Here is a 72,089-nt window from a genome sequence, read left to right as displayed (position 1 = left end):
GAAGTGAATTCAGTTTGGGATCAAATCTGTTTGACTGCTTGAATCCTATTTCAACATTGTTCTTTGCTGCCCTAAATTTCTGTCTATCATATACTACCCTTGAGCATTTGGCTAGCATTTACCAATGTGATGTGCCCTCCCACTGTTCAACTGGCATACCTCTCATACCTCTCATAGTTCCTGTATATTGAAGGGAATAGCTATAAATTGAGCTGAGATTACAATATCCTGGTGTTTTTAAACTCATTTCTGGGTAGTGTTTTTTTTTATTTCATTTGTAGTTCATTGTTTTCTCCATAGAATTTGAATGAACATTGTACAATAAAGATGGCTGCCACATTATTTTGATAATTTCACGGAAATGAGCACAGCGCCTGACTCCAAAAGTTGGTATGTTCAAAGAAATATGTCTCTTTCCATTATGTGGCAGCCATCTTAGAAGTTTGCTTTGATTGAGAATGTCCTTCCTATCCATTGAAATGTCATGGATTTCTCTGTTCCACTTCTTGAGTCTGTTACTTGAGCTTTCTATTGATTATGTATTGATCTCCAATCTATTGAATACTAAGACAAAATGACATAACTTATCTCGAGTATCAGAAACAGAAAACTGATTTGGATTACTATCTGAGATAGCCAAAAGATTGTTTCATAATCCACGTTAGCTACAGTTATAAAATCTAGGACATATTTATATTGAATAGGCCTATGTGAAATACTGAAAATAATACTTCATAAGAGGCAAACAAGACCGCTAAAGGCCAACAAATTCATATATCAACAAGTGAAATATAGTGCAGTGTTTGTGTGTGTGTGTGTGTTTTTTCATTTCATAATGCCCTCACGGTCGCTCTTGATTATCACAGACTTAAATTATGAGCCACCCTGTGAGCTTGAACGTGTGAATGATGGAAGAAGTATGTGTAGGTGTGTGTGTGTGTGTGTGTGTGTGTGTGTGTGTGTGTGTGTGTGTGAGTATATGGATAGCAGGAGTATGAGATGGAGTGACAATGAGGGAGAGAGAGCATGTTTTAGCGCAGAGGTAATGCGCCCCGGGGGGGTGGGGGGGTGGGGGGGTGGGGGGGGGGGGGGGGGGGGGGGGTTTGGGAACCGAGACACAAGGGCAGATGTTTATGTATGAAGCTGGGAAGCGTGTTTCTGTCTGTGAATATGATTTTTTTTTTTTACCCACAGCCATACAGACACTCTGCTTATGACTGAGCCATCCCCGGCTGCTCTGCCCTACACACACCTCGCGACACAATTATCAGTTCCCTATAACTGATACAGGTGTGATACACAGTGGCACACACTCAAAAAATCCACATAGAAAGCGCACAAACACACGAACACACATTCATAGATAGGTGATGTGCTGGAAGCAGAGCAGTGACTTAACATAAATTACCTAGGTGTAATCTCCTGGATGTCTTTACATTGATGCCTCAGGAGTGTGTGTGTGTGTGTGTGTGTGTGTGTCTGATTGTACTACACGATTTTTGAAGAACAGCCACTTTAAAGATAGGCACCCGTTTAATTACCGGGCCATGTCGCTTCCTTAATTACAAAAAACCAAAACGCATATTGCACGGGGAAAGTGAGGGATGGATGAAAGGATGGAAAAGGTGGTGTGGTATGAGATTGCGCTTCGGGCGGCATAAAAAAACAGATGTGGATCTCATGCATGTGCGTAATTCCACACTTGCATGTAAGCACGCGTGTGTGTGTGTGTGTGTATGTATGTATGTGTGTGTGTGTAGTAAGCTGAATTTGAGGAATAAGAAACTGCTTACTTGCACTCCTCTCAGCTTTCACTCCCTCTCATTACCCTAACCCCAGTGGAGACGATGGAGTGGGCACACTCTTTTAACACCCACACACACACACACACACACACACACACACACACCCATTCTGCAAGTGCTGTCTTTTCTTCTACATCTACTATTGCCATTTTACTGTATTTTTTGTCTTCTGACCTGATGCTGCACCGTCAACCCCCTTTTTTTCCCTTCTCCTTCTTTCCCTTTACCCCCTCTTCTCTTCTCTTCTTCTTTTCTCTTCTCACCCTGTCTCTGTTCTCAGCATGTGGTCATTGTCGATGTGCTGTTTCATTTCTCAGTATGTATTATCCAAGTCTGCTGTCCAGGATACAATCAAAAGTTTTCTGAGAGCAACACACTTGAGCCGTTTAAAGGCTAGAATATCGAGGCTAAAGCAGCCAAGTCATTAATGTCAAGTAGGCAGGGAGAGAGTGAGATGAGAGGGAGGGAAAAAGATTTGTTTTCTTTATCCTTAATGAGCGCACACACACTCAGCTGAGCAATTGCCAAAGCAGAAATTGAGAATAATTTTAGCCCTAATTACTCTAATTACTGTGTGTGATTATGTGTGTGTGTATCTGTGTGTGTGTGTGTGTGTGCGTGTCTTTGTACTCACGCACAGTACTCTAGATAAAATATATGCCAGCATATGTGCCAGTGTTCCTTGTACCCAGGAGGGTTCGTTGCACAAAGGAAGCAGGCAGTACTCACCTAAATCTCTCCATATACCCATCATCCTCTGCTACACACACACTCACACACACACACACACACACACACACACACACATACACACACACACCTGTCCCCGTCCCACATTTCACCATGTCCTGCCACCAAACTAGGTTCAACTGAAGTGGAGCTGTTCCAAACAAACGTGCACACACACACAGACACACAGACACACAGACACACACACACACACACACACACACACACACACACACACACACACACACGCCCCAATGTTCTATCCTGGGAGTTGTGTAGTCAGCAGTAAAGAGAATGATGAAGTTTCAGTAGCCGATGAACACAGAAATTTGGCCACTTAAGTTTCTCTGCCTCCAGATAATCAATATTGTGTGTGTGTGTGTGTGTGTGTGTGTGTGGTATAGAAACCTGGGTATTTAGACATAATGAAATGAAAAAGCATTAATATGCCTTGGTTTCATTAATCATTCACTAGGCTTTACCTATTGTAAACCAGAGGAACAATTCAGGTTCTCCTATGAATCTCTCCCTGGAGAAAATAAGCAAAATAAATATTTTTGAGTCTTCTGCAAGACAGATGAGGGCGACTCAAATTTGCACAAGTTTAACAAAAGGGATTTGTGAACAATCACTTTGGCTAAAAACTACTGTGTAGCTGACAAAAGCAACGCTAACAATGCGGATGCCATCACCTCTCATCCCCAGTAAATCATCCCAAATATAAATATTCGCTCATGGATTGGTCTGAGTTTACGTTTTCAAACTTGAGCCGAGAAAACGAAGAGAAACGAGAAAACAAGACGACAATTTTGAGTTGTCTGTGAGTCCAAGGTCTTTGAGAAATGTCACAGCGAAATGAGATCTTGTCATTGTATACCGAAGGCCTCATTTATACTGTCACTCTGCCCAGAAAGAAACAGCTTGAGCAGAAATCAGAATGAACCAGACCTTGGAAACTTAACTGAGATTGTTCCTTGAAAAGTTTGATTACTATGATCACGGTGACTAATGATGACTGTGGCAACAACACGATAATGCGCTCTATTTGTACATCTACTTATACTATGATACATGTAGCCTACTGTGCCAATTGCCATGCTTCCCTTTTAATCATAGGTAAGTGAGAATGTCTGCGCTGTTTTTGTCAAGTCCAAAAAAACAAAAATATGTCTCAGGTGCGTCAGTTCTCCATCATATCATCATATCAGTACAGTCAATTAAAACACAATTCAGAGTCATACATATGCCACCAGACAGGGAACAGTAGGCAGGTTTTCACTTCCCAAGGCAAACTTTCCTTAAACACACAGTAGTATATAGAGCACTGTTACTAGCTAAATTAGCACAGAAATCAATGTTTTTTGCTACCAACTGTCGAGAGAGTCATCAGTGTAAGTTTTACTCATACATATTAATGTTATTTTTTTTCATACAGTATATGTCTTATGTTTATGTTTATGTTTGCCATTTGCGTTGACTGTAATGTTTTAATGTATGTTTTTAAATGTGGACCCCAGGAAGACTAGCTGTGCTTTAGAGCAGTGATTCTCAACCTTTTTTCATATCAAGGACCCCTAATTTAGTCCACATTAGAGCCACGGACCCCCATTTGATGAGATTTTGTCTCTCGGACCCAAATCTGAGAATATTTTTATTGTCAGATATGATTTTGTCCAGAATTCCATGACTGTCTGTATTGTAGATAGAGAGATAACAGAGAAACTATGATCAAAATTGTCATTCTTCAATTGTGTTAACTTCTTATAAATTGAATAATGCTGAAGTTTAACAATTCATCAGTTTGCCGGGGACCCCCTGGAACCTCCTCAGGGACCCCTGGTGGTCCCCGGACCCCACGTTGAGAACCACTGCTTTAGGGTAAAGCTAATGGGGATCCTAACAAATAAACAAATAAGCAATTCAAAAACTCAGAGCGTGGAAAATCAAAAAGAATTCGCACACTATGAAGGTAAAGTGGCCAACTGATGCAAACAATGCCAAAATGTATTTACATGGTGATAAGGTGGGAAAAAAAGGGTGCAAAAAAATAAAGTGCACAAATAGAAAACGTTTCGGTCAAAAGACTATCATCAGTTCTAAAGACAAAGAGCAACACCAGACAATATATCAGCTTGGGTAATCATTGAAACAAGCCACCATAGGCCAACCAGACAATGGTTAAGTGTGAGTGAGGAGACCAGAACACTTCCACATATGGTATGAACTTATAGAGGTGGGTAACATGGGCTGGGCCAAGACTCATTGCTCCAAAGGAGGGAAACATATAAAGAAAAAACAAAGTAATCAGTACATTAAAAAAACAAGATAAAATTTCCTCATTAAGACCCGAGGACTGTGATGTTTTGAGATAAAAGATCATGGTGACAATAGCAGTGAAAGTCATAGCCGAGACAGGGTGACCAGCTTCCTTAAACTGACTTGCAATAGGGGCCGTTTTAACAGGCCTACTTGTTTTGCTCACAAAGTTTGTTTTTTGGCACCATGTAAATATATTTTGGCATTTTTTTTTGCATCAGTTGGCCTCTTTTTGGTCTTTCATCTTTACAGTGTGCAAATTCTTTTTGATTTTCCCTTTTAATCATAACAGAAATTCTCCACGGGGTATACAGCTTATCAAGGAAGTTTTAGGGGAGATGACATCAGCGAGCACACGGATACACAACATGTAAATCTCACTGTTGCACCATGCCTCCATGAGATTTTTCAGTTTCCAGTCTTCAGTGCAGACTATACTGTATGTACATGTGTAGACACACAAAAAAGTCTGTAAACTGTTCTCATTTTGCAGAAAAAGTGTGGCTTGTTTGAAATTCTTCTTCATTCTCAGTTGAGTTTTCTTTGAGATCCTCCTCTACAGTAATCTCACTTTCTCATATCTTGAGAGAGAGGAGAATTAAAGCAGACCTAATTCAGAGAATCTAAAATTCTCCTTTTTATGAAAGAATAGTACGTTTTATAGGTGATTATTTATCCTGAGAAGAGTTTGGGAAGAGAAAACTCAAGTCTTTCAAATGTCAATCAGTTCTCGATTCATAAGGAAATAAATGTGACATGAAATTGTGAGATCTAATTTAGGATTTCGCTTTCCTTTGGAACTGTAAACAACCACCATGTATCGGAGACAAACACACAAACATGCACATCGAACACACACATATTTACATTCATATAAATTTGAAAACACATGCTGTCCACATTCATAACTGCTCTGCCCACGCTTATACGATTGTTGATGTGCAATCCTGCGTCTGTGCATCTGTCAGGCAGCTGAGAATGAGATGAGTAAACAGCGAACAGTGCTGTCTCTCTGTGGAGCAATACTAATCAGCCTCCAGCTCACTCATTAGCCTGCATGCTAAATACCTCGCTCATTAGCCTGCATGCTAAACACATCAGTCATTAGTCAGTCTAGTAAATTACCCATTTATTTGGCTGCATGCTAAATACCTATGTCAATGTTAAATGTGTAATTTACCAGGCTGAACCCTGAGCACCTTTGCGATTAGGTCGTTGTACGGGGAAGTTGTTGGACAGAATGCTTAAAGCCTGAAATATTAGCATGCATGCTAAATAGCTTCGGTCAATACTAAATGCTTGATTTATTAGCTCAGACCCAAGGATTTGGCAATCCAGTCCAACTAATTACTTAAACAGTGGCCAGTCATTGTTGGAGAAAGCCTGCACCACAACAGTTTATTAATTCTGCCCTTTCAGCAGCCCAGCCTGTGTATGTCGGCCCACTTGTGCTTATGTGAATGGGCGAATGACTGTCTGCTTCCAATGTCCTTTCTAGATGCCAGCATATTCTAGATAGCCACAATATGTTGTACACAGAACACATTAGAGACGTGCCTGGAAGCCGGCTCTTCAGCATCCAAAGCCTCTGGATAATTAGAGGCAATTCACATTATTTGATTTTGCCACCACACAGCCGTCTTTGTTGGCACACAACAGGTGTCTGTTATCAAACAGCAGGTGTGAGCAATCAAATGGCAGGTGCCTGCAATGGTGGCCGTAGCCAGTGAACAGAGTTTATGGCAATGCACCATATTGCTATGAAAAGCACGGCATACCATAAGAAGTCTATGAATACTGTTGACTTATATTTCGTCTGTGCAAAGCCATGGACAGCTCCATTACCCCGACTGGTCCAGTACGGATCTGCAAGATTATATCAGTCAATATTCACGATCCTCATCTACCTTTGTCTCTAGTGAACCAATGGCCATGTTTACCTTCACATTAAAAATGTGATTATAATGTGATTTAGGCAACAATGTGAGTAAGGCAGAGCCCATGTAAACACCATACTCTGATTATTATTAATGTGATTATGCTTATGTTATGTGGAGGTGGAAGGCAAGTGCAGACTGTACAAAGATAGACCAAGATGATGGCCGGCAGGAATCAACACTTTTGGAGTTTCAAAGAGACTGAGGTTATGTGGATATCATTCAGTTTTTAGAGGTAAGCACTGTAATGGTGACACTTTTAGACAAGTATCAGAATAATTTAAGAAGGCTGGATTTATCAGAACAACTCAACAAGTTTGCATTTGTTGGAAAGCATTGAAAGCATACGACACATACGACCAGTGGTTCTAACCTTTACACATTCCATCACCTCAACCTCCTTAATGAAAAGAAATTCATTTATTTAAACAGTAAAATCTCCAATTCCGACAATGCTCTCTGGATAATCGAAAATTTATGTTAACGAGATTATTATGGGGAGTTGTTAAATTATGGAATAATGAAAACGACTGGATCGGACTATCCCCTTACTCAAAGTATTGCCAATAGTCACATTATCGTGTGTGTGTAAACACAGCCAGTGATAGCCTTGGGCCCAAAACTCTCAAGGTAACAAACAAAAATGTACAGAATTCCAGCTTACAAAACGACCTAGTAAGACAAGAACCTACATTGACTTCTACAGGAACATAATATAGTCTTTGCAGTTGGGTCACAAATCTCTTAGTGACCTAGTCTGGCGCCATCGTGGAGGTCCAGTGGAGAATTGGCCGTGCCCAAATAATGTCTATAAATATAACAACCAGGCTAGAAAAAGAATGATATTTGAAAAATATTGCTGCGGTGTGGGTGACTGTCTTGTCTTTTGCTATAGCCTCTTGTGTGTTCTTTTGTCCTCCATGACACAATATCTAATAATATCTAATGTATGAAGTACGATCCCAAAGAAAAAGAGCACTAAGGGTGGAGGACGGATAGATCCCAGAACCAGAACCAACCTAGGATACATTGGTGGTGATCAATCTGTAACGTTCAGTACCAGTAGCGATAGTAAGGGCAAGACAGCGAGTTTTTCCAGTCAGGAAAAAGTGAGAGTCATGCCCTGGACTCAAAACACATCTTGTGGCTGTGCTGCATCATGGACTTCATTATGTAAATTGTTATCTTTGCCTCTTATACAATGGATTTATCCCCTCTTCAATTCTGTTGTATACCAACAAGCACAGGTCCTGCACACACCAATTCAATTCAGTGCGATGCATAGAAGCATTGCAACCAGTTATCGGTTAAATTACCTAATTCCGCTAACATTATTTAAATACCACAAGGTAATAACGTTAGCTACCGTTAAAGTTTGCAGGGCAGCAGAAGACGAGTTATCAAGTTACTGTTTACAATGTCTGTTATTAACACAGGCGAGTGTGGAGCAAATTGTGGAATGTTAGCTTTCAGTTCACACTGGGAGACTCTGTGGATTGAGTTCAATGCTGCTGGTCTGCTGTCTGTGCATCTCCACATGACAGACATGACGTGATGTGCACATCAGGTACGTTAGAGATCGATTTAGATTAATTTCAATACACTGACCGATTTTTGATTTTGTGCCAATGTATGGGAAACACTGCATCTCACAGTTAAAGAGGCCATCTCACAAAGCAACAGAGCCAAGAGCTTTTGAACAGTGTTACAGTGTTATAGGGTGGATTTTTCCTTTAATGTTAACATGAGACTACTAGCCATTATGCTAGCTTCTTTTAGATATGTTTGCTTGTGTGCAAATCAGGCGTGTTTACAGACACAGATGCAGGGGCGGTCTTACCATTAGGCAAAGGTAGCCGACTGCCTTGGGCCCCGGCAGCCAGAGGGCCCCCAAAAAAGAGAAGAAGAGAACTAATATAAACTTATTTTTAATCAATATAAAATAAATGTACTTTTTGTTAAAATAAATTATTTCAATCTTCAGTCATGGTCACCTACCCTAATAAGTCAGACTATAGTGGGTTATTCCATTTCTAGTGCAATTTTGTTACTATTTCGGTACTTAAGCAAATTTTTCTTTTTTCTTTTGCCACTGCATCAGTAGCTGAGAGAGAAGTAACACCCAAAACAAAAAAAAGCAAGCTACACAAATGGGGCAGAAAAACAAAAAGTGCCCTTGCATGCATAGTTTTCTCAGCCCCAACTTGATGGTAATATGTAGAAAGGATGGATTAAATAGGGAGAGGGTTGGGATTCAGGGGGCCCCATGCTTGCCTTTGCCTAGGGCCCCCAAATGACTAAGTCCGCCCCTGCACAGATAGCTAGTTAACAAGATGACATTACCTAAACACGAAATCAGTCAAATTTCTCAGTGCTGAAATGATCAGTTCCCGGTCAAAAGCAGCACAGAAATTAACACTGTCTTCTGAATGCTATTGAGACAGCCAAGTTGCACACTTAGAAATGTAATCAGCTGTTTACAGGTAATGTTGACAACCTCCACTATGGCCGCCAGATGGTGCGTTACATCACCTGAAAGTCTTCTATACTCTCTCTTTCTGTGGTCCTACTCTATGGTGGACATTGCACTTTTCAGCATCCTAGGCGGCAGCAGTAGCAGCAGGCAATTGAGCCATTTGGCTGGCAGGGTTCTCTGTCTGCTTCGGTCCCACCAGGAGCACAGAGCAGAGGTTAAGAAATCAGCTAGCCGTGCAGAGAGCTACCCATGACTAATGCTACCGCCTGCAGCCTGCCCTCTTGTATAGAACTCCCTCAAGGGACAGCTCATATGAATCCCTGTGTAGATTACTCCAAAGCCTCCATACTGTATCCTCCCCGAAGACATATCCCTCCTTTTTATTCAGACAAACAGAATTCCTTCTCTTCTTTCTAATTAATTATGTCGTTTTTGTTGTCACAGCCACACAAAGGGTTTATATTTGTGAGAAAAATGTGTAAAAACATGTGTGTAGTCAGATGATCTGTCATCCTTTGATGTGGCAAAAGTTTTTAATTTTGTTTTTATTGTCCAAGCTGTTCAAAATTCTATATCTCAAGGGATTTATTACAATATTAATTTATTAAAAATAAATGAAAACAGTGTTTTTTATCAAGGCTCTTCATAAGTGAATCAAAGTGATTAAGGGGAAATGAAATATCTTCTCCCTCCCTCTAACTCTCTAATTTCTTCTTCTATCTTTTATCTTTGTGCTCTCCAAGAGTTAACTGTGATGGTGACAAAGGCCAGATGACAAACTCACAGTCTAGATTTCACCCTGCCCTACTATGTCTTGATAAGGAGGGGAGAGAGGCAGCAATGAAAATAGGAGGTAAGTATCTCTTAATCCAAAGTTTTAGTATGGAGCTTTTTCTATTTTAACAGCTATTTGTCTTTAAGTGCCTCATATCTGAGCATGTCATCCGATTGGTCACGTTAGAAAAGTCCCTCTTTGGAAATTTGTACACTACTCAATTTGTGTTGTAAAGTGTCATAATTTACTTTTTTTGGTGTCCATCAACTTGCCTTGTCTACTTCTACTTCAGTGACTTCTTATGCTTCCCAGAATGCCTTTCAACAACCCCCAGAGAAAGGGACTATGAACTATGGGCATATAAATATGGCCATATTTTGTGGTTGCACTGCATTATGGTCTATTTTCTGCTGCTGTCAGTGGAGAAATTGAGAGATCTATGGGTATAGAGTTGAAACATTCGGTTCCGCAAGCGCTTTTGACGCAGATTCTCCAACCACCAGACTCAAAGGGATTTTGATTTTAGCAATATTATTACACAGCAATGACATTATTACTGCCATATTACACAACAGAGAACCCCGGGAGTCTCCGAGAGAGAAAACGATGATCCTCAGTTATGGACCATGTTCTTGCATTAATGTTGTAGCCTTAGGTCTATCTTGTATGACTAGCTCTAGATATACTTTGTCTCTCCCATCTGACAATACAACAGAGCTTACAGAAGTTACTGTGGGATTTAGATGACGAGATTCTCTCTTGGATGAGTAGTTTCTTTACCCCCTAACGCCCATATGTACACAGCCTTGTACCTTAGCCTTTTTTTCCATCTATGCTAATTTTTCTGTCATTTGAGCTAATGGGTCATTCCATAGCGGTTCAGGTCATTCAACTTTGGAACACTCCAAATAGTGTGTCACGTGACAATGTGTATGGGCCTTTTATGGGTTTTTTTGCTTCCGGATCCTGGAAATAGTCAAGCCCCTGTCTTCACGTCTCAACTCTATTAGAGAACCAAGTAACACAACAGCAGGTCTGCCATGAGTGAGCATCTACCTGCGCTTCTACCTGCAGAACATAAACACAGAAGTGCATTTAAATATATAACTATGAAGGTTGTCAAATATGAATGCTTTTCAAAGTGAAACCTCTTCCTCTTCTCTGTGTGTCTGCCCTATATATCTGTCTTGCATTTCCCTTAAATGTTTTTCTTCTCCTTTGGGCAAGGGCATAACTACCTCTCTGTTTTCACATTGCGTCTCTCCATTGTCTGTCTCACACACACACACACACACACACACACTAGTTAATAGATAAATGACAGGGTAATGACCACCATTCCCAAGTGTGGACTAATGGACTGGCAAACAACAAACATTACAATATATACCAAGCAAACAGACATTAGTGGCAAAGTGATGAATTTTATGAGACCATCAAGCATCAAATCTCCATATAGCTCCTTATATGGTGTTCAATAGCACAACAATAGCCTGTAATGAAAGACCCAGACAGTGACTCATTGCCCTTCGTATTGTTTTCGCCATCAAATACCCTTGTATATTTTTTTTATTTTAATTTAATTTAATTCTATACCATAAAAACTCTCTCATTAGTGAGCCAGCAGGTGAAACAGTAGAAAAAGTTTGCCAGACAAGAGTTGAAGCCTCCGACAAGACAACAAATAATCCTCAAATGGAGTATTTCACTGAAAGACACTGGTTTAATCTCTGCCCAAGAAACTATCCTCTGTCCTTTTCTGTCCTTAATGAATGGCAAGTACCTCTGAAAACACAGAAATTGAGGTTTCATCCTCTGTACCCTCTCTCTCCTGCCCATGTCTTTCTGATCTGATCTTTCTGATCTTTTCCTGTTGCCCTCCATTTTCTCTTTCTCCGTTCCTCATCCTGAAATTGCCTCTTCGTCCATCATACTTTCGTCCCATTCGACTGACCATCACTCTTTTATCTCTGCTGATCCTTCTTTGTTGCCCTCAATTCCTTTATCCATCTGCTATACATACAATCAGCAGTCCTCTTTCAGTGGGGTGCACTTCTAAATAACCAGTAGTCTGCTGGACTGGAACAGTGACTCACACAGGCCACTCATAAGTGACTGAAGAGAATACTGTAGTGATTATATTGTGATATTTGATCACACAAAACAAAATGCAGTTAGTTCTATGTCAAGATTGCTCCTGACTGCACGCCATTGAAGTTTGTTGTGACAGTTGGTTATGAAGTAAATTTGTTTGTGACACACTCCAAATCCTAGACTCTGATTTCAATTTTAATTCTCATTTTAACAAGGTCATTAAAACATCCTTTTCTCATCTTAGGAATATCGCCAAAGTCAGACCTTTTTTAACTCAGAAAGATGCCGAAATACTCACTCACGCTTTTATTACTAGCCGTTTAGACTACTGTAATTCCCTTTTTACTGGATTACCTAAAAGGTCTATAAGAAAACTACAGCTAGTTCAGACTGCTGCGACCAGAGTCTTAACCAAAACAAAGAAAATGGATAACATGACCCCACTGCTTAAGACATTGCACTGGCTACCTGTATCTTTTAGAATTGATTTTAAAGTTCTTTTACTTGTTTATAAAGCTTTAAATGACCTTTCTCCTCCCTACATCAGAGATGTTCTTTCGTTTTATGTTCCAGCCAGATCACTGAGGTCCTCCACCGCTTTTCTTTTAAATGTTCCTTATGTGTCCCATAAAAGCACCGGTGAGAGTGCCTTCTGTTTTTATGCCCCTAAACTGTGGAACTCACTGCCTCTGGATATTAGAATGGCAAGCTCTCTCGGTATTTTTAAAAGGAAATGAAAGACCTATCTTTTCAATCTGGCTTTTAATTTGGAGTAATGTTATAGCCTTAGTTTTTAAGTTCTAATCATTGGTTTTTACTTTATTTTTTATCCCTGGTATTTATTTTATTGTATTTTCATTTTATTTTATTGACTCTTATTTATTGATTTTTTTTTAACATTTTATTGTTTTATTGTTGTAATTTTGCTATGTGAAGCACTTTGGGCTGCATGCTTGCATGAAAGGTGCTATATAAATAAAGTTGAGTTGAGTAGTCTATAGCAGAGGTTCTCAATTGTTTTTCAGCCAAGGACCCCTTACAAGATAGAGAATATACCGGGGACCCCCTCATTCTGATTTGTGATTTTGGGCTATATAAATGAAAATTGACTTGACTTGACATGTATGTCCCTTGGAATAATCTGACGTAGCCTATTTTTTACACTTCTATAGTCTTAGTTATGTCAAAGAACAACACAAGAGAAATGTATTAGAAAGATATTAGATATGTATTAAAAATATTTGCACCATCTCAACACAGAATACCCATAAAACAATCAATTAGCTGCAAGTAACACTGTACCTAAACAAAATATCAAAGGGAAATCAAGAGAAAAGTGCTAATTTGAAGTGCATTTCAGAACACACCCACACACATCAAGATAAAGTGTTTCACTCTTAATTCATACGTAATGATCTTCGTAGCATGCTAGCAGCCGGAGGCGCTCTCTGACTGACATACCAGTTCTTGTTGTTTCCACGGTAACGGGTGACATGCTTGACTTTTAAATGTATAGATTCGTTGTAATATATTAACTATTTTAGGTTAAAAAAAATATATATTATTCGTTGAACTATGAAGCCTTTTGTAAAAAACAAAAAACAAAAAAAAAAACAACAATAACATGAAGCCTTTTGTAAAAAAAAAAAAAACTAAAAAAAAAAAAACTTTTTTTTTATATCATAATTTAAATGAATGAATCTGAAAACTCTTCAAGGACCCCCTGGCAGAGTGCCATGGACCCCTGGGGGTCCCCGGACCCCACTTTGAGAACCACTGGTCTATAGAACCCCTAATTCCCATCATCATATGGGAGTATACTCACATATGATAAAATCTCAATACTGGGAGATATTAACATCTATGTTTGTAGTAGTAATTAGTAAGTATCTGAAAATTTAATTAAAACTAGTTTACCCTAAATTATTCAATACTTTCTATCACTTTGCTGTTTCCTAATAGACAAATATACTGCTACTGACCTGTAAATATCTGAATAACCTACAATATTATGACAGACACTGAATAATCAATCCTTTGTATCTTATTACAGTATGTTTTGATTGATTGATTTATTGCAGATTGCTATGTATGTTGGTGAGGTTGGTGATACATTTCAGGTTAATGAGCTGTAACAATGTTAAATTAGCAGCCTTAAAATTGGTACATTTCCCTCCCTTGCCACAGAGTTTTTAAATATTATTGAGACTTTTAACCCTGTCTTAGGCCCACACATTAAAGGCTGATGTGGTTAAATAATGCTGTGTAAAGATGCTCGTTTTACTGATCATAAGTGTATCATATTTGACTCAATGCATAGCAAATGTAACTTTGTAACTTTTCCATTTTTAAACCACACGTCTGCAGCCAAATTCTCTGAGGTCTTCATCTCCTCTGCCGCAGAGATGTTGCCACCTTTGAACGTAGAGGAACCTGTGAATAATTTCAATTTCACCTGTTCTTCCATTCTGGATTCTATTGTACCTTTTAAGCTGAAAAGCTAACAAATCCTCTCTGCCCTGGTTAACTGCGAATATTCATCGTGTGTAAGGGGGAAAGTAGAAAAGCTGAGCAGAAATGGAAAGCCTCTCAGCCTCTGCGTTCGCCTTCACCTAAAAGATTGTATGAGAAAATATAATTCATAGAAGTTAGAAATGCAAGAGCACAGTTTTATATCAGACCGTATCAAAAAGAATCGGTAAAAGGAAGCGTTTGAAATGGTTTGTCGTAGCGATCCTTAATTCATCCTTCTGCTGGCATTACCCACGCCTGCTTTAAGAACGTTCTCCTCAAGAAACGTAGGTTTGCCTTAGATTGGACTGATCTCTAAATTACCATTCCTGTCCAAGGTTTCGGAGAAGTTACTTTTCGGAGCAGTAATGGTCTCCTCTCTCAATACCCCTAAGACGACACTTCTTAAAGTAATGAATGACTTGCTTTTAGCAGCTGGTGTGTGGTTGTGGAGCTTTTGACAGTGTTGATCACCCTCATTCATTATCAATTCCAATCAAAGTCTGGACAAACATGCTGAGACAGTTGAGCACTTTCAGAACTCAGGCAGCTTTCCAGAATTAGAGATTTTTTTTTCTCTTTTAATCACCGGATTTCACCCGGCCTTGACAATTGTAACTCCCTGTATGCCGGTCCAACCCAGCAGAGTACCCAACTAATGCTATCCCAGAATGCTTCAGTCAGATCTCCTGAAAGGAAGGGACATTTCATGGCCTACCAGTGCAATTCAGGATTGATTTTAAAACTTTATTGATCACCTTTATAGATCCTCAGACAGCTCTCTTTTCTTCTGGTCATCCCACAGTGATAGTCTGAAGTCTGAGGGTGAACAAGCTTTATCCTGTAGGCTCAACCCAACAACTCTGTGCACTCTGTGTCTTCCTTCCATTTGTCTTGTTAAGTACTTTGTAACTCTGTTTTAACAAGTGCTCCATAAATAAAGTTTGTTATTACTGTTATCATTATATGGACACAAGCAGACAGTGTTCAGGGTGGACTATACTCTGAGTACTGGCCACTGTGCTTGCTTGGGGGTCATGGAGCCAATAGACATACAGTGTAAACCAAGTTAGGATGCAAACTCAAAACAGAACCAAACCTGAAACCACATTATAAATCCATATTAATAGTCCTCTTAAGTATCTGTAGTTCCCTGTGACTTTATCATTCACGCCTTCATAAGTTCATAAACAATCAACCACCAATATCAGCTTCACTAGGCACCCCACTAATTATGCATAGAATTCAATGTAATACAAATATAACTTTTTTTTTAAGTCCTTATTTTGATAATCTTCTCTAAAATTAATTCTGCCATCGTGATCTTCTGAAACTTGGACCCTCATGTTTTTATCTTTGGTCAAGGTAATATTGAATATTTAATATTTAAATAGCATTCGCAAATTACATACGGTTTACTTATCCTTACAGTTTCTTTACATGTATTGCACAGTCATGACATTAACCAATACTGTAATACTATATACTTAGTATCAGTCATTATCAGGATTTGTACTGCAGGAGATGATGTATATGTATTTATTACTCTATAAGTATTTGTTTTGCAGAATAGATCCCCAAAGCCCATGCATACTTTGCCCATGAATTCATATGTAGATATTAGACATATTTCTAATGCACAAATAGTATCATGCTTGTGATTTATTGTCTTACAATGAATGAAATAATCAATATGTGTAGCCTACAGGCTTCCTCCAATAATTGATCGAGTAAAACCAGAGAAGGCAAAGCAAAATCCATCATGTCCGTGGCTTGACAGGGGTCATGAGCCAATAATATTTGAGATCAACTACTATAAATGTTTTATGACATCTTTTTCTCTCTCTCTGACCACTCTCCCTATGACAAATCAGATCCTCTCTAATCACTCTCTCTCTCTCTGTACCAACAACTCAGACACACACACACACACACACACTGCATGTCCTTGAAGTCTGTTAAGCTGCCAATCATGCTGACAGTGTTAAGGATGTGTGTGAGAAAGTGTGTGTGTGTGTGTGTGTGTGTCTATGTACATGTGAGCCAGTATATGTATGTGTGGCATAAATGGATGACCTGTGTGTGGGCGAGCGTGTGTGTGTGTGTGTGTGTGTGTGTGTGCGACAATGTGTGTGTCATCATGCGTGTGGATGTGTGTGTGTGTGTGTGTGTGTGTGTGTGTGTGTGATGCAGGGGCTTTGCAGGCATTGCTGGCACTATAGAGACGTCCTTAGTGGAATGGAGAACAAAGAGAGAGGCTCTTAATGAGCTCTGCCGCTGCTGAGACCCAAACTAGGCCAGCCAACAGGCCGTGTCTGTGTGTGTGGTGTGTGTGTGTGTGTGTGTGTGTGTGTGTGTGTGTGTGTGTGTGTGCCTTATCGCCAGTGCTGACACACACAGAACACAGTGCAGGACCAGCAGTGGGACCTGTACCAACCAAAGCCGTTAGCCAGGTGTCTGGGGTGACTCAAAACACAACAGCTCTCCTCTGCAGTGAGAGAATGTTTCGTGTGATGTGCTGTGGGCCCTCTGCTCCCCCCCCCCCCCCCCCCCCCTTGTCCCCTGCTTGTTGTTTTTTGTCGTATTTGAAATTCCCACACAGCACAGAAACGGCAAAAAGTAGTTGTAAAAAGCGACTGAAACGCACTTCTTCACTCCCCCTCTCTCTCTCTCTCTCTCTCTCTCTCTCTCCCACTTTCTCTCTCTCACACGCTCACACTTTTGTTTCAGGCGAAAAAAAATCATCACACACACGCCAATCGACACGGCGCACCCTCCTTAACCCCGGCAAATGTGAAGCTCTCACAAGAAAAAAAAAAAAAACACAAAAAAAAAAAAAAAAAAAAAAAAAAAAATTGCCTCCTTTTCATCTGTGTTCAGCAACATCACACGACCTCAAAAACCTCACGTGGGCGCAAACCGACGCGGGGGTTGGGGGGGGGCTTACCCTCCGTCAGGCCCATGTGGATGCTCCAGTAGTTCTGCAGACACTGGAGCTCCTTCTTCATGCCCCTCTTGCAGCGGCAGTCGTAGAGCGGCGAGTCCTGCAGCACCTCCAGCGCCCCCCGGCACTCCTTGGAGGCGAGCATGGCGCTGCGCTCCCTGTCCCCGCCGGACAGGCACTGGCGCATGATGCGGTAGCGCGAGCTGCACTGGCCGTTCTGGTTGCACAGTTCGGAGGCGCGCACGCAGTCCAGGGGTTCCCGCCAGCCGGGCGGGCCGAGCTCCGACACGCAGACGCACACGTCTGAGGAAGGGGGGGGGGGGGGGGGGACAGGGTGGTTAGGAATGCTGCGGAAATATTTGATTGATCTGTGTTAGTGTGTGTTTTGAGGGGGGGGGGGGGGACTATAGGGCCCGGGCAATATATCGGTATTGTATCGATATCGTGATATGAGACTAGATATCGTCTTAGATTTTGGATATCGTAATATCGTGATATGGCATAAGTGTCTTTTCCTGGTTTTAAAGGAAAGGCTGCATTACAGTAAAGTGATGTCATTTTCGGAACTTAGACTGTTCTAGCTGTTCTATTATTTGCCTTTACCCACTTAGTCATTATATCCACATTACTGATGATTATTTATCAAAAATCTCAGTGTGTAAATATTTTGTTAAAGCACCAATAGCCATCCCTACAGTATTGTCGCAATATCGATATCGAGGTATTTGGTCAAAAATATCGTAATATTTGTATACTTACAACTGAACGTTTAGCCCACTTTGTAGAAAATACCGAGATATATATATCGTGTATCGCCATTCAGCCTAAAAAATACCGAGATATGATTTTTGGTCCATATCGCCCCCAGCCCTAGTAGGGACCTATTTGTGCACGAGAATGTTAATGTCACTGACTGAGTAAAAGAGTTACTGAGTTAGTAGGTGTTTGTGCGGGAGGCCCTGCACCTGCTACCTGCTGTTAAGCTGTTAAACCCTGGGACTTCCCTGTCAGCAATTCCCCCCCTTTTCAATTTGTGTCCGTAAAAATCTCCCAGGTGCTGAAGAAGACTTCATCACCTCCAGCCGTCTTTTCGCCTGCTGCCGAGAAACAATTCAGCGGGACACATAATTTAACGCTACACGTCCGGCGTACCCGCTCTTGTTTGTCCCCTCTATGCAAATCAAGCTCAAGCCACTGTTTACAAGGGTCACCTTTGCCAGACAGTTAGCTGCCATTACAGTAGTGAAATTACCATACAGGTGAAATCTATCTGAATCTATGGGCTATGGGATATTTACCTGTCTGCAGCTGTGCCCCTGACAGGGAACAGCCTGAGCACGTGCGAGAGGGTGTGTGAGAGAGAGAGAGAGATGCGCTACCGGGATGCACCGAGGGATAAAACAGGTGCTCCCTCTGGAGCGACTTAACTGATTTCAGGACCACGGACAGCGCCGCGGCACAGGCCCCGGGGAGCAACAGCACGCAGTCTGCTTTAGCTGACTCTCTACCCAGCGCGACTTCCACTTTAATGTCTTCACCCAAGGACTTTTTTTTTTTTAACAGGACACATGTCTTTTTGGATGAATGTGTGTGTGTGTGAGTTTTTTTTACCTCATTAATGAGAGGGACACAATGGGTTGTTTTTTTTAAGATAAAGGTAAGGTAAGGTGAAACTTTAATGATCCCCGTGGGGAAATTGGGATTTTTATGAGAAAGCAAGCAATTCCACTGATGGGTTATACAGGCTATACAGACCCATTGCCCTTACCTCTGTGTGTGTGTGCGCGCGTGTGTGTGTGTGTGTGTGTGTGCGTGCGTGTTGAGGTTACTTACCCAGCAGAAACACTAAACTGATAATATTAATCAAGATCATGGCGCGTCGAGCAGTAATCCCACAAGTCATGAAGACGGAAAACGGGTGGATTCCCGCGCTGGCCGGTTCACCCTGTCTGTCTCTCACTCTCTCTCTCTCTCTCTCTCTCTCTCTCGCTCTCTTTCTCAACGCTGGAAACCGGTAAGCCAGGAGAGTAACATCACCACCGACATGGTGGTGCACCGAAAGGCAGCAAATATCCCGGGAGACAGTCTTAACGGGAGCCCCGACCCCCGGGAGCGAGTGGCCCCACTCAAACCGACACCGAGGGACAAGCGCTCATGTGAACCGCTCACGTTAAGGACCACATTATCCGCTGCGGCTCGCGGCGGAATATCCACGCTTGATCCGGGGAAATCGCTCCATGAACAGTAACGGAGAGTTTAATTCTTGTTATGATTACTGTTAATAATCGAACGGTGTCCGCGCGCCGTCTCAAACGTCCGCCAGCATGACTCCAACTTTCCCGATTTCCCGGTGGTGCGGTAGTATGTGACCGTGGCTGATGTAGTTTTTGCCTAAGATTGTCAGAACCCAAGGACGTCAGACCGTGTCGCTCCCGTGGTTACTTACGTATTTCTCCTTTTTTTTCCCCCCCTCCCGTATGCTTATATTAATAATAATATAATAGTATGCGCGCTAGTTAAATCGATTTATTATAAAGACGAGCAGCTTGATGCGTAATGGCACGCGTCTCCCGGGGGCGCGAGCCAGTAATGTAGCTCCGTTTTCTAATCCACTCCAATTTGCCTCGTGCGTCCGCTCATGTCTCCTTCAACAACCGGAGAGTCCTATCAGAGCGCGCGTCCACGGAGGAAAACCTCTCTTTACCTCCTCGCCCAGCCCCCATACACACACACACACACACACACACACGCACACACATATATAATCACAAACACACGCACACAAGCGCACTCACTCAAGGTGCGTGTTGGCCCCGGAGGTTGCACAATTCACATCGAAAGTAACCACGTTTCCAAACTCTCTCTCTCTCTCTCTCTCTCTCTCTCTCTCTCCCTCTCTCTCTCTCTCTCTCTGTCCAGGTTTCTAACACACACACACACACACACGCACGCACGCACACATACACACATCATGACTCTGGAGCTTGTACGCATGACCCGAGGTGCAGGCCGGCATCAAAGCGAACGACTTTAATACATAAATACACATAAATGCACGCTCCCACGCTAATATACACCCAACATTTCCACAGCGCTGGAAGGGGGGAGCATCTCCACTATACCGAGCAGATACACAACATCTGGTTTCATTTCAAAAACCTGGCTTCATACGAGAGCAGAGTGGGCAGGTTAGCCTAGAGTTTTCATTATGTAGCCTGATTATATAAGCCTTATAGTTTGTTTGTTTTTTTTTATAGGCTACAGCATAATCTTTGTTTATATATGCAAATACGGTCTAAACAGGAATCAGTAAGGCGAAAAGTCAAGTCACGTTTATGTATGTAGCCCTTCATCACAAGCATGTCTCCAAGGGCTTTACGTACCATATCATATACATGTCATATACCATCATACGCATACTACATATACATCATATACTACATCAAACACAGTCACACTCACATTCACATGCATGCCTATGGGCAATTTAGAGTCTCCAATCCACTTGACCTGCATGTCTTTGGACTGTGGGAGGAAACCGGAGCACCCAAAGGAAACCCACGCAAATATGCACTGGTTGCCGTCCAATTAGTCCCCCTTTCTACCGAATCTGATAATTACTTGCACTTTTTTTTTTACCCTTTGAAATTTTATAAATGAAGGATTTGAAAAACTCACAGTGTGGTTAACTATTTTACCATTTGGTACAAGCATTCAGTAACTTAAGGTTGAGTTAATCTAGTGAAAATGTAATGCAGAATTTAGAATCTGTATGTATTATTTGCATTTATTTGCACTGTCTCTATTTATATTATGTACATTACCTTTATTTGTATTTTATTACTTCTTTTCTTTTATAACCGTTCCTGTACTTGCTTGTAGTTGCTGCTGTGGCACCTGAATTTCCCCAAGAGGATCAATAAAGTGCTATCTCATCTAATATCTTTAGTCATCATTTTTGATCATAATTTGGTGGCTCAGCGGTCACACCATGCAACCACAATGTTCTGGATCCAAACTGACCCAGGACCTTTGTTGTATGTCAACTCCCCCTCTCTCTCTCTCAATCTTTCCTGTCTCTCTCTCTACTTTCAATTGTCTAATACAGGCAAAAAATGACATAAAAAATCATCTTAATTTTTTTTTTGAAGGGCATCAAACAGCACTTTAACAATGAATAGCAGACCAAATCCAAGGAAACTATGACACCATTCCAGTTGTCTTGGTGTTTTTCCATCAGTGTGTTTTCTAGTTTATAGTTATGATATTCCCAGTTGGATGCACATATCTGGGCAGCAACAGTCCCTCTCCCTAGACAACATCTCCAGTTAGGTGCCTATTAAACAATGCAATATGATCTCAGCAGCTGAAATATAATAAGGATTTGGCTTTGCATGTGCAATTCCCCCACATCCTGACCTTCTACCATTCTCTGATAGACAAAGCCACTGCAATGCCTAGAAGAAGCATGTCTATTTATGGATTTGAGAACTTTTTTTTTTTTTTTTTTTTTTTTTTTTGCTGCAGTCCAATTAAACTCCCTTTCTATCAAATCTGACCTACAGCATTTGAATGCTGCACCTATACCGAGTCTGGCAAGCCAGTTCACCTCAGAGTTTGCTCGCAATGTCTGTCCGCATGAACGATCTGCCAGTCATTCCTGCAGTGGCTCATCAATTAGCTTAGCATCGGACAGCAAAGTTAATTATAAACTATACCAGCTCCTCCGTTCTACCACATCTTCGGTTTTATCAATCCTAAATTTGCTTTAGTATGTACATTAAATTGAGTATTGTTTAGCTGTATGAATAAATGTGAAGTATGAGTTCCCGGAGCCAGCAGGCCGCTCCCGCTCATAATAAACTGGATGATTTGTTCAATTTGAGATGTGTTCATCCGACCAGCATCTTACGAACGAAGGGCACCACACAGCCCCCTCATTATGTCAAATTTGCCAGCAAAGATCAAAGGAGTCTAACCAGGCCCTGTGCCGCACACAGAGCTGTGCATCAGCCATGGTAAAAAAATAAATAAAGCTCATCTGGGTGTAGAAGACCAAATACACTTCAAAATCAGGCTGATATATGCCGTATATGCTCTGTCTGTCTGTCTGTCTATCCATCTATCTCTCTGCCTATCCATCTGTCTGTCTGTCTGTCTGTCTGTCCATCTATCCATCTATCTCTCTGCCTATCCATCTGTCTGTCTGTCTGTCTGTCCATCTATCCATCTATCTCTCTGCCTATCCATCTGTCTGTCTGTCTGTTTGTCTATATCCATCCATCCATCCATCATCCAGGGTTACAGATCTGTCTCCATCCACATGCAATCAAATGTATTAGCTAGGAAACTACTGGCCTAATGTTAATGAATCTGATGTATGCATCTTACTGTAAAGAGTCAGCATTTACAAAACAACACTGTTTACCCTGAAGGGGAGTTATAGCTATGAACTGAATTCTTTGAACAGACGCGTTTCCTTCATGTCACAACATCTTGTACATACATGAATCTAATCATGGGAAATAAATTCCTCATATAACCCTAACCCCCCCCCTGAAATTAATTATTCTGTTTCTCACATGATGGAACAGAAGCACTGAGTGTAGTTGTTTGAACTGGAATCACAGAGAGACATGCAAGTGGCTGAGAGGCAGGTTGAATGAAATGGTGAAATTTTAGAACAGAAACAACACAACCAGACTCAAGTAAACAAGCCCAGAGGTCCAGTGGATAACTGGATAATCTGTGTGTGTTTACATTGCTGTGCTGTGAGTATCTGAGGAGACTGAAGAGTGAGAGTTATTTAACAGTAAGATAAGTGGCCTTGCAATATTACTATTCTCAATCAAATTGTAGACAATAACAATAACCCATGTAGGATTTTTCCATATCAAGGACCCTCATTTACTCCACATTAGAGCCACAGCCCTCCATTTGATGAGATTTTGTCTCTTGGACCAAAATCTGAGAATATTTTTATTGTCAGATATAATTTTGTCCAGAATTCCATGATTATCTGTATTGTAGATAGAGAGACAACAGTGAAACTATGATCAAAACAGTCATTCTTCTACATTCTCTGATTGTTGTAAATGAAATAATGCTGAAGTTTAACAATTCATCAATTTGCTGGGGACCCCCTGGAGCCCCCTGAAGGACCCCTGGTGGTCCCCGGACCCCACGTTGAGAACCGCTGCATTAGTACATACTATAGCCCTATGAGCTGCTTTCAATGTGCAGAATTATTGCACATTAATTTAACATATTTTCCTCCCTTGCTCGCTTTAGATCCATACCTGCCCGTGCATCATCTACTGGAGGAGACTTTTCAGGCAGGAGGAGGCAACTTGAAGTTCAGCAAATCAAAAAAAAAGTCAAAAGTCAGAGTCTGCTGCTGGTCCAGTTGTCCAAGCTGTCCAAGTCCGGGGGTTAGTATAGTTCCCAGCCGATGAGTGTCAATCAAACTCATGACAGCCAAGCTTGTTCATATACAGATAATGTATACTGAGGGCAGCGAGACAGAAATACAGCACAAGTGGCTGGCTTGATAACCCGCTGCACTTGAATAGCACAAGTGTCTGAGTTCAATATAGTTCATTCAGTGTGGCTTATATGGATTCATTTATAGAAGTCTTCTGCACATAACTGCTGGAAATCGTAGCCTACAGCGAAGTGTCAGCTGTTGCCAGATTGCAAACACAGAAACACTGGAGGAGCACTTATAGCCTTATGGTGATTTGGCTGTAAAACAATCATCCTTACACCACCCGCCACAAGAGGTGTTTGAGATAACTGCTCCCATAAAACCTCTTTGTGTCTTATAAAAATCGTATTCATGCGTCTTTAAAAGCGCGCGGCTGGGAAAAAAAAAATGGAATATTAATATCGTATTTAAATGGAAATTGATCTATGGTTGGAATTCGGAGCAAGTAAGCGGATGGAATACAGTGTGTAGGATGCAAATTTCCTGTTACAACTTGTTCCTCTATCTGAGAATTAAGTATAGAGAAAGTGTCAAGCCCAACCAGATGCAGTCTGCGGGGAAATCACTGATGTTTTACAACACAATGAACAGCAAACTCTTAGACAGCTCCAGGATTAGTCTGTCATCACTTTCCCTCTCATCATCTTCCCTTTCACATGCCCTCTACCCGTCCACTCTTTCATTTCCGTTTAAACTTCACATCTGTTCCCTATTACGACTCCCTCTCTCTCTCTGTCTCTCTCTCTGTCGCTATTGCACAGCGGCGTAACCCTGAACTTACTGCTACACCGACCTCTTTTACCTTGGTCTCTTGGCTCTAATTCAATTACTGCAACCACTAGAAAAGGCAATTAAGTCTGATGAATAATTAACACTGATTAATGAGGTGAAGTCAGAGGATACATCGGCGATAGAGTGATTGAACAACGTTAGGAGGGGGACAATTACTGCGCTGTGGAATGAAATGAATCAGACCAGCGGTAGTTAGAGGAAGACTCGGCACTCATTCTGGAGTAAGTTGGGCCAGAGGTTAATATTCTGGTAAACAGCACCCAGAATCATAAAACGTTTTATCCTATCAGAACTAACAGGTGTGTGTGTGTGTGTGATGTAAAGTCAAACCTAATTTGGATAGCACATTTCATGCACAATGTAACTTAATGTGCTTTACATAATAGCAATAAAAGTAAAACATAGTGGAAAATCTACATGTACTCATATCATACAGAGAAAACATACAGCTGCCAGAATCCTGGGCGTCATCTTTGACTCTGATCTGAATTTTGAAAAAAAAAAAAAACATATCCATGCCTTTATCTCATTTCGCCTCAACCACAAAGCTCTAGCTCGTCTGCAGCTTGTCCAGAACGCTGCAGCCAGGCTCCTAATTAGAACAAAAAAAAAAAGAGTTCAATTAATTTGGGAATTTTATTGATTGCTTTTAAAGTATCAAATGGCCAATACTTTATGTATTTATTTATTGTTCATATGTATTTTTTATTTATTTATCTAACTTGTGAAGCACTTTGTACTTGTGTAAGATAGGTGCTATATACATAGTTAAAATATAATTATTATTACATAATACACATATCACATAGAGAACATACATATACATGTATTACAAGGAGAGATTGTGTGTGTGTGTGTGTGTGTGTGTGTGTGTGTGTGTGTGTGTGTGTGTGTGTGTGACGAAAATAAATGGTTGCAACAAAGATCTCTGACTTTGACTCTTTACATACATTTAGACGAGCTGGTTTCCATGGCATTCAGTTTTCATATATAATCCATGCATATATGACTTTTATTTATATTGGTGCTTGTATAGAGTAGCTGCAGGTAGCATGTACGTAACTGACTGTGATCAGACTCTGCTTTTTTTTGGCATGTTAATTGATTTCATGTCATAAAATTATTTATTGAAACCATGTAAGGAGGATAGGGGTGGGGTGGGAGTTGTGTCTTTCCCTCAGGGATAAGAAAGCTTAACTTAACTTCAATCAGGAGAGACTGGGTTTACATAATAAAAAGGCTTTATTGAATCAAAACTTTTGAACCATTTGATGCTATTCCCTCATTATGGGGAGAGGAACCCCATAATGGGCCTAAATAGATAGTAGATGTATCTTTGCTGGATATGGCCTTGATGCTGGTGGTGGGGGTGGTAGTGGGGTGTAGATGAACGACAGCAGCATACGGACACAGCTGATGAGATAAGAAGAACTGCAGCGATTTATGATGTGATGAAGGGTAGAGGGATGATTTGAATGTAGTAGAACCAAAGAGGTGTAGCCTCAACTGATTAGGTGGGAAGAAGAGAATGAAAGGATAGATGGAATGGGTTTTAGTGAAGTAGTCTCCCTGAGTAAATTAACCTAACCTAACTTGACTGCCTTGTTTGTGAAGCATATGATTGTTTCATTTTGTACTCATGTCTTTGTGTATTATTTGTTATTTGTGCGTATATGTTTACACACACTAACTGTTGAGCGTGTGTGTGTGTGTGTGTGTGTGTGTGTGTGCATGTGCAATTCATAAATACAAATGATTTTGGATGATGAGTAACTGAGCAACAATAAAGGAATCATGTGAGGATTTCTGGAGGTGGCATGACCCAGAGTTGAATCTGATATTGAGTTGAATCTAAACCTCACTACAAATAATTATGTACAACTGATTATATTAGGCAGAAGCAGATCATTGAAGAAGCTGCTGGTGAGAAATATATACATTACAGTCTCTTTGCACTGATTGACAATGTCAATGTCAAGTATTAAAAACAAGATTAGCCTATCTAATCTGGTAAAAAGGGTTAGGTGGGCCAATACATAAGTCTAGATCATTTATCAATAAGCCCCTGTTGTACTTTCCTTAATAGGCTAGAGGCAATACACTGCTATGGAACAGACAGGCTGGAATGAAATAATACATGATCTCACATCATTCAGACTTTTAAGTCAGCTAACTGTGAATTGGAGGCAGTGTGCCTGCCAGCCTGCCTGCGTCTGATGCTGGAGGACATTCCTGGTGCTTGAACACAGCTTTCATTTTGTGAAAAAGCCCACAGTTTTTAATTTTCACGCCAACCCAGTGTGTGTATGTGTGTCAGTGTGTGATGTCTAAACAGGCACACACACACACACACACACACATTGCAATGATGTTTATTTGTATCATTCCATATAACACATAAGACCTTACCCCCCTTTTTTCTTCTTTAGATGCCATTTCCAGTTACACGCAGTTCCATTAATGTAATAATGATATAATTATATTTGATAAAACAGACATCTGCTGGAGAGATCTCTGTGGGCCTAATATCCAGTGAAATCCCATCACACAGGGTAAATCAAATCTTATTTGATTTAAATCTAAATCAAATCTGGGATCAAAATAAATCAAATCTTATTCCCCATTTTATGCTACTTTTGACCCAGTCTGGAGGTTTTATCCTGTTAACTAATATTGGACTAGGTATTTCAAAAGGTTTCTTGAGTACCTTCGTTTTTTAGGCTTTATTGATTTAACTGGATTTACTATCAACACTATCCTGGCACATACAGCAAGGTAAATGGCTTCCCTCTCTGTCACACACCCCCAGCTGCAACGATTGGGGAAGTATGATTGGTTTCACAAAGATTGTCATATGCAATCTAGATGGTGCCCAGGGTGCTATGACCCTTGTGGGTGGGGTCACTGGGTGGGTTATCCCAAGGTCGCCTTCCCTGATTGATGCCCTTAGGACAGCATCCACAGTATTGATGCTCCCACAATCACTAAACTCAGAGATCTTCTGCTCTTCTGATCTTCGGCATGTAGAAAGCTAGAACACAAATGGCGCTCATCCAAATTTAAGGTCTTTCGGCTAGCTTGGAACGATAGCCTAATGAACTACGAACGTACGCTCTCTGCTGCTAGGGCCTCCTATTTCTCTGAGCTTATTAATACTAACAAAGATAATCCTGAATTCCTATTCGACAAGGTAGCAAAAATGACCCAACAGTTACAAATCTCGGCGTTACGTTCGACCCAGTTCCCTCGTTTGACTCCCACATTAGGATCACAAAGATAGCATTGTTCCACCTTTGCAACATCTCAAAAATCCATCCTCTGCTAAATATGGCTGATGCCTAAACCTTAATTAACCTTAAGTCTGCAGTCTAACTCCCTGCGGGCCACGTGACCCATAAAGTGGTGAGCAGAGGGACGGACCGACCGACCTCATGTTCTCGTACCCTCCGATCGCAGGACGCTGGTTACCTTACTGTCTCTAGAATCAAGAAAAAATTCAGCAGGCAGTAGAGTGTTCTCCTACCCAGCTCCCTATCTTTGGAACCTGCTACCTCTTACGATCAGGGAAGCTAATTCTCTCGAAATCTTCAAATCTAGACTCAAAACCTCTCGCAATCATATGACCTACCATAGCACTGTCTAGCTTGGGATCGACACAAGTCTCCTCTTCTACCTTAGCTTATTATCATAGGAATCTGCCACTGGGGACCCAGCACTGGCCGCCTCCTGGTTGCTGTTTCTAGCTGGATGTGAATCCGCGAGTTCTGCCCTTGCTTCTGTGGATATTAGTGGCCCCGTCTGCCTCTTCTGCCTCATCTGTCTCTCTTTTTTTTCTGTGTTACTTCTTGTCATTGTCATTCTTGTCACTATTTCCCCGGCATCTATTGCACGCTCAGCCGTCCCGGGTGGGGGGATCCCTCGGTGACTCGGCTGCCCAAGGTTTCTTCCGTTTTTGTACCTGACAAGGTTTTTTCACGGGAGTTTTTCCTTGTATGCACTGAGAGTCTAAGGCTGGTGGTGCCAGTAGGTTAGACTGTGTAGAATATGTTAGACTGTTATGTCTTGCTATAATCTGTTATAATCTGTTGGAGGTAATGTTTTCACCTGTGTCTGTGTGTTTGTCCGTCTGTCTGTCTGTTAGCAGGATATCCTAAAAAGTCGGGCACGGATTTGCACAAAACTTGGTATGAAGGTTGGTTATAGGCCAAGGAAGAACTGGTTCACTTTTCATGTCGATTGGCCAAAAGGGGGCGTGGTGGTGGGCGTGGCAGTTCACCAAAAGGTGCATAACGTCCTTGCGGGGTGTTATCAGACATGGAGGATTTTCTAGTTCTGTTCTGTGGCTGATTGTTGATCAGTTAGACCTAGTGTGGCTCATTCTCTGTACAGTCTTGAGACATGCTTGTGATAAAGGGCTATATAAAAAAAACTCGAACTTGAAGTAGAAGGTTTGCTCCAGCCAATGAGAATTGATTGGCTCATCATACCCCCACCGAGGGCATGAAGCTGGCTCTGTAAAGCACTCACTCACACTCTCTCTCTCTCTCTCTCTCTCTCTCTCTCTCTCTCTCTCTCTCACACACACACACACACACAGGACATACTGCTAAGATACACAGTTACACAAGCACACTCCTCCTCTGTAATTATGTGAGGAATGACAATAATTTTTCAGCACAGAGCACTTTTCTATCTCTGCTTACAGCTTTTTTCATGACAAGCTGATTCTCTTTTTCTCTACCCCAACTGTTTTCCCTTATAATAATCTCTCTCTCTCTCTCTCTCTCTCTCTCTCTCTCTCACTCACACACACACATACACACACACACACACATGCGCACACCTGTGAGCCAGTATCAATGTGATGCATGTTGGTTAGGTAACAAAGCTGTAAGCTGTAATTGGGGACTCTCTCACTGCCTCAGCCAAGCAGACAGTGATTTAATTTAATTTAATTTCAACTCTCTTCCACGGGGACATTCAGATAACATTAATTAGGTTTTCTCTTTTAACTTTTTTAACACTACCCTTCTGTTCCTGCAGCAATTACGCAAAAAGCTAGCCCTATGAAGACGGCCTTTCTCTCTACCTGTCTCTCTACTCGCCTGTCTATCTCTCTGTCTATCTGTTTATCACTCTGTCTCCCTCCGTCTGCCCGTTTGATGGATTGTCCGTCGGGCTATCTATCCTTCCCTTTCTCACGTTCACGTTATTTTTCACCTTTATCTCAACCCCCGGTGCCGACAGCCGCTATTTCACTCGCACAAAAGTGATCGCAAACACACACACACACACACACACACACACACACACAAGCACACACAAGCATCTTTACTCAGCCGTCCCCGGTCTGTGCGGTAGTTATGGATACAGTCCAGCTTTTAAATGCATTTCTGAGAACCCGGGACTGATGCTATGACTGCTATGTAATTACGGCTGACAAGAGAGGAGGCAGGCAAGGGGAAGGGAATAAAAGTAATGTCTGCGAATGCCTGCCTTTATCTGTGAATACTGAAAAGACATCCACTAGATCACTGAAGAGACCCCCCCCACCACCACCACCACCCACACACACACACACACACACACACACACACATACCTCTCCATCGACTCGTTGAAGTCCAAGACAATAACCTTTGCCATATCGTCACTTTTCTCCTCAAGTGAGTCAGGTGCCGTTTTCATAAAGTTAGGTACGTTTCATTTAGCAGAGGTATTTGCTATTGGTAATAATGGTCTGAGTCAGAGCACTTCTCGTCCTAATCACATTTGCGCACATACTCATTCACAGCCTGCTGCCTTCCTCTGGCTCTGCTTGCCTGTAGCGTAATAGTCGGGCATTACAGTTCGAGTTTTATTCTCAGCTCCGAGACCTCCGAGAAGGATCCAGATGGCTGGAGCATTTTTTTTTTTTTTCGTATGTTTTACATTTCACCTGATGCTGCTTGGAGTCCAAATCTGGTTTCCTTGGTTTCTCTTGCTCTCCGCTGTATTCTGTCATAAAACGAATAAAATGTTGGAGGAATCTAGACTGTCCACTCCAACCTCTTCCTATGTGTGGTACCAGTTTAGCTTAGCTGCATGTACAAATGATAGAAGAAAAAAGGAAGCCCCAGGAGGCTTATAAAACATCACACCTTAACATCTCCTCCTAAAAGAAACTAAATTAAGATAGACAAAAGACACCACAAAGTCAATTTGGCAACAAAGAACCAGCAACACAAAGCAGGGACAACGGTACAAAAACAAGACGCAAATAACAAGTAAGGAAAATTAGGTAAATTAAAAATAGCCCTGATGCAGATGATGGAATTATAGGAAAAAGCAGAGAATGCTTGTGTGAGTAGGTGTGTGTGTGTGTGTGTGTGTGTGTGTGTGTGTGTGTGTGTGTGTGTGTGTGTGTGTTCAAAGAGAGAAAGTAAGGAGGGAGAGTGTGTTAAGCTATTGAGACAAAACTTTGCAAAAGCAGTTCAAAATCAGGCCGGCCCTAAATTTCTATTTGAAATTGGGAGATGCAGATTGATTGACTATGAAACTATTCCACAACTGAGATCTTTTATATCTTATAAACAGCTGGTTCTAATAGTGTGTGGTGTCCAATTGAAAATACATTTTGAAAGACAAGTGAAGGGATTTTAGTTGATGTGACATGGCTGAACCGAACCATTGATTTTGCTGATGTCACCTAGAGACTCAGTTAGTTTATTCCAAATGTAAATGTGGTCGTTTTCATCTGTCATGACTCACAGTTTTTTTCTGGGAAAGTGATGAATTCAGGAATCATCTATGCAGGAATAGATTGTTTAGCTGGGAAAAAATACTTTTTTTGTAAATCACAATTTGCCTCTGCTTCATTCAAGGCCAACAAACACAACATACCATTGAACTTCACCCACAACTGCATTAACCTGGAGAAAAATGTTTGACTTTAGGCATATTTAATTAAATTTAATGTAAAGTACTAACTGTAATGGGTTTTTTTTTTATTCCCTCCACACCACACTGGTTTAGAGGCACTGCTCCAGACATGAGGCTGCATCACAGCTGACTTTGGTCTCAAATGAAAAAAAGTTTAAAAAATCAATTAAAATTGTTTCCTTTCGTTGACACACAGGACAGCTAGTCATTTAACACCTGCATGTTTGCGTGTGTGTGTGTGTGTGAGAGAGAGAGAGAGAGCGAGACAGAGAGAGAGAGAGAGAGAGAATAAGAGAAAGAGGTATATAACGAGAGAGTCTCTGTGTATGTACACATTGGCAGCTTGCTCTATATGGCTGGGTTAGCTGTGCAATTGCAGGCAATCATCCCCCCCCCCCAGACACACACACACATACACACACCCCTTGATCCACCTGACTCTGTAACTCCCTGGGGTTTTAATACCGTAGTCACACACATGCACGCATGCAGTCACACACAAACACACGTGCACAAATCAAACACACACAAACACCACTATCAGCATTACCTAATGGACTGCCACCACCAACAAGCCTTAATTGGATGTTCAATATGAGTTCGCTCTGGATTCTAGTGGCCTCAGAACATCAAGTAGGACCTGTCCCTGGGATAATTGCAAATATGCTGACAAAAAAAAAAAAAAAAAAAACACAAGACAAAATTATTCTCCTCCTTTTCTCACTCTCTCTCTCCTTCTTATCGCTCACTAATATACAGCCTTGCATGCAAAACATCAATTTGCATCTGATTACCTCGAGAATGGCGGTAATGTCAAACGTGCCTTAAATCTGCACCAGTGCGCCATTGTCTTCACCTGCTCCAATGTAATGACATACACGTGAACGCACACACACACACACACACACACACTCAAACACTGTGAGTCTGTTTTCCTCCTGCTGTGATCGCAGAGCACACTGCAGATCAAACGTTGAGCCTGCTGTCAAATCTGTTACACCAAACGCACAATGAATCAAAAAATCCCAACTATGTATGCATCACGTGTTTGTGTATGTGTGTGCATGTGTGTGTGTGTGTGTGTGTGTGCGCACATATATTCATCCACATATATATATATATATGTCAGGCATGTCCCCATGTTTAGGCGGCCAGTGCTTTTCTTCTCTAAGGAAGATACAGGAGTGTGACCGAACTGAAATGACAGCCGCACTGCCAGCCCACCAACCAAACTTCAGAGGCGATACCACAGCAGAATCCCAAAGAGCAGCTCCCACTGTGGCTAAACACAGGGGCACAGGGGGGCCATGACAGATGATGGCAGCACTACTGCTATAAAACACATCCAGCTCTCAGATGCTAAACGTCACTAGACGGAAGATAATCATACGCATAATGTGAAAAAAAAAAAAAAAAAAAAAGAAGGAGAAGGGTTGGGGGGGGGCGGGGGGTTGGGTGGTTGGAGCAGTGTGAATAGAGTGAAGTTGAAGGGAACAGTAAGTAAGTGGGGCTCTAATAGCCACACCACAGGACGCCCGAGCCAAGAGAGAGAGAGAGAGAGAGAGAGAGAGAGAGAGAGGGGGGGGGGGGGAAACACAGCTTCCTGAAAAAGAACCCGTCGAAAACAATGCGTTCGCTTCCCACTCTCCTCCCTTCACGCCCGGGATAGAGTGACAGAGCCTCGGGGCGAAGATCCAAAGCGGACCGACATGATAGCTCCTTTCTCCTTTTCCCCCGAAAACACAAACACGGAGAGAGAGAGAGAGAGAGAGCCCGGGGCTGAGCGGACTGGCCCGTGCGTGTCGAGATCTAGATCACAGTTGATAGTGCCCTGTGAGTGTGTATAGTGGGCTGTGAGTGTGTGAGTGTGTGTGCGTTCATTTATTCATGTGGGTTTTTTGGTTTTTTTGTCTCACGAAGGTTTTCAGTTAGAAATATGATGGTTATGATGGACATTTAGTTCCCTTTACTGGAATCTAGTTGATGTGGCTTCCATTCAGCAATGTCCTTGCAGCCATTCACGACTACTGTCTTTTGCAAACACATTTGCACATCCCACTGACAGAGTAGCATGATAGCAGATGTCTTGTTCAACTGATAAGTGGTACTACACTCCCTAGTGTATGTGCTTAACAGAGCAGCTCCAGGCTATTTGTCAACACAGAGAGAGAGTGAGAGAGAGAGAGCGAGTGTGTGTATGTGAGAGAGAGAGAGAGAGAAAGTACAAGAGAGAGCGCACTCCCACACACACCCACTGTGTGCATGTTTGCTTTCTCTGTGCATGAGAGCAGCGTTGCATGTGTGTGCAGCTATGCATGCAAGACCCGCCGAAATGTCAGAGCGAATTGATTTACTTTAACCAGGGGTTTCAGCAGATTACCTATTAGTCTAATCACTACACTCTGCTCATTAGCCAAGAGGAGGACCTCTGCTCGTCTCACTAACTCAATAACCTCAGCAACCCTGTCAACCCTGTCACTGTTCCTTGCACTGTCTACCTCTCTCTCTCCCTCTGTCTCTCTTAATTTGTATCATGCTCTCTCAAACCAACAGTTGCACTGCATGCATAAAGATGTTGCCCCTCTGATTTAATCTAAGTCTGTCTGTATCACCCACACCACAGTGAAAGACCCATCTACATGGTTAACGTAAAAGATGTTAACTCTACTATTAAAATGAATTCTAAATGTTAATAAATAGCTTTGTGATTCTGGACATTGGTGAGCTGCTAGAACAAGATGTGAAGCTTTCCTAACAAGCTTGTTGGCTACCAAACCATTACAATGACATGCAATATAAATAGTGGTAGCCTATCTTGAGAACTCCATGTGCTAGATATCTGCATGTTTGTTTACTGGCATGGTTTATAGCCAGCAATATGACGTTTGGCACCTTGCACAGCCTCAAACAAGATTGCTGCTGTAACACCACCCACCCCTGTTCTGATATAAGTTTATGGGTTTTTTTTGTGCTTTCTCTGTGTGTCTTGCTCACCCAGCCAGTTCTCTGAAAACAGAGTGGTAGGTGTAACCTGGCATTGGCCATGTGAAAGTCCTCCCTAATAACCTTTTCACACCAGACTAGTGACCCAGGAAATACACAAGTTGACCGTCAGTATGAAAGGGTTGACCTGGGTAAGTAAGCAAAATGACCCTGGTCAAGATCGGGGTTGAAAACTGGGTCAAACTGCTTGGTTCAGTTCAGTTCTGTGTTTAACCTGTGGCACTCTGGGTCTGGAGGGTCAAGTTTTCTGCCATGTTGAACACAGAATGACAATACAAGGTGACAGCCCATAGGATGTTGGCTCTATAAGGCTCATTGTGAATTGGCTCCTACATGGAATGGACCCAGCTCAGGAAAGGAGTATGAGGGTCTGTGTACTCCTATGGTGAGCTTGGACATCTAGACTCGGGAACCACTGTGATGTACTGCCTGGGCCACTGTCACTGTAATACAGATTACACATACACATATACACAGACATTGTGGTGTTATCTGTATAGCCTACTGTAATTGATTAGTAGTAAATGATTTATATTGATTTGGTATTTACAGAAGCTTGGATGTTAAGGGTCAGCAGGTATGTCATCGGGGTTATCAAATGCTCTCCACCCCATCACAGATGTTTGATTGAATTAGGCCCATGACACCTCCAGAAGGCTCAAAGTTATGTCATCTCACAACCACCCCCCTCCACACCCACTTTCTATGCTGATCAGGACCATACTGATACACACCACCCCTACAGTACCCTAACATTGTACACTAGGTTTACAGAAGGCTTACACGTAGTTCACAAAATCCCCCCAAAAATTTCAGACTTTACCATGGATCTCAACAACAATAAGCTAATTGGATGGCTGATCTTTCTGTCTGGCAACAGCCATTTCAGCAGTTCAGAAAAAAGAGAACTGTACCAATATTCATACAACGAAGAGACAGCCAACCCTCCTAGCCTGTAATGACCTGCTCAGTAATACATAAAATTCAGGAGAGAGTAGAGTACTTATTGCTTAATTACTTATTGTATGTAACAGAATTATAGGAGGACCTAAGGATGATGTATGGCTACCCACTTCTGTAACTACAGTTTTGGCATCATACGACACATAAACTCCTATCTTCGTCATGAAATGGAGTTCTGTACTTTGGACCCCAACTGGCGTCCTTTCTTTTCAGCCAGAATCTGAATGCTTCAGAAGCTGCATTTGTCATTTGCCATAATTCTGATCATGAATCCCAACCTCCCTGAGCAAAATACTAGTGGATGTGACTACAAATCCACAGCATCCAACTTCCACAGGGCTTACCCTGGCTTTACAGCCTCAATTTTCAGCATCGGCTGCTAGCTTAGTGTATTTACCGGTCTTATTCCCAAATGCTTAATTTTGTCCACAAAATGCAGAAACATCACTTGTGACTTTTGATTTCATGGATAGAAATGAAGGCGCTATTTTAATTTCGCAGACAAAATAAGCTTCTATTCAAATTAAATGAATTATTCATGTAGATTTATTCATTTCTAATAACATCACCAATCTTTATTTCATGGTACGAAAACCATTTTGTGCCACGAAAACCATTTTGTGAAACATGGCATTTCATGGGCAAAATGAAGGTGACACTTAATGCATCAAGGTGCCACATGTTTACACTGGCCTCAGTGAATATTGTTCTGTTTAATAAATTTCAATCATTGGGAAGCTGTGACCACACGCACAAGCCTAATGCCCACTGCCATAATTAGCCATAAATATATCTCAACACACCATTGTTTAACCTGATTTGAAAATAAACAGCAATTATCATCATGAGCCAGAAAATGTAACTCGTTCTCTCCTTAGTCTTGTATTGGCAACGTTCTCTAACAGCGCCAAGGCAGCCATTGTATCATTATACACAGCCATTACACACCACAGGGGTGGGCGGTATATCCGTACACTGGTGGAAATTTGTGGACTGGTAGAGATTTTGCATTATTGTTCCTACCATGGTTGAACATTAAAACAAAATGGAACTGGGCCACTATGCACTATATGCTGCCAGTGTGCAAATTACACCAAGTCAATTGGGGGAGCATTTTCAAGAGGCACCGAGTAAAACGGACTACATATGATCTGATGCCAAATAAAGCCATCACACCTATGAGTTAAAACAACAACAGGAAAAGGATCAAAAGCATAGCACTTACAAAAGGCATTACAAGAAAAATATGGATTGGTGACACCCATCCTCAAACCTAAACAAACTTGGGGAACTTACGAAAAAATCAAGAGCGCATCATAAAGGCCAGTGTCATTAGACCACTTAAAGGAATATAAGAATGACCCTCATGGGAAATTAATCTATACAATACATGGTCCTCATGGGTTAGCTCCTGCAGAGAGACTGCTGCCTGGAGCGGCGTGTAGAGCATCTGAATAAGTTCAGGTTCCAGGTCAGTGGGGAGGGCTGTGGGGGGCAGAACGTCTGAGGCGTTCCCCCCCATCCGCACAGATGGAGGGGCTTTGTGGCCTGTACCCGAAGCTGACAGTAGCATGGTCAGAGCCTGGTGGTCCATGCAGAGAGGAAAGTACTGGCCATAGAGATAACAATGCCATCTTTTGCATGCCCAGACACAGGCAAAGGCCTCTCACTTGCCCACTGACTAGCGTTGCTCTGTTGGGGTCAGGGCCCATGAGGCTGCATCTGGGAAAGTACAGCTCCCACTGCTCGAGTACATGCATCACAAATAACAATGGTGGGGCTGTCTGGGTCAAAGTGGGCAAGTGTAGGAGGTGAGGTGAGCTAGGCTTTCAGCATGTCCTTCTTAAGGATCTGGCAAAGACGTTCTGTGGTCTGTGAATAATGGGGGAGGAATCTGAGAAAACAAGCTGTTATACCAAGGAATGAGGCCACCTGGGAGGGTGAGTTGGGCTCAGGGATCTGGAGGACAGCATCCATGTTGGACTGGAGAGATGCAATGCCCTTGGCGGAGAGGCGGAACCCCACAAATTCGATGGCTGGGACTGCAAAAGTGCACTCGTCTTCGTTCAGGGTCAAGTTGTTCTTCATTAACACTGTGAACACTAGGTGGAGCTGCTTGTCATGGGTCTGCATGTCCACTGCATGTACAACTATTTCATCCAGACAAACTGTGACACCAGGAATCCAGGCTAGGATTGTGCACATGACCTTCTGGAAACAGCTGGGGGCAGAACTGAGGCCAAATTGCATGCGAGTGTACCTGAACTCTGCAATCTGTACAACAAAGGCCATCAGGCCCCTACTTGCTGGATGGAGTGGTACCTGAAGAAAGCCAAGGTCCAGGTCGAGCTTTGTGAAGACCGCAGAAGCATAGAAGATGTAGGCAGCGGGTAATTGTCAGGGATAACTGTCTTGTTGGGTAGGATTAGGTTTGAAATCAGGCTCAATGAAACCTTCTTCCAAGAGTGAGGTGAGTTCTTTGGCCACTGCATCTCTCAGGGCAAGTGGAATCCCCCACAGTGGCTGTATGAGAGGGGACACTTCAGACTTCACCAGGAGCCAATGAGTGAAGGCTGTTAGGCAGCCCATTTCATCAGAAAGCGCCAGCCAGGGCTGCTGCCATGTGCAGTTGATGTGGAGGATGACTTGACCCTGTTATCATGAAGACTGAACCCCAAATCCTCAAATAGATCAAGGTCCATGAGATTGGCACCTCATGCAACATGGAATGAGAAGGAAGGGAGGTGTTTTGGAGCTGGTGTGGTGGGTGCAGCCATGCTGGGCAGGCACACTATGCTGCTACACATGGAGTGTAGCAGCGCCAACAGCCTTATTCACAGGAGCAAGTGTGGAGGAGTTCTGTACAGCCGCGTGATGGTCGACACCCTGTCCGTTCATCAGATTCTATCTGTTGTCTGGGTCTTTCTCTGTGCCTGTGCTCACTTCTGGGACACAGAACCTATGATTTGGAGGACATACTGTATAGTGATGACATTGTACAGTGTGGTGGCACTGGTGAGACACTCGGGTGCTAAGCACTGATGGGGTTAGTTTCCTTTTGACTGTTGATGGATGAGAGGGGCATTGACCCTGACTGACTCACTTGTCTAGACAATGACATTCAATCAGGTATGTGTGGCAAGTTGTCCACATTATCGTGTCGCAGCAGGGGGTGGAGTCATTAGGCTTCGTCCTGCTAGTCGATGCAGTCTGTCATCCCACATGTGGAAATTCCCTTTGCATCCTGTCTGTGAGCTCCCTCCTGATAACAGATCAGCACTGTGGGGGAAGACAGTGGGACCCTAATGAAAGAGCACTGACCCCTCAGTAAATTATCTAATTTCCAATTAAACTTTCATCTCTGTCTTTGATAATTCCTTACAATAATATGCAATTATATGCTTCCATAGCATGATGTGTATAATCTTATATAGCCTCTCCTCTGCATAGACTGTCAGAAATGATCAGCCTTTCTCCTGCTCAAAGTACTTCACACGTCTTTAATGTAAACAACCAGGTTTGCATTATCTTGAGCCAAGAAGGGCTCCTTAGTAAACTAGCAATTCAAACTGCTGAACCAATTTAATAAAGTGTAACATAACATATGCTGTAGCCTATGTGCATTCATAAAATACAAAATAATGATTTAATAAAAATGGATGCAGTCAGTAAATGGTACATACTAAGTGATGTGCGTTATGTAGGAATATACACACTCACACAGAGCAATTTTATGCATATTAGAACTTTTTCCAGTTTGTTGTGGATTTTATGAAGGTTTTATGTTTGATATGAGCATGTGTTACATTTGTGCTATACTCAGTCTGAACCATTTTAAAAATTATTATGAAAACAATAATAATAATAATAATAATAATAATAATAATAAAGATGCTTTGTGAAAATCTAAATCTTACTTTCTAGCCTTAATATTTTTATACATCTCACAGAGTGGGGCACCATGAACGAAACAGTGATAACGTTGCGAAAGTGAAGTAGCATATGCCAAAAAATCACACATATATTTACAGCACCCCACCCCAGAAAATAGTTCTAACGTGCCTGAGAAGAAGGGTTTTTTTTAAAGCCCTGCAGCTAGAATCAAATGACATAATTGACACAGGCATTCTGCACTGCACACTGAATTCAGAAGCAGAGTATGCCCTACATCCTAACACCTCAGCCGAGCTGACAGGCTATACCTGGGAGTTCAGCTTCACGTTAAGATAAGGGGCCTGGCATAAGAAGAAATCTATGTGCTGACAATTTCAACCAAAATTTATCAGATTTGTATTGAGCAGGGTAGGCTTGCATGTTTAAGTATTCATACAACTGACACAAATTATAATTTTAATTAGGCTTAGAGTTAACTGATGGAGGGGTTGGTCACCAAATTCAATTTGAAAATGAGTTTAAAAATGCAAAAAAAATTAAATGGGATGAATAGTTAGTGCTCAAAACAACATAATTTAACTTAAGAAAACGTGTACAATGGTGGGAGATCCCTTATTTAAAATACTGGAACATTTTCATTTTATATTGTATAGTCTGTTTCTTCTTTTTTTCTATAAGTAGCACCGTTATGAGCAAAGCTTTACTTTCCTGTACTTCTGCCTCGCCCACCATGTTGACATTCCAGAACAAACCATTGGACAGAAATCTATCTGTCAATAATTCTGTCCATTTTCTGATGGATCAGTGTGGCCGTCACCTAAGGTTTCCAATTCACCAAAACAGGACTAGCATAATATGGTCCTTCCAATGTAACTCCACCACAGCCAGGATGTTGTACTGGGGGCAGAGAATGAGACTAAGATTATTCAGTCCAAACCACTCTGATCTAGGCATAAGTGTTGTCTAACTGTAATGGATGTCCCTTCCCTGTGGCTTTTCAGTGCTTGAAGGGCTGCAAAGGTTTTACATGGACTTTTACATGGAAAAGTTGATCACTTAACAAAATACATTTTAGCCTAGTAAGCGCCTTTACAGTGAGGTTTAGAAGCAACCATGTTTGCCCCAAACTGGGGCTGCTACATAATTCAAATAGAGGTAGTTACACTTCACTGTGCTTGCTTGGAGAACTGGGAAAGATGAACATTATCAACAAACCCACCACACTATTGCTCAAGTGAACATAGGGGTTCTGCAATCGGAAATGAAACAATTTCCCCATTACAGATTACAGATTAGATATGTGTGGTTTCATCAAAGTAGCTGCTCAGACTCTTTCACTTGAAAAGGTCTACATACAGTAGGACCAAGGGTTATTTTATTGATATTAGTGGAGTGATCTGCCCTACTCTGCCTTGTTTCCAGATATAAGTGAAATTGCACAGGAAGTGGAATTATCTCACCTCATTGTCAGATTTTTGTCTTCGTTCTAAAAAAAGAAAAAGAAAAAAAAATTCAAGGCTCAACATGAGAAGAAATTACTTGCCATATTATTTCAATGTGAGGATGAAAGCACATATAATCGTTCTGCTTCTGTGGCTCTCTCTCTCTCTCTCTCTCTCTCTCTCTCTCTCTCTCTCTCTCTCTCTCTCTCTCTCTCTCTCTCTCACACACACACACACACACACATGCACACAGTCTCCATGTATAAGAGTGCAAGAGAAGGACTTGCACTTCAACTATTTTATTATCACTGACAAAGTCTACTCAAATGGAACATGTTTTCTTAAAACACATTTTGTCTGCAATAATGGCAAAGTAAATGCAGCTACTTAGCCATGTCAGAGGTCCGTGTACCACCCACTACATGTGTTTTCTTCTCCCTGGCCTCTCTCTGCAGGCCAAATGGATATAATCTGTCTGTTGTGGTGCTATTTCCATAACTGCACCTGCCATTAAATCCCCACGGCCAGGAGAACAATATCAGCAATTTCTCAACATATTTTACAAACAGCTGCCACCTCTACCAGTTTGTAGCAATTCCTCCAATGCCCCTGTCAAAAAATAGCAATTCAAGGACATTAAACTACACTTGTCTTTCCAGAATTGTCCTTCTGTTATATCCAATTTTCCCATGAGCTCATCTTCATTTTACTTGCCTAAAGTTTAGGCAAGTAAACCAACTTGGTTAAGGTTTGGGTTAAGCTTATGGTTAGGCAACTAAAACAACTAAGGTTAGAGAAATGGTTTGGTCATGGTTAAATTAGAAAAATGTTTGTTAAAAATTAAAACGTGAATTACGGTTGAAATGTACTAACGCTGGGAATCGAACCCCGGTCGCTGGTGTCGAAAGCAAACATATATGCCCATCCACCACCCCAACCATGCCACTGTTTTGTTCCTTCCTGTTTATAGTCGTGTCCCCTTCACATAGCCGTTTCGTGCTGGGAAAACTTAAATTTAACACTTTACGTTCCACCAACACGTAATTTGCTGTTAACATGTTGTGTTCATTTCACGTGTTTTCTGTGAGATCAGTCTGGTAATTAGGCAGTTACTGGAGGTAAGACCTCCTCTGAAGACTGCTGATTGGCTGTTGTTTGGGAGATCGACAGTGGTTACAGCCTACAGTTTAGCACAACCAGGTTATGAGGCTGTTACAAGTAATGTATGCCACTGGAAAATTTCTTCTAGTGTGCCATCATGATAAGAGTTGGACTGATTCTTGAACGTCAGATCAGACTACCGCGATCATCTGGTGGGATATTTTTCCGTCCATATCCCAGCCACACGGAAGGGACAAAGAAGAAGCCTCCTTGCCGCTCGCTTGGTGGCCTGGGAGCCACTGACCACAGTGGGCCCCCAAAATGTCAAACAGCATGCTACCAGCTAAATGCTGAAACTCCAAACTAGCCGTGATACAAAGACTGTGACAGATAGCCATCTCAGCCAAAAAGGAAAGCAGAAAACTGTCTAAGTACTGGTGGTCAACAAGGAGTAATTATACCCCAAAATGAGTTTCGGGGATATTATGGGTTCACCCCACCCGCCGCCACATCTACCGCGTCCGCCACCCCAGATCCTTCATGTGAACGCGATAACTTGAACAGTTTTTATAAGAATCTTTTAAAATTTGGTATGGACATTGATGACCCCTAGAGGAAGAACTCTATTGATTTTGATGTGTTTATGATTATAATCGGCCTGATGGTGGCTCTATAATTAAAGGTCAAAAATAAAAAGTTTAAAGGACTGCATCTCCCACACCGTTTGTCCGATTTACATGAAACTTGGTACACATGTCCACCTAACCGTACTCTACAAATTTGCCATAAGGACCCTGAAGGTCCGCCTGGAAAATTTTTGAGATATTTTGAATTATTTGAAAAACACATTTTTAACATCTCCTCCTACACCGTTTGACCGATTACCACTGAAATCAGTCAGTAGCATCTATGGTCCTACGCTCTTTAAATTTTAGAGATAGATTGTTGGTATCTACTGTAGTTTTGAAGATATTAACTCTTAAAGTTGTGAAGGAGGCATGGCCTATAAGCTAAATTGTTATAACTTTGTGATAGATGGTCCAATCATCATGAAACTTGGACAACGTTTTAGATATAATAAATGAACATGTGTGCAAAGCAATTCAAATATTGACCAATAGGGGGTGCCACAATTACAATTACAATTACAATTTCACATTTGGCAGATGCTTTTATCCAAAGCGACTTACACATGAGATTTGCATACAACACAAGCAAGTTTCTAGATAGGAGAGAACAACGAGAGTAAGTGCTATAGAGCTAAGTTCTGGTCCAACAGGACAAAAGCCACAAAGGCCAGAAAACTGTATCTCCTAATCCAACAGGTGAAATTGCACAAAATTAGCTACGCATGCTCTAGGACCATGGCCTAGTCAAAATCTGAAGTTTGGTCATCATTAGTGAAAGTGGGCGTGGCCTATGGCATTTTGGCTTATAACTCAAACAGAATTTCACCAATCACTATGAAACTTGGCAATCATGTTCCAACCTTTATGTGGAACATTCACACCAATTTCCATACAGATCTAGACAAAGCCAATACGAAGTTGGCTATTGACATCTTTTAACTTGCTATTACATTGTTCAGTATCAGAACATGATAGCTTGGGGCCTGATGGCTCAACAGCATAATATGACAAAACTGACAATAATCTTAATGCAAACTTCCACGTTTCAGCTCTGGCTGCTGTATTGGCATGAACCCAGCCATCGCCGCCAGTGGCTATTTTTAATTAGTAGTTAAATTTGTTATTGAGCGTTAAAAAAATAGTTACGGTACATACCCTTTATTATTGGGAATTAATTGAATGGCTTTTTATTACATTTGACTTAATGGGGCCTTCCACGATTGGGGAATTTCAGGGTTATACCCTTGCTGTCGGCCCCCGACAGCATCCTAGTTGTTGAAATACTTAAAGTTCTCAGTTTTCTAACTTTTCTCAGCCCAATTTACCTGTCATGAGATCAGTCTACTTTTCTCCAACATTGATGGAAAATGAATTTCCCAGCAGTCTAACACAAGTTGAGGAAATCTCCAATGTTTTCCTGAAATGGATCGTGAAACTTTGTGTGATGCGTGACATAGTGAAATCTTATATGCAAATGATCTACTGTGCAATTACAAAACATAGATTTGAAATCAGTACTAGTGATACAGGACTAGCCTCTACCTGCTTGTTGTCCATATCCAAGGAACAGAAAGAAAATAGGCAGAGAGGCAAGCTGGGCAGTGGCAGGCAGAATGAGTCAAAAATGACAGGAAACAACAAAGACAGATAAGAAAGTAAGATCCTGGGCTATGAATAAGAAATAAGTTTCAGATAGTTTGAAGGGTAGACAGGGTGATCTTTTACTGAATAGCATTGGAACTGGGTATGTACAATAGGATTAACCTTGACACAAAGTTTAAATGCCATGGCATGCAATTATAAGGAAGGATCAAGACTTTCAGAATGCATTAAAATTAGTTTGGAGGTCTTCACATTAACCTTAACTTTATCGGACTGGATTCTCCAGAAACATCTCACATCAACACAGTTTATGCAATCAACACAGTTTATGCATCAACACAATTTATCATTAAAAGTCCATGTTAGCCTCCCACAAGGGAAATCCTTACTCCACACAATTAATCAAGTCTCCTCCTCTCCCCAACGGTGTAGTAATTGACCAAGTATTAAGTATGGTTGAATTAGCCATCCAGAAATTATCCAGCCCCACAGGAAGAAAAAATAAGATAGATAGTCCTGCCCAAATTGCAAGTCAAATCCCTGTTCAATCTAAACCAGAGGGAAGCAGAGAAAACTAGTTGCCATAGTTGAACACCATGGCATAACAGCATTTTGGTGTGGAATAGTTTTGTGTTCTGGGGAATAACATGTTTGTGTCTACCCCTATATATGTATGTTCCGATGAGCGCAAACCGCCTCCACAATCTCAACATATCCCAGCCCGAGGCCAACATGGCCCACACCTGAAGAACAATCACTACCAAGACTCCCATCCCAAAGCATATATGGGCATCAACAATGCTCCTAGAGGAGCCTAACAACCGGAGCACCTCTGATCCCCTAAGGAACTCAAGATAGCGTAGGCAAGAGCAGCAATCTTCAAGCGCTATACATGTTACTCCTTGTAGTGAGGTAGCTGTTCAAAAACCCTTCAAATATGTAGTTCCCAAGTTTTATGTTGAAATTCTATCAGTATGATATTATTTTTTTTATTTCAGTCTGTTATTTCTGAATAACAGGCCGCTGTTTCATCAGAAGTTCAGTCAGTTTGATTGAATTCTAATCAAATTAGCTCACAATACCATGTGTACCATGACTTTTTTTGTCTTAGCTTTTTTGGGTTAGCTTGTAATAATATAATTTTAAATGCAGGTCAAATGATTAATGTCTTTGGTAAGTAGCATGCAATTGTGCGAATTTTTTCATTATTTAAGATAAACAGCAGAAATTCTCTCACATTTAAGCCAAAATTCATAGATTTTCTCAGATTTATTACTTTTCTGAATTTACTTAAATATGATACTGAATTACAGGCACACAGAATTTATAGGCAATACTTTAGCAGAAAAATGGGAAAAGGCAAGAACTGCATGGCCCAGTTTTCCCAATGACCATACTAATGAGAAGGGCAAAGAAGCCTTTTTTTTTTTTTTAATAAACCCCCACACAGGCAAACACATTCCCCAAGTGTGGAGGAACCACTTAACTTTGTGCAGTCTAAAGCAAGACCCGAGTCAGTAAGATAGGAAGCAGAAAAGCAGAAATGTCAAGCAGGGATCAGACGGAAACCACTCGACTACCACTTATATCATGCAATAGAATGAGGAAGGTGAGAATATATCTGAAAAGAAAGCAGATCAAGGGCATTTACTTGCAGGACAAGTGGGGCGCAATACTTGCATTAACTGCTCAGTTCTCAGCCCTTATAAAGAACCTGGGAAAATGCTCATAGTGAGAGACACAGGTGATGGGTGTGGACATTTTGCATTGATCGTGAAGAAATGCCATGGCATCTATAAGACACTATAACTGAAGCTACTGAAAAACTATGCAACTATTTTGAGGCCCTTGTGAGGGATGAATTGAGGTTATAGTGGAAATTCAGAGTGAAACTTCAGTATCCCATTATAGGTTTCACTGTAGTTGATGAAATCATAAAGGAGAGAGATGGACCTCCAGAAAGTTACAGTTAAAAGACGTCTACCTGACACAGTGAGATTTCTGTTCAAATGGCAAGAAGGCTTCAGCAGCAAATCAGGGAAATTAGGGTTTGCAGTATAAGGTGGGGGCTCAGAGATATGTGATAGGTTGATTTATATGTTGTCCAGGTGGCATGAAACATTGTTTTAAACGTGTTATATCCCATCTATGAGGGGGCCTTGAATTCTGTCCACCAGGCATTTCAAGGATGGTGAAGATAACAGTTATCAAACCCTTGCAAGCATGATAACTGGTTTGCTCCACGGACATGCTGTGGTAACACTGACTATGCAGTATGTCCTCTGTACCCTTAGGACTGACAGCACCCTGACTATAAACCAAGCCACACGTCCAAGAGAGCTAGCCAGGCCACGCTACTCACTGTTCACACAGAGCCAAAATTCCAGTGGTGAAGGCAATGACAAGAAAAAGACCAGAGAGAATTGGCACCCACCATTACACTTGCTTGGGTCCAGTGGTGTAGCCAGGATTTTATCACAAGGTGGCCATCTTTTGTATCTCTTGTCTGTACTTTTGCACTTTGTAATTGTAAATCTTTTACCTTTACTGTATTTTTATCACTCTGTAAGGCACTTTGAATTGCCCCAGTGTATGAAATCCTTGCCTTGCCTTGCCAAATTTGTGGGTGGCCTGCAATAATATGAAAATGTAGGTCATAAGGTCATTTCACCATTGAATGAACAGTATATGAATTTTCTCAGTGTGATAACATTATAGTTTGGCGCTTCTACGCTGTACATAACATGCATTTCACAACTTTTGATGAGGTCATGTTGCATGAAGTACACACAAAAAGCTAGTACAGTGCCTGCAGGTTCATCTCTAACCCAATTTTGTCATCTTTGTTATGACGGGAACTTGTTAGTTTCAAGCATTCAAGTATTATATTGTCAAGCCCTGCTGTAGCTAGCAAACATTAGCAAGACTGGAGGAGGAACCAAACAACTGCCTTAAACCTGCAGTAAGCCATTTCATTATGTGGAGATTTCATTGAGACATAATGATATACACCAATATCCACACAGCAGCAGCTCATCAGCAGTAAAAATCCAGACCGACTCAAAGCTCCTCTCGGCCCATTCAGTAGATTTTAATTTTTTAAAAACTAGCTTGTCTCCTCCCTCGCTGTTTCAAAGCGGCTCTCACCCCCTCCCATTCCTGAAAAAAATTATCGTAATGGCGGAATCGATGAAGTGAGCGAGTTAAACTAGTAAACTATTACCTGCCTCTTCACTTGTCATTGTGGGACATGTAACCGGGAGAAAAATTTGGCAAAGTGAGACTGCTAACCGGCAACACTTCTCCGTAGGTACAGTCAGCTTAGCTATTAGCCTTTATGCACGGTTTGTCCGGTAGTTTTGCTGTGCTTTATTTACAAATGTGTTGCGGTTTCTGTCACCCTCTAGTGGTCAGAAGCTTTAAGTTTTCATTCAGTCAATATGAATGTGATTTAAACCAAGTTTCAACTGTTTGCCAATATTCTATCTGGGTGAAAGTGAAAGCATGAATATAGGTGTAAACACAGTCGTAAAGTAGAAGTTGAAGGAGTCATTTGCTAACTTTATGGTGGAAATATTACCCTTCATCATATTTAGCGGCACACTTTTGGATTGACTTTATCAGCACAGTAAATAGGACCTGAGGTTGTCACTGTGAAGGGGCTCACCCCAAAAAGAAGCTATAGTCCATGCTAGAATGAATGATACCTACAACACAATGCTCATGCGTTGTGTTTGTGTGTACATTTGAATACTCTGTACTCATCTTTATCTTTGCTCTCTCTCTCTTCAAGTTAAATGTCCATCTGTTAGTTGTTTGCATCTGTGAATGTCAGCTGTTGTCTGGACTTGTGTCTGATCAGTCTGGCATCTTTAAAAGCTCAGGCTGACAAGTAAATAGCTCAAAATTGCTTTAGAAGAGATTTGTTTTTGCTTTTGTTTTGATTTCCGGAGGAGGAATTATATTCCTTTTAGGAAATGGCAGGAAGATTGCTGATGGTGAGTTTGTATGCGTGTGAAGCGACCCTCATTTAAACCCTGGACATTTCAATACTGCGCCTTTGTCTTTGACATAATGTCGCCCATTTCCTTTCTCCTTGGACACTGAGATAGAGGTCTGATGGTAACTCTTCAGAATATTCTACCCACATATTAACCTCCGACAACTTCCTGCACCGGTTGTCCTTTTAACAGCTGAAAGAGGTGGAGAGGCATTCCACCTGGGAAAACACTTCATCGTTCCACATTCCTTTGCCATATTTTTAAAGCAGTTATTCTCCACAGCCAGTGAGATATAGGTGCATGTTAATCTGCTCTACCCCCAACTTGTGTGTAAGCCTATGTGTGTGTGTCATTTTGCGTGTGTTTTGTGTTCTTGCAGATACAAACACATCAAGGTTTGTTTCATTAATAGTTTTTTTTTTTCCTGAATTAATTTAAAGACTAAATTCTCACACACAGGAGTCAAAACTGAACCATGATTGGCAAATATTAACAGCTCCCCTCATTCAAAACACTGTCGAACACATACCTGTATACCTATGTATTCAGCCCTCAGCTTCCAAAAGTGGGCTACCATAAAAGCCACAGAAACAAAATCACCTCCAATGTCTCAAATCCATTCAACTGTGTGAGTTTCTCTGTGTGCATGCACTTCTGTTTTGTCATGGTGAGATCTCTGCATGAGAAGGAAATTGGAAGCAGCACTCTCCTTTCATCTTTCTACCCACCTCCCCACTGACTCAAATTAGGAACATACTGACACACACACACACACACACACACACACACACACAGAGACACAAAGACTTATCAATGCAAGACTGGCCTTTTTCCCCTACGTCAATGTAGTCTTTGAAATGAAGTCTTTCCTCAAGCATAAGATGATCCCGGGTTGACCTTTGGGTTAGACTTGCATACACACATACACATACACATACATACACACAGACTCACAAACATTTAATGATTTTAGTGCCGATAGCAATCACAAAAATCTTGAAATTTTTTCAAATGTCTCATATCCAAACAAATCTTTGTGTTATAGGTAAGTATACTTATGTCAATATGTGTGAGTGTGTGAGAGTGAGAGCGAGAGAGAGAGAGAGAGAGAAAGATAGAGAGAGGGAGAGGGAAAGGGAGAGGGAGAGAAATACAGCCATTGGTGGGGTCCAAACCTCTGGGGCAAATTATTTGACAGTGAGAATATACACTTCATCATCTTGGAGAAGATCTACATGTTAACGATTGAACATTTCGGTGAAATTGCTGCAACTGCAAGTGAAATATTGCCATTTGAAAAATTGCCAATTTGTCCCGATAGTGGTGCTATTCAGCATGACCAAACGCAGGCTGATGCACTTTGGAGTCAATTCCTGTTTGTGTGAAGTTGACGACAAAGGTGCCGTCAACTTTATTTCTTCAAACGGTTTGGGTTTTCAAAACTAGCTGGGTAATCGCCGTAATCTAGGAAGTCCATATATGCTGTGTGGAAAATTTTGTTGAGATTGGATCAACTTTGCAGAAGAGATAGTGAAAAGGGTTTTGCTTAAAATTTTGAATGACGGAAAAACTATCATGGTGGAGCCAAGGAATCTGAGCAATAAAGAATTTTGATTCTAGTCCTTACGGTTCAGGAGTTAGTGGCCGAATTGTAAAGTTGCGCCACCATCTGACAATTGTTGCCTGAGTTGCCGGGGGAGATATGAAACCTCTCCACCAAATTTGGTTGTTCTAGGACTTATGGTATCTGGGGTACAGATCATTTTGGGGAAGAAGAAGAAAAAGAAGAAGAAGAAGAAGAAGGAGAAGAGGAAGAAGAAGAAGAAGAACAACCCCTATGTGCATGTTAATAGGGAATGTGTGTGCATTTATGTGTGTGAGCATGTTTGTACGTGCTTGTCTGTCTGTGTGTGTGTGTGTGTGTGTGTGTGTGTGTGTTCAAAGCATTTCTGCTGTCAGTAGCCTGTTAAGGGAAAAGGCAGGGGGATATGGAGGTAGATGTGCCTTCGTTCATAAAAGTATAACTTGAGGCGACACACACCAAACAGTGAAGAATGCCTCCACTCTGTCAGAGTCAACTCAGCGGAAATCAAAGAAACAGACAAAGGACAAAACAAAGAATCTGAGATCCTAGGGAATTTTAATAGGAATTGAGTCAGCAGCTTTTAGAAATTCTTTTCTTACTCAATGTCACTGACGCAAATACACTGTAAGAAGGGTGAGACAGGTCAATCTGTATGTGTGTGAGCATGTCAGGGTGGGTAAGAGTGTCAGGGTGGATTCTTGGTCTTAGAAGTAATGCTGTAATGGGGCGTCCTCATGGCTCAACCAGTTATAACCAGACATTATTATTAGTCACAGGTGTGTCAATCGTAGACAATGTATGGAAAGGAGAAATAACAAGAAAATTTCACACACTGCTGCACACATGTTAAATGTCTACACAGGCTTAAAAAAACATTTAATTCAAGGGAACAAGTGAGAAAGTAGCAAAAAAAGGTATTGTGATTTACACCATCAGTTTGTTCAATTGGAACAGTCTGCACATACCTGAAATATAGAAACTAATCAATAAACCTTGGCCCTGTTCTGTCATTTTTCTATTTGTGCACCGCTGTGTCAAAGGAGCACTCTACAGTATGAATTAAATTCTGTTTCTATTCTTTGTACCATATGCTTCTGCATGGACATTTGAACCTTTTTCAGCATTAAGTTTTACAAGTTTGTTATTTTGATTTTTAACACATACTCTGATCTTGCATCAAGGCTGTGTTGGAATCATAGCTTTGCTTTTTTGTCATATCTCTCCTGTCTTTCTCTTGTTACTGTCAGTTTGTTCTGGGTGTAAGCGTGCATTGTTTGTTCATATGTTCAAACCAATGTAGCAAAATAAATGGTTCATAACGCTCATTAATGCAAAATTGCTTTTAACTAAAGTAAGCAAAATGTTATCCATTTCATGTGGCTTGAATAAAGAGGAATCTCCTGTGGAATGAGTTACGGCTTTGTCCCTAGAATTACTTACTTTATAGCTGATCTTATTCTCTGTGGGAGTGTATATTTAAAAGCATAACATTGTTGATTGTACATATATTAGTGAGAAACATTGAACTCCACACACAGGCAATAAAGACAGGACTATGGAGAGTATGCTCAAGCTGCCACTATAGTCGCATGTCACCTAAGCATGGTACCTAAATCTCCCTTGGATCCAGAAGAGTCAAGAATGGAAGAGGTGGCAAGAGACAGAAAACCAATTGGAGGGTTCATTGGGGTCTCTGTTCTAATGTCTTTTTTGGAGAACATTTAGATCTAAAACTAATACACGTTACAACATCTAAGAACATTATAAAATAATTGTGACACTTCTTGCAGGGTTTGATACAAACAAACATGCACAATGGTCAATTGGAACGTTCTCGCACGCGCCACATTGAAGTGACGTTTGAAGCGTGGCGTCTCGCACACAGTATCTCTTTCCCCTCCACGGATGACAGCTGTCTAGTTTTATCCACATAGAAACATTTCACCAAGTTCAGATTAATGTGTTAATCATCTCTGTCCGCCCCTAATGAGCCTCGTCTATCTGATGGAGGCAGAACAGCTATGATGTCTGTCTGTGTGTTATTTTGAAACTTGATACTTTTTTCCGACTTGGGTTAGGCAATGATCATGTAGGCTGTTTTACATCTCACCAGCAATGAAGCAAAGTTTGATTCTTTTCATTCCCCTAAATGACCATAGATGTAGCTGTAAGAACATAATGTGCAAAATACACAATGAAATGAGGTTTACTAAGAACTTATTCTCCCCGGAGAGAAATTCCATGGCAACACACACAAACAAAATTCACAAGAAAGATCAAGACAGAATGAGAGACACGTCAAGGCTGCTTACAACTGTGGATTTTATCTCATTTTTTTCTACACATTTCTCACAGTATGGAGCGGGGTTTAGCCTATAGGCTATAGGCACGTGAATCATCATTATTTCCGCATCGAGGATACACCTGAGTATCCTCCGACCACGCCTCATTGGAGGACGGAGGCGAAGAGACAAGAGGGATCCTTCATGTGTCTTTTAAACAATTGGAACATGGCGGCTCATTTTTGAATGCCGGGTCAGCGAGGAGACGAGGCCGCGAGGACGGAGGAGAGGACGCATTTTGGCCAAATGCAACGCACCTTATGTCTATCTAGCTCCTCCAGCAGGCTGTTGTCTGACACTCCCAGGCTGCTCCACCTGATAACAAAACCAGGGCATATATAGGAAGGTTATTGGGGATCAGGTGATGCTTGTTGTCTCATTAGGCTGCTCCCACCCAAGAGTGCCACCCACTGTTGCCACACCAGTTTCTTGGGTATCAGAATAATGGTTCATTTTTGGAATGTTAGAAATCACTATTCCCCAGTCATATTTGTGCTCCTGCAAAAATCTATCTGTCTATTTCAGTGTTTGTTCCCCAAATCAGAGGCCTATTCCACAAAGCGAGATTACCAGTGAAGCCAGGCTTATTTCAGTAAATCAGGCTTATTTTCAAGAAATTTGGCTCCGCAAAGCAGGTTTAATTAAGCTCGAGCTTAATTGCCATGGAAACTTATCCTTCCAGACTAGCCTGCTCCCGGTCAGGCAAATTTTCAGGCTTAGCCTCGACTCCAACTTTACCGGAGTTAAATCCTCCGTTACAATCCTTCAACTTGACTGAACGCATTTTCTGCAAAGCTCTGCCCCGGTGGTCCCTCATTCCCACTACACTATGCCCATGGGTAAAATACAAAAGGAAAGTACATTTTTGGTGATTTATCATAATTTTACATACATTACAGCTATACTGAGGTTTGGCTACCCAAGATGAAATGTAGAGCTCAGGCCTGTATCAGTCTTAAGTATTGTATGCAGTACTTAAAACTGAGTACAAGAGCAAAACAGAATAGCCGTGCCCTTTTGACTGGCCTTGAAGCCGAAATGAAATAATTACAAATGTAAGCTCATGACTTTATTGCATTTCTAAATAAAACCAAGATCTACATAAAGCCCATTATGCTTCCTCTCTTTATGCTTCCTCTCTTACCTGGTGTGCCTGTTCATTGAGGAGGTGGTGGATAAGGGAGCCCTGCAGGTGAGATCCATTAGCCCATCCTGATTCGATTTGAAAGATATAGGGTCTCAAGGGAAGAGATCTGTTATGTAGCTTACCGAGGCCGGACACTGACAACGCCAGCCGCCGGAGTCATGCCCTCACTGTCCCACAGACGGTTTGCATTGCCCTGTGCTTCTTTGCCAGTGTCACATCCTTATACATCCTTATGGCGGAGACAAAGGCTAAGCCAGCCAGCCGTACCTCTTGACCCCGTACCAGGAATCCCAAGAAATTCAGCGCTGCACATGGATGCACAAGAGATTGGTCAGATCAAGTCCTGGTTCCAGTGCTTGCACATCACATGCGACATCACCCTGGCCTGCATTGTTCACAACATCACCTGTCTGGGGAGGCTTAGAGGAGGATTCAGATAGAGCCAATCTACTCAGACAGTATGAATGGACTGGTTTGGTTTATACTAATGTTGTTTGAAATTGTCACCGGCAAGTTATAGATCCTAATTTGTTCTATTTTATTGCGTTGTGTTTACTATCTTTACTGTTTATTGCTTATTTTATATTTAATTATGCTTGAATTCTGATTTTTTTCCATGCTGAATCCGTTTTTGCTGCTGTAACAACCTTTTTCTCTATGTTTTTTTTGTTTTTTTAAGTCAGATTTTTGCTATATTCACTAATCCTTTATAGCTCTATGTCATCTAGTCTGTAGGTTACTATAGGTTTTAACTTCATTCCAGCCTAAAATTGAAACTCAGTCTTCATCCAGTGCAAAATGTAACTCAAGTGTCAAACAGAATTAAGACACCAAGGAGAAAGTTTAACATTTTATTGTTACTTCACAATACCTGAAGAAGAGGTTTCCACTTCAAGGGACTATTTTTCCTTAATCAGGTATCTTTTAATACTTTTTGATGTTTTCTGTAATCTAAGGGGGAGACAATTCATTTAATAATAGCGTAAGACCTACTCTTGACCATCTCCATTAGTAGAACTCACCCATCCACCCGTTGTCCCAGGATTCCCTAACCACAACCCCACTGCGATCCCATTGTCTCTCCCCCCCCCCCCCCCCCCCTCGCAAGTTTGACGATAATGAGCACACTATAAATAGGCATATGTATGTTTAATGTTAAAGACTTGCTTATCTCCCCCTGCCTTCTAGAGCACACAGACACAGTCATCCTCTTCATCTTCCTCCCATTGCAGATGGGCCTTCATCCCGCACCATAGAATATGAATGACTGATCACCATAACAGTGACAGTAGAGTCTAAACCAATACTCCTAAGACTCAGACCTCATAGGCTACTCACAGGATCCTCCAGGTTTTCTGGGCTGGGCAGAAGAACCATCGACTTCCTATGCGCTAACAGTTAAACATGTTGGAATCAAGTCATTTTGGTCACATGGATGCAAAAAAATATATACCAACCAACCTTTAAAATTGTTTCAAATTGTCGATTGTGCAGTGGCTTGAGTGTAAATATATGATACAAAAGTTAGTTCTACTTCTGCATTCAATTGATCTTTGACACACTTTCTGTGTCACTTTGTTTATAGCACTGGTTTTGCCTTTTTTTTGTTGCTTAAATTCATCATAGAATTCAATGAGCATCTGCTGCTCTGTGGTTGTAATCACTGCATCTCTCTCTCTCTCTCTTTGGCCGTTTCCATTGCAAATTGATCTGTTCCGTGATTGACATCTCAGGTCTGTGTTTTAAAGCCATGAACGCGCAATTACTGTATCTTGACTGTTCAATCCAGGCTTGATTTCGCCTGATTACGTTATCTGGAAGTTGGCTTTGTGAAACCGCTTAATCCCAGATCGATTTGTTAGGTTAACTCAAGTCAGGCTCAAGCCCTGCTTTTCTTAGCCTCCTTTGTGGAACAGCCCCCGGGTCCTTCCCCTGCTGTTCACACAAAAAAAAAACGAAACCAAAAAAAAAAATCTTGGAAGGAGGTAATCTAGCCGCTTTCCAAAGTGAGCGATTACCTTACACTTCTTCTGCTTTCACGCTGTGCCCAACTAACGTCGTTGTTGTTCCATCAGGGTCTTTATTTGAATATATTTTGTGTACCATAATACAGTGGATGAAGCTGTTTCCTAGCAACTGCTTTAATAGATGTGAAATTACCATACCCCGGTTAGTATGAAACGCTTTTAGGGATGTCATTTTTAAAAAGAAGAGCCATGATGAAAACACGTATGCTGAATCCAAATGTGCGGATTATGGACTTTTGCGGACCGAGCCCTAGCGGACTATGGTTTTTATGTATTCTGACGTTGAAGTGCTCAGCGGGACTATGTGAGTCTGCAAGGATGCAGGGGTGCAAGGACGGGCCTTGTCCCCTCCCTCGTCGCCGTGGATACCACCGACACAAAAAATATAGGCTTCATCACATAAGTAGGTGTATCTTACGCTGGAATACCCTCTTTGGCTGGTTTTTTTTTTTTCATATTTACTCTCCCTGTGTGAATTCTTCAAACTCTCCTCCTCTGCAGGGAAGGGACAATCCAACACTGTCTGTGGATGAATAGAATTAAAGAGGGGAGAGGGAGGGAGGGGAGTGATGGAGGAGAGAAAAAAAAAAGATAAAAGCTCAAGAAGAAGCAATTAGTACTCGCTATATAACACTTCTCTGTTAAATAAGTTGACAGAATAATAGATTTGTGGCAGATCCCACTTATCGGGAAAAGAAGTTAAAATCCAACGGAGCAGACGGGGAATCAGAGCGAGGTGGAAACGGGGGCAGATGTTACATAACGCCAGCCAGTATCACCCAGAAATCGCTCTTCTCTTTCCTCTCCTCCCCTCCTCTCGTCTCCTCTCCTCTCCGCTCCTGTCCTCTCCCCGTCCCCTCCCTTTCTTCTTATCCTCTCCTCTCCGCGGGGGAGTATAACGCCGGTTTAGGGGAGGGTGTGTCAGGTGTGCTGCAGTGAGATTATACAGGCCGGTAAAAAGCACACACACACACACACACACACACACACAGAGGCCTTTTTTTTTTTTCTTCCTCCTGGCCAACTTCTGCAGCCACAAATTCCCAGTCTGTCCTCATCGCAGAATAACAAAGTTATTAAATGCCGGGATTAAAGCATATAACTCCCTGAAGACAGTCCTGATTATACACGCACAGGCGCACAAACACACACACACCCATGTACACAAACGCACACACACACACACACCAAGTTATGATTTACGACAGAGGATCTATAGTGTTAGTTAGTCATGCTTCCAGTGCATACAAAGCCATCTGAAGTCCGCTGTGATGCCATTGTTCCAACGCATTCTCCCCCCGCCTCTAATATCCCCGCTAATTTCATCCCTTTGTTTTCTGCATAGAAATGTGATTTAGCATCATCAGGCCCTGTTTGTGTCCTCTTTCAAGTAATTGCCGACAGCATAACATGCTTTTCTTCTCTTAATAAGGCTCTCATATCAAAATTGGATTTCAAATGCTCTGCCGGCAAAGTTAATGAGTCAGTGATGTAGCTGCCTGAATCCGTGAGGCTCGGTAATGTAATGACAGTCTTAATGGCGAGGCCCGCAGTCGCGAGGGCCGGAGTCTCGGGAGGGGGGGGACGCGGCGAACATGCGGGAAGATTGGGTTAGGCGTCCTTGATTCGCGACCCGTGTCAGTTCAGACGAGAGGGGTTCAAGTTTGCTATTTTTGATGCCATGTTGTAGTTCTGGATGGAGATCGCTCTGTCGCTGCGAGGCCAGGTGACATGGGGAGAAAAGGGGGGGGGGGATGTGTCCGAACGCGATATCTCAGGAACGCCTTGAGGGAATTTCTTCAAATTTGGCACAAACGTCCACTTGGACTGAAAGATGAACTGATTAGAATTTGGTGGTCAGAGGTCAAAGGTCAAGGTCACTGTGACCTCACAAAAGACGTTTTTTTTGGCCATAACTCAAGAATTCATATGCTCACACAAATGTCTTATAGGATAAAATTATGACATTTTATATCCAAAAGTTCAAAGGTCAACCTCACTGTGACATCATAATGTTTTGCTTGCCTCTGTAGCTGAGAAAACGATCTTGGGTCATTCTACAAAAGCGGTGGAAGTGCTGTCACTTACTTTTGCAGACACCAAAATCCGTTAAGTTGACCTAATAATCACATTAATTATATATGTTCAATAAATAAAGACTGTCCTTGCAATGATAAAACAAAGTTTATTGGCGGAGGCATACAACCGTGAGGCGGTTATTTCTAGTTTCTTTATTTATTTATTTCATTTGTTGGCACGCTGACATACAAGAAGAGAGCAATACAGCAAATCAGAGCCAAGGAAATTATAAAATAAATGTTAATAAATAAAACAAGGAGATAATAGAAAGGGGAAAAAAATGAAAATACAAATTAAACAAAGCAAACTAGAGACTTTAGAAGTGTCTAATGGGTATTAAGTGTAATGAGTGTATGAGTGTGTGTGAATGAGAGTGTATGTATTTATGTATGTGTCAAAGATGTAACTATTTCCCATGTAATTAATTGCCTATTGCAACTTGATTAAGTGGTTTTATTGTCATTATTTAACTCACTTGTCTTTCAGTTTCAGGGCAGTTTGCCCACATCAGTTCGCCCACATCAAGCGGTGAAGCCCCTCATTGATTTGCGGTTGCTGGCTGTGCTACTGATTTTAATTAGTATAGTTTTTAAAGGGAAAATCAGTACTGATAGGTCAGTTGCGCATGAAAGTAATCAAAAGTAAGCTATAGAAAACAGAGAATTAAGAACCATTGAAATTAGATTTTTTTTTTTTCCAGCAACTGTTAAATCCATGCCTTCCCAGAATAAATTAGTTTAAATGAACGCCTTTGTGTTTGCCTCTACTTCACCCCAACCTGCTTATCCCATATTTTTAAGAACCGTCATTTTCCGCCCTTTTACACACACTTACGCACGTCGGCGCGCATTTCTCTGTGTGTGTGTGTGTGTGTGTGCGCGCGAAGGAGAGTCTCTGTGCATAAGCTATTTATACTGGAGTGTGTTTGATTAGATTCGATAGAGAAGCATAACGATTCGGTGCTCCAGTGTGGAAGTACCTGCCAAGCTTAGATAAGCACAAAAGAGACAGAAGAGAGGGAGACGGAAATATGGGGGAGAGAGGGGGAGAGAGACGGAGAAATAAAAAAAGAGAGATGGAGACAAACAACATTCCTGATTAACAGGTTATCGTTATTGAGTGATCTTTGAGGAGTGCTGGCGCATTAAAGCAGCGAGGAGATAGACTGGGTGTGTTAATGGGGGATAATCCCTGTGGTCTGGGAGGACAGGTGGAGCCATATCGGGCCTGTCTGTCATTGTGTGTGTGTGTGTGTGTGTGTGTCATATCTGCACACACACACACACACACACAGAATGGAATTGTTTTGATGCATCCGGTGTTTGACTTTGTCCACAGAACAGACGAGTGCGTCAGAAGAGATGCTGTAGCAATTGATTATGGAGGTGAGACGGGCGCTAAGAGGCGGCCCCTTCGCTGTGGGTGTCGGCACGTGGAACAACATTTCACAGCGCATCACACGGGATGTTCTCTCTCTCTCTCTCTCTCTCTCTCGCCCCCCCCAACCCACCCTACACACACACACACACACGCACACCGAGAGATCAGTCAGTAATCTAGAATCCTCCTCCTGCAAATTGTGCATCAATCTACAGGAGGCAGATCAACCGAGAAAATACCTTACCCTCCTTTTCTCTCCCCCCCTTTCTCTCTATCATTTTCAGTCGTTTTAGTCGTCGATTCTTTTTGGGGGGGGTAAAAAAAAAAAAAAAAACATCACGAAACCTTCATTTGTCCTTGTAGTCGTCGTCGTCGTTAGTTTGTTGCAGAAGTCTACGCACAGGCATGCACACGGCAACTCTCTCTCTCTCTCTCTCTCCCTCTCTCCCTCTCCCCCCCCCCCCCCCCCCCCTCACATAAACAGACGCAGCTCCTCCTGGCTGCCCGGGATGACAGCGGAGTGACGGCGGAGCGACAGAGTGTGTGTGCGGAAGGCTTCACAGAGAGAGATGATTACTTGCTGTTATCAGTGTTGAAACAGACAAATCAATCCCGCCCCGACAACCAGACAATTAGTCGCTTTATTAGCCTGCTTGTAGACCAGCTCATCTGGAGGGGGGGTGGGGGTGGTGGGGGGTGGGGGGGGGGGGAGTCAAGTGCCTGCAAATAAATTTCCACAGCACAGAGCAGAGAGAATGTTTCAGTGTGTGTGTGTGGGTGTGTGTGTGTGTGTGTACATTTGTGGGTGTGTTTAATATGGAGGAGCAGGGACAGAGTTGAAGATTGATTGGGCTGATTAAAACTGTGAATTACAGAGAGAATCAGAGCTGGTCCGCGTATCTCGCCGGTCGGCCTTTAATGAGGGCTGTCCTTCTTTAGTCGCTCATTGGAGCCTGAGGACACGCGCGCACACACACACATCACACACACACACACACATATCACACACACAGGTCTGTGGGGAGATGCTGATTAGCGCCATCGCTATTACCAACATCACCGTTATCTTTAACCGGACAATTTGTGTTCCATCGTGAAGGATGTACAGCCCAAGTTAGAGCGGTGGTTCTCAACGTGGGGTCCGGGGACCACTAGGGGTCCTTGAGGGGGGTTCCAGGGGGTCCCTAGCAAATTGATGAATTGTTAAACTTCAGCGTTATTTCATTTACAAGAAGTTAACACAATTAGAGAATGTAGAAGAATGACTGTTTTGATCATAGTTTCTCTGTTATCTCTCTACCTACAATACAATAAACATATGAGAAACAATAAAAAATATGCTCAGATTTGGGTTTGAGAGACAAAATCTCATCAAATGGGGGTCCGTGGTTGAGAATTACTGGGCTAGAGAGCCATGGAAAGCTGTGGAACCTCGGAGTTGAGCTATGAATCTGAACCTTGAGCACCCTACAAATGCCAGCACAGATACAAGCATTGACCACTCTCTAATCTGCTGAGCTATCACAAAGCTGAGTTTATAGGGATAATAGTGTAGATTGTGTGTGTGTGTGTCTGTCTGTGTGTGTGTGTGCGTGGGCAGGGGTGGGGATAGCCATTGATTTCCCCCTCTGCGATTGTATAGGTTAACTCAGCTGGACCAGAGAGAGAGGGATGAGGGGATGGATGAGGATTATTTGGTGTTTCTTCCATACACACACACACACGCACAAACACGCACACACACACAAGCACAAAATCGATGGAGGAAGAGGGACATCACCCTGAAGACTGATTGTTTCCAGCCCAGATGCAGAAGGAGAGAAAATAGCTTTCTTATTGAATCAACACCAACCTGCTGCTCCCTTATCGCACACACTGTATGTGCACATCTGTGTGTGTGTGTGTGTGCGAAAGCGAAGGAGAAGGAGAGCAAAAGATAGTCAGAAAGAGTGAAGAAGGGAGAGAGCGAGAGATAGAGTAAGAGAGAGAAAATTATCAATCACAACCACCAGACACTATCTAATGAGCTTGAAGCAAAATGCAACCTCCGAGAAAGCAGAAGTTTGCTCCTCCATGTTTTCTCTCCTTTCCATCTAACTTCAGACTGAAGACCCTGACCATGTCCAGAGGCTGGATCTTCTCTAGCTTTATGGAATGGCTGACTTTACCCATGTGTTTCCACTAATAACCTCTGATCTATTGAACAAGTTTTTCTTGTTAAGATGCTTGTTGAAAACCAGGTCGTGCTGTTCCTATCTACTCTGTCCAGTGTACTTTTGTCCATATTTGTACCTTGAAGATACAAATAGCTTGTAAATTCTGTGTATCTGCAAAAATTCCCCTCATGTAAATAAATTACTATTAGAGTCTAATTTTCTACTTGTTGCGAGAAGTTACCAGAAGTTCAGATCTTAAGGTCCTGGTAGCAAACTTCCACTATCTTGGGACCACACTGGTAGAAATGTTTCCATATTACAACATAGCCAATGCTCATCTTTAATTGCTAGCTGAAAGCCTCCTCAGACAATTCCTGCCACTTAAGGTTTTAATTATATTTATTTGATACACAGTATGTGTAGTATACAGCTACCAGGTCCATCCCATATCGTTACTGGTGATTGACGGATTCAACAGTACTTATGCAGAAACTTACAGCAAGTTTCAAACTTATTGTCTAGAAGAAAAATAGAAGCTATTTCTGTCAATGCATATGTTATGGTTTATGTGGAAAAATGCTCAATGTACACATGCACTGGTCAATTTGTACATTACCCGACTTTGTGGTACGTGTAATTAGCCAATATTTAACACTACTGCATAAATAACGCAAAACCCACAGTGCAATCAAACCGTGTTGCCTCTACTCCTAGGGGTGGGGGGATAATCGATAATCGATTCTTAGATGTATCACAATGTATTCTTGACGATTCTGCATCAATGTAGATAACTCAATAGCCGGATTTTAAAAACTTAATTCACAACAATATGACTGCCCTTTGAATTTGTTGAGACTGGGCTGTATGAACTGACAGCTAAACCACCTGGATGGTGCTACATGATAGTGATGATCCGTGAGCTATTCGTTTGTGATTGACGACTCTTGAAAACTGGGAATGGGGACTCACTCACACTTACAAACGAGTCATTAAAACAAACTTGACAAGGCTCTGTTTTTTTCCTTTGGCAACTTAATTGTGCTATTCTTTTTTATGTGTTTCATGAAGCAACCGGACATGGACGTATACAACGAAAAACTTCTCATGGACTGCATTCCCGCATAGTGACACAGTTACAGTATCATGTTCTCCATATCTTAAAATAACAGTGCACTTTTCTCTACAGATTATCAATGGAATTAAATAAAATAATATTTGGTTTTTATAATGTCCATATAAATTCTAGCCTGCAATATGGGCAGGTTGAGGAAATTGAGCTGTGAGTCACACATTTGCCACAAACATAGGGAAGCTTTTCCTCTCGACTCGTGAATGAAGGGCTGTTGAGTGACTGAATGAGTGACTCAGCCAGTGAGTGACTGAGGCATGTCTGGCTTCTGGGCTAAACCTTGCAGTGTGCACTGCAGTAGACTGCAACCAAATCAGCAGTCAGATATGAGTAATTCTACTAGTGAGCTGACTAATTCACACTTTGCATTCCTCCACCTAAGTAAATAATTTTGCTTATTCCACAAACTTGCTATGTTAGTGAAACAGTGCAGTCATTTAGGCTCCATCCTAAAACTGCTGTGTGCACCCTAATCATATACTTTTCATATTTATGAAAATTAACACTTACTTGTTTTACTCACCATTCAACTGCTAAAATGTTTCTTTAGTGTACACAGATTCAAAAAAATGGCATACATACAGCATGGGATCAACATGACATGGAAGTCTCTAATATTTCCTATTTCACTTCTGTGTTGTTTTTTATTCATACTTGCTTTTTATTTGGCCAAGCCTATTTGTTTTAGTTTAGTTATTTGCAGCATTTCCTATTTTTCCCACAGCACAGCCGAGAGCATCACGAGGCAAATTCAGGTCAGTCAGTCAGTCAGTCTTAGTGAGATGTCGCTCCGTGAGACGGCCTCTAGAGGGCGTCTTTGACTAAGAGATGGCCTCTCGCCTATGGGCTAAATGCCACATTGGGTCCCATACTGATAATGCCATATTGGATCTCACACAGAGCCACACTCTTCGCGGTCACATCTTCTGCTGTCCTACGAACTTTAACGGTCACCTGTGGTATGTGACGTTGGTGGAATAGGTAATTTAACTGGTTAACGTGTTGCACTAGCTGAGCATTGCTCCCTGACGTTACATCCACGTCTTCCGTTGCCCTATAAACTTTAACGTTAGGTAACATTATTACCTGTAGTATTTAAGTGACGTTAGTGGAATTATTTAACCGATAACCGTGTCGTGACGCTTCAGTGCAGTGAATTGAATTGAACACACGAACCATGGGTCTGTACAGGATCTGTGCTTATTGTAATGTTATATAGGTCAACGAGCAATGAACGAGAAGTAAATTCTAATCTACACACACTTGGATCTCATTGATTAAGTCTACACGGTTCTCATTGTTTGAAAGACAGTCTTGTCCACTTTCAGACGTGCAGGCTGCCCTCTAGCGGTACTGGGTAGACATTACATCATTCACAACTCTTCTAAATCCATACAGAGTGAACGAGAATCATGTGGAGTCAGCCCACTCTTTTGACTCTCGTTCATCGATCACCGGAAGTCTTCCCTCTCTCGCCGCGCATAATGGCCAACTGAATCAAATGAACAAAAGAATCAGTTGAACAAATCTTTCCACTGAGTGACTCATAACGAATAGAATCTCCTAAAAGAGACAAACTTTGCGTCACTACTACGTGAACGGACGTAAAACACATGCGTCTTGTTTACACTGGAGTGAAGCTGTGAGAAATTGCTGAACAAAAAGCACAGGGGAAAATCTGCAAACAAACCGGTAAATGTAAGTTATTTTCACATGAATCGGGGCATGTGCAGATCAACCGGAATATGTGGGAATTTTCGGCTAATTTGCACATTTACCACATAGCTTGTAAATGTACAAACTGACCGGTCCATATATACATGTACCACACTGTCAGTAAATATACAAACTGACCGGTCCATATATACATGTACCACACTGTCAGTAAATATACAAACTGACCGGTGCTTGTGTACACGTACCACAACATCAGGCAATGTATAAATTGCCCAATATGTGTACATTGGCCATTTTTCCACATACACCATAACACATATACCAGTAAATTGACAGATAACTTGAATTCATAAACAACTGGCTTTTAGATTGATGATGTCTGTCAGCAGGATATTTTGAGTTTCAAAATGAATGTAATAAATTACATATCCCAAAATATGCATATTCACTCAGCAACAGTCCACAGCAGGTGGCTCTGAAGCAGCAGAGAAATGACAGTAATGAGCTAAAGACACAAGAACACCTGTATTTTCCTTTAAGAAGTTTCTTTTTTTATTTTACACAGTTTCTGCTTAGGAGAAGTGTAATGTTAATGCTATTGCTATTCGCCTATTCTTATTACAGACAATACTTCACCTCCCCAGGATGAAAGGGGAGCAGTGCTTTAAATCAGGTAGATAGATTCATCCTAATGCAGTTAGGAGTAATATTTAATGTACAAGAGCAAACAATGTTGGAAACACACAGAATCAGTTCTTGGTATAGGTATCGAAATTTCATGTTTTTATTCAGGTTCCAACAGAATCACATCAATACTACCGAATAGAAAATGTTAGGACATTCAGAGTCAACTTTCACTACTTTGATTTTCTGAGAAATAAATAGATTACTATAGAGATCTATGCAAATGTCACTCTCTTCACAGCTAATAATTGCCAGTGTAATTGCAGCTTTACTGACTGGCAAAACCACAATTGGCTACATGCCACACACAAAATCACTTAAAACAACAAACATTGCCTCCAAGGATTCTTAGACTTGAAAAGTTTTTTTGTAGAATGCTAAAGCTGAAGCCACCAAAAATAGGACTATACTGGATAACAAGACTGCAGAAAAAAATAGAGTTCAACTCAACGTCAGACAGCGAGCACGACTGAAGTAGCCCTAAGAGTGTCAGCACTGTGATAGATGTGCTCATAAGCAGTCCACTCTGACTACTTGCCTCAGACAGCGCTAACACCAAAATATTAATGTTGGCGTCATCTTTCGCCATGTCTCCACAACTTGCAAGATATGGAAATAACTACCACAATAAACATAAACCAAGAGAAGCAAACAGCTGCTTTACAAGTGGCTGAAATGCACACAAAGAATAATATATATTGTATATCTTTTGGTATCTGCGTCAAATCCAAACATTTCTAAAGTAGAGACAATGGAGTAGAAGCAAGTCTCCTTCAAAAACGATCCAAGGCACACTGTAGGGTTTATGCAAAATTAAAATGCCTTTATTTTACACGGCAATATGTATTTAAAATGACCAAGGCGTTGCAACCGACATAGGTCTTCATCAGGGCCATTGTCAGCACTAGCTTACACACCTATATTGTGTTACACTAATGAGTTGAGTGGGAGGATGTTTCTTTATCAATGTGCAAGCCTATTGGTCGAAAAACAAGGAGGTGATACATCATCAATAGAAAGGAGAAAGAAGGAAGAAAGGAGGAGGAGGGAAGAAAGAAAAGGGGAGGGAAGGGAGGGAAGTGGGATGGAAGGAAGTGAAGAAGAGAGAGAGGAGATGAGAGCAGGGGCAAACCTAAATCATTAAAAAGAAGATAGATATAATGTGGCAAGGCGGACCTAATCCTTTCCTTATGTACACATGATGAATTCCTCAATCTATAACCTGGTCCACATTTTTCTGTTCATAACTACAAACACATATTGGCTACACAATCACCTTAACCATCAATAGTTCGACATATTAAATTCCTTTCCTGAAGTGATATTTCACAGAAAAGGAGAAAAGTCTATCTCATCATTGAGGCCAGGGTATTTTGTTGCTTTCAGTCATACAATCCAAAAGGTCTCGCATTGGAGTAGTCTTTTTAGTCGCCTCCTCTAATGTCCTTTTCAACAACTTCTAACACTATGACTTTCAGTGTATTAGGGTCGCCATGTCCCGTTTGCACATAATATAATGCCATAATCAACATTCTTTGTGCGGATGGCATTTTTACACTGAACAAAAATATAAACGCAACACTTTTGGTTTTGCTCCCATTTTTCATCTAAGATCTAAGACTTTTTCTATGCACACAAAAGGCTTATTTCTCTCAAATTTTGCAAGTTCAGTGCCTAATAAATGTCTTCTTTCAAGATAAAACTGCACATGTTAGAGTGGCCTTTTATTGTGACCAGCCCAAGGCACACCTGTGCAATAATCATGCTGTTTAATCAGCATCTTGATATGCCACACCTGTCAGGTGGATGGATTATCTTGGCAAAGGTGTGTTCACTAACACGGATTTAAACAAATTTGTGGGCAAAATTTGAGAGAAATAAGCCTTTTGTGTGCATAGAAAAAGTCTTAGATCTACTTTATTTCAACTCATGAAAAATGGGAGCAAAAACAAAAGTGTTGCATTTATATTTTCAATATATGTTCCCAGGGTCCTATGTTCCCCAGATTTATATGGCGCATTATGGGAACATGACAAAGGGTCCTATGTTCCCAGGGTCCTATGTTTAACCCTAACCCTAACCCTAACTAACCATATTAAGCGAATACAGAGCTGGGGAACATCTTTTTCAGGTTCCCATTATGTGCTATATAGAACTGGGGAACATAGGACCCTGGTAACATAGGACCCTGGGAGATCACATATGTAGAACTGGGGAACATAGGACCCTGGTAACATAGGACCCTGGGAACATAGGACCCTGGGAGAGCACATATGTAGAACTGGGGAACATAGGACCCTGGTAACATAGGACCCTGGGAGAGCACATATGTAGAACTGGGGAACATAGGACCCTGGGAACATAGGAATTACTCAGTTCTGGGAACAGTGGTTGGAGAGATACGTCGCTCTGAAGAATGTTCCAATTGCGTTTAATGATGTTTCTCATTTGAGATGCTTGTTCGCTGTATTGCGTCGCGAAATATATTTTTGAAGACCGGTGTGGTTTCTTTTTGGTTTGGAGTAACTGTTTTCTATTTAAGGACTTGGCTCTGTGAGGTGATTTTTTCACTGTATTTCTTTTGTATCCTCGTTCAGTGAAGCGGTTCGCCATGTCTGTAGCCTTGTCCACAAACTCTTCCTCTTTGGATGGAAACTATCGGCCATTAAGATTGTATTTCGATCAGTGGCTTTTCGATGGATAGTAGTATGTAAGTCCCCATCATCCGTTTTTGTGATTTTCACATCTGGGAAATTGATTTCCTTTTTGCTGTATTCCAAAGATAGTTTCAGGCTCTTATTGGTATTGTTCAAATATTTATGAAATTCAAGTACTACATGTTCTTCACATTGCATAAAGAATATTAGATCGTCTATGTAGCGTCCAAACCATTTTATTTTGTCCAAGTAGGGGTTGGGTGAGCTCCAAATGAATTTCTCATCCCACACTCCTAGAAGCAGGTTGGCATAGGAGGGTGCATAGGTCACGCCCATTGCTGTGCCTCGCGACTGTCTGTACAGCTGTTCCTGGAAGAGAAATACATTATTCTCCAATGTCCATCTTATGAGTTCAACGATAAAATCTGTTGGGGGAACTGGCTCATCTCTCATTTGTAGGAAATGTTGCATAGCTTGTAAACCTTCTTTATGATCTATGTTTGTGTACAATGATTCCACATCCATTGTAATCATGTATGCATTTCCAATGTTTTTTATTTCATCAATTTTATTTAACACTTGGGTAGTGTCTTGAATGTAAGGTTTGGAACAAAAGGTTTGATATGACGGTCAATGAATTTTGAATTTGGTTCCAGAATTGAGCCATTTCCACTGATGATAGGTCTGCCTGGTGGATTTGACAGATTTTTATGAATCTTTGGCAACATGTAGAAACATGGCAGTCTAGGATTTTTTTCTAGTAAGAAAGCATACTCTTTCTCTGTAATCCAGTGTTCTGCTTTTGCCTTATTCAGCATTTCCATCAGTTGACACTGCAGCTTCTCCAATGGATTTGTGTCGATGGGAGAATAGTAATGTGTGTCATTCAGTTGTCTGTGTGCTTCTTGGACATACTGAGTTCTTCCCCAAACGACCACGCCCTCCCTCCTTTGTCAGCACTCTTTACAATGACATCATCATTGCTCATTAGCCAATTAATGGCCTGTGATTCCCCTTTGGTGAGGTTGAATCTAGTTGATCGTTTGCCACTCTGGAAATGTTTTTCTCTGAGTTTGTCTTGACTTTGTTGAGTGTAGTTCCCTGGATGTTGGTTATACCAGACTCTAAGATGCAGACTTCTGTAAAATCTGAAAAGATCTGAAAGTAGACATTCGGCCAAGCATATAACCCTGTGCACACTAACCGACCTAGAAGGAAAACAAAAATGTTCAAAGCTGATTTCAACTGCTTTTGAATATGTGTGTGTAAAATTTCTTTAATAGGGGCCTTTTGATCACATTTAATTGCAGGTAAGGACATGCCTTAACACAACACATCTTTCTGGAAAATTCCTAGTGATTTATTCTCTCCAAGAAAAAGAGCATCGGTGACTATGCACATTACAAACGTACCATGTTGGAAGTTCAGAGAAAAGAGAAGAGGCATGATGAGAGACCATTTATTTCTAACAAGTGGCTGAAATGGCCAGCGGGGATATCTGATAGAAATGTGTCAAGATGAAAGCGGAGAATTCTGTCTTGTGTGTGTGTGTGTGTGTGTGTTGTCCTCTCCGTGCTCCTCCACCTCACCTGTAGGAAGTGTTGCCGAACAATCCTTCATGTTCTCCTTAGCTCTCGCCCCCAGGAGAGACGGGGGAAGAGTCGAGAGGGGGGGAAAGGAGGTGGAGAAGTAACTACAGTTTCTTTACCCTACTTCTCTTCCTGCTGTTGACTTTAGAGCAGCGGCATTCTTTCTGAACAGACTGGTAACCCCACTCTACTCTCTCCACATAATTTGCCTCTTTTATCATAATCGCACACACACACACACACTCATGCACGCGCGCGAGAACAGTTTGAAACGACTCCAATGGGATGCGCAGAGATTAAGGGGGATTAAAAGTCATGGAGCCCCCCGATGGCAGCGAGAGAGGAGCGGGGAAGAGAGTTGTTCCGAGGTAAAGTTGTTTGTCGCTATCCTTCACCTGACTGAGTTAATCTCCCCCTCTGAATCGACACTGTAAACTCCCTCTCAACTTTCCTTTTTTACCCCTTATGTCATCACAACGCTCGCTTTGTCCCGAGATAGTTCCGTCTACCTCTTCTCTCTCTCTGTGTCTGACTCCCTCTGCAGTTTCTACCTCACCTACAGCGACTGCCTTCTTTCTGTCTTTAGTCAAGTACAAATTCAAAAACAATTCGTATCGGAAAACAATGTATACACTGCAGGAATATCGAAGGGGGCTATCGGTCGCGATCGGCGTATTCTTGACTTAGGATCTGAACGCGTAATTGAGTGATGTGGGAATTCTCGTCTACATTTGCAGTGTGCCCTAGATCAGTGATTCTCAACCTTTTTTCATGTCAAGGACCCTAATTTAGTCCACATTTGGGCCACGGACCCCCGTTTGAACCCAAATCTGAGAATATTTTAATTGTTAGATATGATTTTGTCCAGAATTCCATGACTATCTGTCGAGATAACAGTGAAACTATGATCAAAACAGTCATTGTTCTACATTCTCTTATTGTGTTAACTACTTGTAAATGAAATAATGCTGAAGTTTAACAATTCATCAATTTGCTGGGGACCCCCTGGAACCCCCCCCCCCCAAGGACCCCTGGTGGTCCCCGGACCCCACGTTGAGAACCACTGCCCTCGATGTTGCTTCCATGTCCATGGACCAAGTAACCAGGCGCCACTGCGGAAGAGCCGGTGTCCCCATTCGTCCCCGCTGGTGTGCGCATATGTGTGTGTGTGTGTGTGTGTGTGCATCATGTAAGGCCGCGCCAGAGATAAGTGAGCGCGGATGCATATTTGATCCCCGTCTGAGAGACTCTGATACCATCGATAAAGTCGGGAGAGGAATGAGAGCGCGAGCCAGACCTCCCCTGCAGCCGGGCCAAGGGGGGGGGTTGGAGGGCCTCATTAGCCCAGCCATCAGAGGCCTCCGCTCGCATTGGAGAGAAATCAGAGAGGGGGCCCCTGAGCTGTCAGAGTCCTCTGTGTCTCTCGCCGTCTCTGGGAAATGCCCCCGAGTGGACTCTTGATCAGCCTGAATCACACTTCCTCCTCCTGCGCTTGCTCAGTCCCTCGGTTCTCTGGTTTGTCTGAAAAGCCACTTATGTAACTGCAAGCCTTCACTCAGGGAGGACAATGTGAAGCCCATGCGCTCTGTGTGTGTGTGTGTGTATTTGTGTGTGTGTGTGTGTGTGCGAGTGACTGTAGTGTGTGTGTGTGTTGCTGTATTTCTATATTTACAAGGAGCACACGTCCTCAAGAGGATGGAAAGCGAGGAAAATCTGCCAAAGCGAAGATATTTTGCAGGTTCTCACTTCTTTTAAGGTTGAGGGTTAGGTCTTATGTTTAGGGCTAAGGTTAGAGTTAGGATTAGGTTTAGGTTAGGTTTGGGTTAGGGTTAGGTAGTGTTAGGGTAAAAGGTTAGGCATGTAATGGTAAGAGTTAAGTTTAGAGTTCAAGGCTGCAGAATGAATGTAGTCAATGAAGGTCCTTACAATTACAGTAGCAGTAAGTGTGTGTGTGTGTGTGTGTGTGTGTGTATGTGTGTGTGTGTGCATCCTGTAGTGTACGCTCTCAGTTCTCTTTATGCCTGCACCACTCATACGATTGTTTGTATTTGTATGAATGTAATGTAACGCTGCCAGACTAATTGGTTATGACAGAGCAGAATAATGCAGACGCTCTCCCTCCATGCGCACAGCAGTCGGGGAGAGAGAGAGAGAGAGAGAGAGAGACACATTGGAAGGAGATAAAGAGGGAGATGCTGCGGCAGTCTGATATATTCCGAGGCCAAACCAGTCCATTCCAGCTCAGACACCAGGAAAATAACAAACACAGCTTGACACTGCAGGGTCCAGCCTGGGTGTCCTTTTGGCTGAAAACACACTCAACACACAGACATACATGCACTCAAAGACACACACACACACACACACACACACACACACACACACACGCTGGCATGCGCACACTCATACACGCATATGCATGCTCAAGTGGAGTTGAGAGACACAGAGGGGCAGACAGAGTTTTACTGTTGATGCATTGGCTGAAAGACATGTCAGAACTCCTTTACCTCTTCCTTTTTTTTTTTTTAAGTGCCTACACACACGCACACGCACACACACATGCACACACACACACGCACACCTCTCAACCCTGAGGCTATAATCAGGGAAATGTTCTAGGAACTTCCTTGTGTAATAGTAACCCCAAAGGACCCTCAGTAATGATGCACTACAGCAAACACACACACACACACACAGCCACCTACACAGATCGTCTGATTGTTTGTATTGTTTTCTGTGTCACTATATTATTGGTCACATTGAGATTTAAAAGAGCAAGAGAGACAAAGAGATAACCAGACACATTAGAAATCCTATGGAAAGCCATGCATAAGAACCTCCAGCTGTTCAGTCTCCTCTAATTAAGTCCTTTATGAACTGTTGGCAACTTCTTTCAATTGTTAGGGCAAACAATGCAGTTAAAGGATAAGGCTGGTGTTTTTTAATGCATTGCTTACCGTCAACAAATCCTATTAAAATAACAAAATCAACAAGGTTAGAGTTAAGATGACTGTGGATAGATAAGGCAATGTTTACTGCTGTCACTAACCAACATATCTGACTGTATTTATTTATTCATAGCATTGTAATATCTGGTATCCGCAACCTTCTTACCGCTGCTAGATGGTGACGTGCTTTATGTGAATGGTTCTGCACAATGTCTAAGGATGCTCGATACTGTCTGTCATAGTGCCTTGGGATTCATCATCAGCTATA

This window comes from Centroberyx affinis, unplaced genomic scaffold, assembly GCF_046629955.1.
Source record: "Centroberyx affinis isolate AG114_WGS23_722 - 3 ecotype Tasmania unplaced genomic scaffold, CSIRO-AGI_Caff_v1 ptg000389l_1, whole genome shotgun sequence".
Lineage (NCBI taxonomy): Eukaryota > Metazoa > Chordata > Actinopteri > Beryciformes > Berycidae > Centroberyx > Centroberyx affinis.
Note: the sequence above shows the minus strand (reverse complement) of the source record.